At 48.8% G+C, this 71,859-nt stretch overlaps 1 pseudogene; it reads right to left on the reverse strand.

The window, feature by feature from the left end:
- Positions 1-17,570: 17,570 nt before the first annotated feature.
- On the reverse strand, positions 17,571-55,745 carry LOC135528992 (von Willebrand factor A domain-containing protein 7-like; annotated as a pseudogene).
- Positions 55,746-71,859: the final 16,114 nt, after the last annotated feature.

The raw sequence follows: 71,859 nt of genomic DNA on the forward strand, positions 1-71,859 counted from the left end.
GTCTAGAGATGGTGGTGTAGCTGAGGCTGGCCCTAGTCAGGCTAGACATGGTGGAGAAGCAGAGGCTGGCCCTAGTCAGGCTAGAGATGGTGGAGAAGCAGAGGCTGGGTCTAGTCAGGCTAGAGATGGTGGAGAAGCAGAGGCTGGCCCTAGTCAGGCTAGAGATGGTGGAGAAGCAGAGGCTGGGCCTAGACATGCTATGGAGGGTGGTGTAGCTGAGGCTGGCCCTAGTCATGCTATGGAGGGTGGTGCAGATGATGCTGGGCCTAGTCATGCTATGGCGGGTGGTGTAGCTGAGGCTGGCCCTAGTCATGCTATGGAGGGTGGTGTAGATGAGGCTGGCCCTAGTCATGCTATGGAGGGTGGTGCAGATGATATTGCGTCTAGTCAGGTTATTCTAGTGGATGAGGAGAGTATAGTGGGGAAGTGTAAGAGATTAGGGGGGGAGGAGGAGGGTGTCAAGAGGAAAAGGAAAAAGGGTGTGAACAAAGGCACCATGGAAATGTTGCCTGTTGCTGTGGGTGAGGCCCTAACCAGAGAGAAAGGGCAGGTGGTCAGGGTGGGAGATAGAGAAGAGGAGGAAAGTGAGTCTGAGGAAGAGGATGAGGAGTTATTTTTTTCAGACTCCTCTTCAATTGGCCCGGAGCTGACAGCTAGTCAACCAGAGGGGTCTAAGTACACATTGAGAGAACTGACAAGGTTCCTGAATGAGACTAAGGGGAAAAAAAGTTAATCTTGAGGCTTTTTTTCCTGATCCTAGAAAGTTTGTAAGATCAGTACAACATGCTATGAGAAATGAGGGGCATGGTGTCCTCTCACCCAGGAAACGGTTTAGGTTGAGGAAGTGGGTCACAACAGTGCGTAAAGGTTTACCTTCAGACACTGTTTAAATGTTTAATTTCTTACTGACACTGGGGCTTTTTGAGCTTTGCTATTGGTCTATTTCTCTGCTTGCTTTTCTCCCAATTCTTATGGAGACTCTTCGGGTAGGCTCGCTCAATATAAATGGCGCCAGAGATGCGGGAAAGAGGAGTGTGTTGGGTGAATATGTAAAACAAAAAAAAGTACAGGTGTTGTTTCTGCAGGAGACGCATAGTGATGTAGTGAATGAAGTTGATTGGGGGCTCTGGTGGAAAGGGGCAAGTGTGTTGAGCCATGGGACAAATCTTAGTGCAGGTGTGGCAGTCCTTTTTGCACCGGGTCTGGCTGTAAAAATTTGCTCCTCAAAGGAGGTGTGTAGGGGTAGGTTGCTTGTTGTTAAAGCAGAAATTAACAACATGTGTTTTGTCTTTATAAATGTGTATGCGCCTAACACAGGGAGAGAAAGAGGGGTTCTATTTGGGAGTCTTAGACAGGAACTCTCACAAGTAGCGCCTGAGGAGACGCTGGTGATCGGAGGTGACTGGAACTGTACAATGGATTTTACAAAAGAAAGAAATGGGGAAGAGCCTCATTCAGTGTCAGTGGGAGTGTTAAGGGACTTTTTTAATCAGTTTGACCTAGTGGATGTTTGGAGAACTAAACATCCAAACACAAGACAGTATACGTGGGTGAAGGTTTTTGGGGCTAGGGTGAATGCAGCTCGACTTGATCGTTTTTACATGTCCAGGAATCAGAGCAATAGGCTGCTGGGTGCTACCATTCTCCCAGTGGGGTTTTCGGATCACCACATAACCATGGCTCGGCTGTCTATTTCACCAGGGCCCCGGCAGGCATCTTATTGGAAGTTCAATGTAAAGCTCTTACAAGATGCCACTTTTTGCTCAGGTTTCCAGACTTTTTGGGAAAGATGGGGGCAGCGAAGAGAGGAGTATGAGTCTCTGAGTCAATGGTGGGATGTGGGGAAAGTGCAAATTCGGCTTTTCTGTCAACAGTACACAGCTCTCTCATCCTCAGAGGCTAGGAGAGTATTGGGGGAACTAGAGCGGTGTATTAGTGAGATGGAGGTAGAGATGGTGGGGCAAGGCAATGTAGGCCTCCAGGCTAACTTAGCCGAATTACGTAGGGACCTGGGCAGTTTTTTCCAGGTTAAAGCAAAGGGAGCACTTGTAAGAGCTAGATTCTCCATGCTCAAGGAGATGGATGCTCCCAGCTCCTTCTTCTTTGGTTTGGAAAGACAGAGCAGTGAAGCCAAGGGTATGCATTGTCTATGGCTGTCTGATGGGCGGGTGACCTCTGTGGTGGGGGAGATGCGGGAGCGGACTGTGGAGTTTTATACTGAATTGTATAGGGCAGAAATGTGTGATCCTATGTGTGCTCAGGTCTTGTTCGCAGGACTCCTAAGCTCTCTCGGGCACAGAGGGATGAAATGGACATTCCTCTGTTGTCACATGAACTGGCAGAGGCAGTAAGCCAGATGTCCCCGGTCGTGCACCCGGGGTCGATGGACTTCCAGTGGAATTTTACAAAAAATTCTGGGGAACAATTGGACAGGATTTCTTTTGCGTGTTGCGAGAATGCGTCGGGGTAGGAGAGTTGCCGATGAGCTGCCGTCGGGCGCTCTGACTCTCCTGCCCAAAAAGGGGACTTGTGTGAACTTAAGAACTGGAGGCCTGTGGCATTACTCTGTGCGGACTACAAGATTTTTGCCAAGGTCCTCTCTAACAGACTGAAGTCCCATCTGGACTCTATAATACACAAGGACCAGACATATTGTGTACTGGGACGCTCAATCACGGACAACTTGTTCTTGATTAGGGACATGTTGGACTTGTCGAGAGGTTCTAATGTGAACTTTGGACTGGTCTCTTTAGATCAAGAGAAGGCTTTTGATAGAGTGGATCATGAGTATCTGTTTAATGTGATGTCTGTGTTTGGGTTTGGGAAGAGTTTTGTGACCTGTGTGAAGCTGTTGTATGCTGGGGCGTCATGTATGGTTAAGGTGGGAGGGGGCTCAGTAGGCCAGTCTGGGTGAGACGGGGCATTAGACAAGGATGCCCTCTATCTGGGCAGCTGTACACACTAGCCATTGAGCCTTTTTTAGGACTGCTACGCAGGAGACTGCGGGGAGTGTGCTGGACAGGAATGGATGTGGTGACAGGAATAGCAGTCTCAGCATATGCAGATGATGTTTCTGTGATGGTCAGGGATGGGCAAGATATGCAGGAACTAGAGACCAGTCTGAAGGTGTACGAGGGAGCTTCATCAGCTAAGGTAAACTGGGGAAAGAGCAAAGCTCTGTTATGTGGGGCATGGGGGGATAGGGCTCCTCCTCTGCTTCCAGGGGGTTTGCAGTGGGGTTGTGAAGGGCTTAAAGTGTTGGGGGTGTACCTGGGCTCGGAGAGGTGGGTCAGCAAGAACTGGGAGGGGCTGTCACAGGCAGTGGTGTCAAGACTGGCCAGGTGGAGGTGGCTCCTGTCCCAAGTGTCATATAGAGGGAGGGTGCTGATAATCAACAACCTGGTGGCATCTTCCTTATGGCATAAACTGGCTGTCCTCAACCCCCGCCGGTCTGCTTGCAGACCTGCAACGCAAGCTGGTGGACTTCTTTTGGTCGGGACATCACTGGCTGAAGGCAGCAGTTTTGTACATGACCGTCCACGAAGGAGGACAGGGCCTGGTGGAACTGGAGAGCAGGATGGCTGCTTTCCGACTAAAGGCGGTGCAGAGACTGCTGTACGACACTGATGTTGGCTGGAGGGAACCAGCATGCGCGCTGCTGAGGAGAGCTGGCGGATTAGGGTTGGACCGGCAGCTGTTCCTCATGAAGCTGGAGAGGCTGAGTACAGCAGGTCTCTCAGAGTTTTACTCTGCGGTGCTGAGGGCCTGGCAGCTGCTAAGGCCCACACGAGAAGGGGGAGTGGAGCCTGGGCAGTGGGTGTGGGAGGAGCCTATCTTCCACAACCCAGCCATCCCTTTGAGATCGGTTCAGTCGGCCACCCTGCAGAGGCAACTGATGGCAGGGGGTTTACAAAGGCTGGGTGACCTGAGACTGCTGGGAGAGGAGGGGTGGAAAACCCGGAGATCTTGGCGCAACAAACAGGAATAACGTCTCTTAGGCTGCTGGAGAGATTCCTGGAGGAGGTCCAGGAGGCACTGTCTGAGCCGGTAAGGGGGTGTTTGAGAGGCCAAATGGAGAGGGGCCACCAATGTTCCCGCCACTGCAGGTGACGGCAGAGACTGGGGACTGGCAAGGGGGTCTGGAGGACTTGTTAGATTTTAACACTCCGAGCATGGGGGAGTTTGAGGATGTGGGAGGTAAAGCCCGGCACAACCTCTGCGTTAAGGTAAGGAACATTAGAAGCCTAACAGGAGTGAAGGCACATCAGTGGCAGGGGGTATGTGGGGTGGAGAGTATGGTGGGTTTTAGATGGAGGGCGCTCTACAAACCCCCAGTACCAAAGAGGTCAGGGGACCTCCAGTGGAGGGTTCTTCATGGAGCCCTGGCCACTAACAGCTGGTTGGCACGGGTTGATCCGGGGAATTGGGCAGGGTGTCCTTTCTGTCAAATGAAAGAAACTGTAATTCATGTGTTTTCTGTGTGCACCAGGTTAATGCCATTAATGTCTCTGTTGGAATGTCTGTGTGACAGGTTGGGGGTGGTTTTTGCTGTTGGGATGTTTATAATGGGATACAGGTATTCGAGTAAGGAGAAAGAAAAATGTGTTTTGTTGAATTTTCTGTTTGCTCAGGCAAAGTTAGCTATTTGGCTAACAAGGAGGAACAGGGTCAAAGGTGGTGGATCTATAAAATGATCAAATGTGTGGAGATGTTTAAGGAGATATGGTGTTTTGGGGGCTGTCTGTATTGCTGGGGAAGATGTTTTGGATATACGGTTGTAGGAGAGGTTTTTTGTGTATGGTGATTTGTATCATGTGGTAGATGGAAAGATGAGTATGGTACATGTATGCAGTACAGGATATATTTTTTATTTTAGGAGGGGGGTGAGTTTTAAATGAATTGAGAATATTTCAATAAAGAAAGCCCAAAAGTCAAAGTCTCTCTCTCTCTCTCTCTCTCTCTCTCTCTCTCTCTCTCTCTCAATTTTGTGTGTGTGTTCGGTGTGGAGGGCTCTGTCCCAACTTTTTTTCTTGATTATTTCCTTGGTCTTTTCTTTAAATGTTTCTTTCCTATGGTGGAAGGTTAATGCACTGTTTGTTTTAGTGGTACCCACAGTTTTTTTTTCTCTTAAAGTTCGGGTGGCATAGGACAGAGTTTTATTTTCCTGAGGTTTGAACGGTGTGGTGTGAGCGATGGCTTCACTGCCGAGCGCGGAGGGGACGCTGTCATTACGGAATGCATTCAGCTGTGTTCCTGAGAATGGAATTAAGGTGGAGGAAGTTCTGCTTGAGGTCAGCGAAAAGGTAGGAGCAGAAATTATACATTATTTTTCCAGAATGAACAAAACTGTGGCCTTTTTTTTACAGGGGTATCAGTCAGGTGGCTCTGACTCTCCTGACCAAAAAGGGGACTTGTGTGAACTTAAGAACTGAAGGCCTGTGGCATTACTCTGTGCGGACTACAGGATATTTGCCAATGTCCTCTCTAAAAGACTGAAGTCCTATCTGGACTCTGTAGTACACAATGACCAGACATAATGTGCAGCGTGCATGCTCAGTCACGGACAACGTGTTCTTGTTGGACTTATCGAGAGGTTCTGATGTGAACTTTGAATTGGTCTATCGAGATCAAGAGAAGGTTTTTGATAGAGTGGGCCATGAGTATCTGTTTAATGTGATGTCTGTGTTTGGGTTTGGGTCAATGTTTTCGGCCTTTGTGAGGATGTTGTAAGCTGCAGCATAATGTATGGTCAAGGTGGGAGGAGGGCTCAGTAGGCCAGTCTGGGTGAGCTGGGGCATTAGACAAGGATGGCCTCTACCTGGGAAGTTATATACACTTTTTGGGCCTGCTATGCAGGAGACTGCAGGGATCTCTGTTGGAATGTCTGTGTGAGAGGTTGTGGGTGAGTTTTACTGTTGGGATGTTTATAATGGGGTACAGTTATTTAAATAAAGAGAAGGCCAAATGTGTGTTGTTGAATTGAACTGTTTGCTCACGCAAAGTTGGCTATTTGCCTAACAAGGAGGAACAGGGTCAAAGGTGGGGATAACAGACCCTTTACTATTATTTAATGGGATGGTCTCTGCGCGCCTTAGGGTGGAATTTGAGTTGTATAAAATGATACAAAGTGTGGAGATGTTTCAGAAGATATGGTGTGTTGGGGGTGCTGTCTGTACAGCTGGGGAAGATTGGTTGGATATACGGTTGTGGTGAGGTTTTGGTTATTGTGATGTGTGATGTTGTTTTTGTATTGTGCCTTAGAGGGCAAGGTGAGTATGGAACATGTATGCAGTACTGCAGTACAGGACATTTTGACAACGAGTCAAAAGTCTCTATCTCTCTGTTTTACCTGTTCATCTTTGCTCTCTATGATAACCAGGTCTGCTCCTCTGCCCAGACAGTCCTGTCTGGCGTAATCCCAGGTGTTCTTCACAGTGGAGATGTTGAAAGTAGAGATGTAGTAACAGCTGCCTTCAAACCTCATCCATCCATTAGAGCAACAGGTTTGCTCTGTTGAAAAATACAACAAAATAAATAAATACAATTACTTGGGGCTTTCCAAAAGTGTTACCTAAAGGTTGTATACTGTTGACATGATTGAAGAAAACCCATTTCAGTTTCTCAAGGCTTTAGGTTTGCCATTTTGATGAGGATTGACATCAAAAGGAATACCAGTTCAGTTCACTTGCCTTCCAACTTTCTCTCTCCCTTTCTAACTCGTCTCTCTCTTTAGTCAGCCCGTTGTAACTCATCTGTAGCTGGTCTCTCTCTTTCGTCAGCCCGTTGTAACTCATCTGTAGCTGGTCTCTCTCTTTAGTCAGCCCGTTGTAACTCATCTGCAGCTGGTCTCTCTCTTTAGTCATATTAATTTTATGAAGAGAGATATGCTTAGTTTTAGAGTCTCCGATACTCATGTAATCTGGAAAGGATTTATACATATAGCTATTGGTGAAAACATCATTTGTTACGGCTACTATAAGTGACAGGCATTAAAAACACACAGTCCTCGGGGACCACCAGGCATATCAACATGTTGTTGTAGCTCTAAACTAGGTAATTTCACCTATTCAAAGGCTTTATGACTACTTGACAATTGGAGTCAGGTGCTAGCCCTGAAATACACATGGAACAGCTGGGGGTCGCATTCTAGAAGCGGTGCACATTTTTTTTTTTTGCTAATTTGCATTACACACCTAATTCAAATCCTCAAAACATGATGATGAGTTGATAGCTTGAATCAGCTGTGTGCTGCTATGACAAAAATAAAAAATGTGCCCCCTTTTGTTCCCCTGGACCAGTATTGAGAAACACTGGTCTTTATAGCCTGCTGAAAAAAAGATATCAATATCTTGGTTGTGGATTGCAAGTTCCTTAAACATGTTTAACAGAGGATGAACTTAGGGAAGTTGTGACCTTTTGAAAGTCTGATATAGTGTGATGATTAGACAAGAATACACTCACAGACTAGTCTCAGGGAGATGTTGAGAGTGACTTGTAGAACACACAGCATCCCAAAGCTCACAGCAACCATCCTGTAGAGTCTTCTCTCTGAATCCCCAGGTCCTGAGATACACACTGATGTGAGAACACACACACACACACACACACACACACACACACACACACACACACACACACACACACACACACACACACACACACACACACACACACACACACACACACACACACACACGTATAAGAGGGTAGGGGTGTTGCATAATCAGTCACAATAGGATTGTTTCTCACGGCTGTTTTATGACATAAAGTCTAACAATCCAGTCTTAAAAATGGTAACTTATGAAAGCCTCATGATCCTATTTCAACAGTCATTCCCCATCATAACCCAACAGTCATTCCCCATCATAACCCAACAGTCATTCCCCATCATAACCCAACAGTCATTCCCCATCATGACCCAACAGTCATTCCCCATCATAACCCAACAGTCATTCCCCATCATAACCCAACAGTCATTCCCCATCATAACCCAACAGTCATTCCCCATCATAACCCAACAGTCATTCCCCATCATAACCCAACAGTCATTCCCCATCATAACCCAACAGTCATTCCCCATCATAACCCAACAGTCATTCCCCATCATAACCCAACAGTCATTCCCCATCATAACCCAACAGTCATTTCCCATCATAACCCAACAGTCATTCCCCATCATAACCCAACAGTCATTCCCCATCATAACCCAACAGTCATTCCCCATCATAACCCAACAGTCATTCCCCATCATAACCCAACATATAACCTTTTAAATTACTTGTTTCTAAACAATATTGTAAAAAAAACTGTATGTAAAGCCTCAAAACACAGTTAATACTATAAGTTGCTATCAGTTAGCATTTTTCTTGTGTTTTTGTTCATGTGTTTAAGTCTTTGTCTGTGTACGTTATGTGTGAGATAGAGAGCTTCCCTAGTTTTTACCTGAGCAATGTGTTTCAGTCTTCGTTCTTTTCTTTGCTCTGTTCTTGTTTTGCAAAGTAACTTGTTTTTCTTCAATAACCTCTTCATTGACGTAGTCATCCATCTTAACTAACTGTATAGTTACCTTTCCAAATGACTCCTAAAGGTAATATCTACTATATTTCTAAATTCTCTGACAAGTAGTTGGTAGTTGGTCTGATATGCGTCTCCACCAGGTACCTCTCTGTTGTCCACTGCAGTTGATAGAAGGTTTTAAGTATCCAATCACCTTTAAGCAGGAAGTTGGTAGACCTGACAGGATAATCTAAACAGCGATATAACAGGATAGTTGCATGACAACAAGTGGTGACGAGTGCAGCCTTTCAGCCTATCACTTTGGGCTGTCATTCATAAGGAAGTCACATTATGGCTTGTACTCTGTCACCGGTCATCGATGGCCATGTAAGGTGCTTTCTTTCTATCCATGTAGTCTGTCTGTGACATCAGTGTGAAGAGGTATTCAGAGGTGGTGGGGGAAATCCATGTTTGCATCTTTAAAAGGGGAACGTTACGCGTGCGCGTGCGTGTGTGTGTGTGTGTGTGCTGCATGCATATGTCCTCTCAATTCTGTTTTGCCCTTTCTGTGTCCAACTGCAGGTGACACAATTTTAACTATCTAATCACGTTCAATCAGTAAGCTGGAAGACCTTGTTGAAGGACTTTGTTCCTTTATTTATTAATCTGTGACTTTGTTATTCTTATTGAAGTGATAAATAAGCATAGGTTAATAACTGCTCCCTCCTTTTCTTTTTTTTACCAAGCATAAGCCTATGATAAATCACATGACATGTTGCTAAAAAAGAATGAAGAATCATTTTCCAGAGTACAGTTTGTCTACATACTCTCCTCTAAATCTAAACAGAACAATCATGTGTCTTGTTTTTTCTCTCTTCTGATATTCTCTTAATTTTATTTTTCCTCCTCTGTCTCTCTCTGACACTAAGGCTCCTTTCTACTCTCCTCCCATCTCCTCTTCTGCCGTCTCCTCTTCTCCCATCTCCTGTCTCTTCCCATCTCCTCTTCTCCCGTCTCCTGTCTCCTCCCGTCTCCTGTCTCCTCCCGTCTCCTCTCCTCCCGTCTCCTCTTCTCCCCGTCTCCTCTCCTCCCGTCTCCTCTTCTCCCGTCTCCTCTTCTCCCGTCTCCTCTTCTCCCGTCTCCTCTTCTCCCGTCTCCTCTTCTCCCATCTCCTGTCTCCTCCAGTCTCCTCTTCTCCCGTCTCCTCTTCTCCCGTCTCCTCTTCTCCCATCTCCTGTCTCCTCCAGTCTCCTCTTCTCCCGTCTCCTCTTCTCCCGTCTCCTCTTCTCCCGTCTCCTGTCTCCTCCCGTCTCCTGTCTCCTCCCCGTCTCCTCTCCTCCCGTCTCCTCTTCTCCCGTCTCCTCTTCTCCCGTCTCCTCTTCTCCCGTCTCCTCTTCTCCCATCTCCTCTTCTCCCGTCTTCTCTTCTCCCGTCTCCTCTTCTCCAGTCTCCTCTTCACCCGTCTCCTCTTCTCCCATCTCCTGTCTCCTCCCGTCTCCTCCCGTCTCCTCTTCTCCCATCCCCTCTTCTCTGGTCTCCTCTTCTCCCATCTCCTCTTCTCCCATCTCCTGTCTTCTCCGGTCTCCTCTTCTCCCATCTCCTCTTCTACCATCTCCTGTCTCCTCCCGTCTCCTCTTCTCCCATCTCCTCTTCTCCCATCTCCTCTTCTCCCATCTCCTGTCTCCTCCCGTCTCCTCCCGTCTCCTCTTCTCCCGTCTCCTCTTCTCCAGTCTCCTCTTCACCGGTCTCCTCTTCTCCCATCCCCTCTTCTCCGGTCTCCTCTTCTCCCATCTCCTCTTCTCCCATCTCCTGTCTTCTCCGGTCTCCTCTTCTCCCATCTCCTCTTCTACCATCTCCTGTCTCCTCCCGTCTCCTCTTCTCCCATCTCCTCTTCTCCGGTCTCCTCTTCTCGCATCTCCTGTCTCCTCACGTCTCCTCTTCTCCTGTCTCCTTTTCTCCCCGTCTCCTCTTCTCCCGTCTCCTCTTCTCCCGTCTCCTCTTCTCCCGTCTCCTGTCTCCTCCTGTCTCCTCTCCTCTCCTCCAGTCTCCTGTCTCCTTTTCTCCTGTCTCCTCTCTTCTACTCCCATCTTCTCCCTAATAGAGGAAAAAGTCCACATTCCTTCAAATTGGCCAATATTATACAATGCATTTTTAGAAGGAAGCGAAGAGACCATGAGGATGCAAGGAGGAGTCAAGGAAGGATGAGTTGAGAAAAGCCCATGGGCATGTCTGTAATACCTCTATGGTGAGTTAATCTCTCACTTTAACCACTAGGTGGCAACATCACCCAGAGAGAGAGAGAGAGAGAGAGAGAGAGAGAGAGAGAGAGAGAGAGAGAGAGAGAGAGAGAGAGAGAGAGAGAGAGAGAGAGAGAGAGAGAGAGAGAGAGAGAGAGAGAGAGAGAGAGAGAGAGAGAGAGAGAGAGAGAGAGAGAGAGAGAGAGAGAGAGAGAGAGAGAGAGAGAGAGAGAGAGAGAGAGAGAGAGAGAGAGAGAGAGAGAGAGAGAGAGAGAGAGAGAGAGAGAGAGAGAGAGAGAGAGAGAGAGAGAGGCCTGAGAGTCTATTTATGAACCAGTGTTTCTATCTATGTAACATAATAAAAAACATCAAAATGCATCACTTTTTGCATTGGCTGCGTCTCAATCCACCACATCTGCCCCTTCCTCATCTGTGGTGGAAGGTGGCAGAGCTAAAGCATTGTTTGTCAGACCAGGAGACATCCTGAAAATCGGTCTTCCCATGAAAACGTCTGTGGTGTCCGAATGGTGTGACCTAACAACTACTATGACCCAGTATGTAAAGGTGTATTCAAGGCTTGTATTCTCCAATGTGTTTTGAGAAGGAGGTGAGGACAGAGAAAGTATTTATACTTACAGCCTGAACTGAAAATGGATTGAATTTATTTTTCTCTCACCCACACAATAGCCCACAGTGACAAAGTGAAATCATGTTTTTCAAAGACGGAAATTCCAAATAGTCTTCAAAATGTCCAAAGAAACATGTCAAACGTTTTTTATAATCATTCCTCAGGTAGTTTTTAAAATATATGTTTGATAATATATCAACTGTGTGTGTAGGTTTTTCAATAACAGCGGGAGGAACAATGGCGGCTTTACTCTGTAGTACAGAAACTCACTCTGAGATCCCCCACCTATCCACTTACGCAATGTGATCTTTCACGCTCATTTTTCAAAATAAAAGCCTGAAACTATGTCTAAAGACTGTTTACACCGTAGGGAAGCCAGAGAAAAAGGAATCCCTTTAAATGGAGGATAGACATGCATAGGAACAGAAGGGTTTCAAAATAAGAGACACTTCCTGATTGGATTTTCCTCAGGGTTTCGTCTGCAATATTAGTTCTGTTAGACTCACAGACAATATTTTGACAGTTTTGGAAACTTTGGAGTGTTTTCTATCCTAATATATGCATATTCTAGCATCTGGTCCTGAGAAATAGGACATTTACTTTGGGAATGTTATTTTTCCAAACATAAAAATAGTGCCCCCTAGCTTCAAGAGGTTAAACGTCTTTAAAATAATCAAGGGGTCTGAATACTTTCCGAAGGCACTGTATATAGGTTCGAGCTTGCAAATGTCATTTTTTGGTGAGTTTAGATTTACAAGTGAAAGTGAATGAGAGACATTGTACACATGAATACTGGCTCTCCAGCAGCATATCCACACTATGTCTGTGTGGAGTTTGGACTTAGTGGGGCTACAGGCCTGTCTGCTCAGAGAAGAGGGGGGGGGGCAGATGGGAGAAACAAGGAAATCAAGATAGCAGTGGCAGCTGTACAAGTAACTGATCAAAAGGGTTTTGCCTTCTCAAACACGATATTTATAAATGAAATATCAGTGCCATCATCAAATTATCTCACTCCCATCAGCCCTTCCCCTCTTTCTCACCTTGTTCTCTCTCTTCATTCAGGTTGTTGTAACTGGTCTGTAGCTGGTCTCTCTCTTTAGTCAGGGTCTTACTACTGGTCTGTAGCTGGTCTCTCTCTTTAGTCAGTGTGTTGTATCTGGTCTGTAGCTGGTCTTTCTATTTTGTCAGGGTGTTACTACTGGCATGTAGCTGGTCTCTCTCTTTAGTTAAGGTGTTACTACTGGTTGGTTGCTGGTCTCTCTCTTTAGTCAGGGTGTTGTTTCTGGTCTGTAGCTGGTCTCTCGCTTTAGTCAGGCTTTTGTATCTGGTCTGTATCAGGACTCAATGCAAATAGTCTGGGCAGCCATTTGATTGCCTGTTCAGGAGCCTTATAGGTTGGCGATAAAAGCTGGTGAGAAGCCTTTTGGTCCTAGACTTGCTGCTCCGGTACTGCTTGCCATGCGGTAGCAAAGAGAACAGTCACTGAATTGGATGGTCGGGGTCTTTGACAAGTTTTAGGGCCTTCCTTTGACACCGCCTGGTGTAGAGGTCCTGGATGGCAGGCAGCTTAGCCCCGGTGATGTACTGGGCCGTATGCACTACCATCTGTAGTGCCTTGCGGTCGGAGATCAAGCGGTTGCCGTATCAGGCAGTGATGCAACCAGTTACTAGGATGCAACATAGTTACTAGGTAAAACAACAGGTGAAAAGATCTAATCACCAGCACTTCTTACAACTAGGTGATAAGCAATGAATTGGGACACCAACTCACAGTAGACAGACGGGCCTATGATCCCAGCCATTAGAATACACAGCAGCCCCAGACACACTGCAAAAACTGGGAAGGGTCTCTTCCCTGAGCTATCAGGCTCTGTAGACACATCAAATAAACTTTTGTGCGTGTGTGTGTGTTACCTGAGTGCTGGTCTCCTGGTCCATTATTAGGAGCAGTGTCTGCTGTCTCTTCTTTCTTGGTGCTGGTCTCACCGTCTCTCAGAGTGTCGGCACTGACGTAGATATTCACAATCCTCTCATCCATCTCACCTCTGTTAAACTTGACCTTCTTGGTCATATCTGGCTCAGCATAGATGGCTTCAGACATCTCCAACAGCTTACTGTGTTTTCTGTCTGACAGGTGTACGTTAAGTCTATCCAGGTTCTTGTGATATCGTTACCTCTGCCCAGTGTCTGTTCCTGTTCCTTACTGTAGGTGGCACTGTTTTAAGCAGCTCCAGGATAACAATGGCAGCAACTAGAGGTTGATTGCGTTGTACCTTTTTGAGACAGTACATCCAGTCAATCGGCCTTCTCTGTTACAGCTAAAATATGACGGAATGCAATGCTCACGGACTAGAGAAGCTGCACTCATTATTGTACTTTTACATTTAAATTGAAAACATGCCTAAAATCTATCCAAACCTGTACACATGAGTTATCTGTGGTTCCTCATTATAGTGTGTTGTTAGAATGACATACAGTGGGGCAAAAAAGTATTTAGTCAGCCACCAATTGTGCAAGTTCTCCCACTTAAAAAGATGAGGCCTGTAATTTTCATCATAGGTACACTTCAACTATGACAGACAAAATGAGAAAAAATATCCAGAAAATCACATTATAGGATTTTTAATGAATTTATTTGCAAATTATGGTGGAAAATAAGTATTTGGTCACCTACAAACAAGCAAGATTTCTGGCTCTCACAGACCCGTAACTTCTTCTTTAAAACCTCTTGGAACTCTAGGGGCAGTATTTCATTTTTGGATAAAAACGTTCCCGTTTTAAACAAGATATTTTGTCATGAAAAGATGCTCGACTATGCATATAATTGGCGGCTTTGGAAAGAAAACACTCTGACATTTCCAAAACTGCAAAGATATTATCTGTGAGTGCCACAGAACTGATTCTACAGGCGAAACCAAGATGAAACTTCAAACAGGAAATGAGCAAAATATTTGAAGCGCTGTTTTCCAATGTCTCCTTACATGGCTGTGAATGCGCCCTGAACGAGCCTACAATTTCTGCCGTTTCCCAAGGTGTCTGCAGCATTGTGACGTATTTGTATGCATATCATTGGAAGATTGACCATAAGAGACCACATTTACCAGGTGTCCGCCCGGTGTCCTGCGTCGAAATTGGTGCGTAAACTTCAGCTGCAAGTATTTTTCCATGTGATTCAGAGGAGAAAGCAGACTTCCACAAATGATATATCAATGAAGAGATATGTGAAAAACACCTTGAGGATTGATTCTAAACAACGTTTGCCATGTTTCAGTCGATATTATGGAGTTCATTTGGAAAAAAGTTTGGCGTTTTGGTGACTGAATTTTCAGTTTTTTTGGTGTTGTACAAAACGGAGCGATTTCTCCTACACAAAGAATCTTTCAGGAAAAACTGAACATTTGCTATCTAACTGAGAGTCTCCTCATTGAAAACATCCGAAGTTCTTCAAAGGTAAATGATTTTATTTGAATGCTTTTCTGGTTTTTGCGAAAATGTTGCCTGCTAAATGCTACGCTAAATGCTATGCTAGCTATCAATACTCTTACACAAATGCTTGTTTTGCTATGGTTGAAAAGCATATTTTGAAAATCTGAGATGACAGTGTTGTTAAGAAAAGGCTAAGCTTGAGAGCTAGCATATTTATTTAATTTCATTTGCGATTTTTATAAATAGTTAACGTTACGTTATGCTAATGAGCTTGAGGCTATAACTGGATACAGGTTTCTTTCGTAGCCAAACGTGAACAAAACGGAGCGATTTGTCCTACACAAATAATATTTTTTTTAAAAACTGAACATTTGCTATCTAACTGAGAGTCTCCTCATTGAAAACATCTGAAGTTCTTCAAAGGTAAATTATTTTGTTTGAATGCTTTTCTTGTTTTTGTGAAAATGTTGCCGGCTGAATTCTAGGCTTATAGCTATGCTAGCTATCAATACTCTTACACAAATGCTTGTTTAGCTATAGTTCAATAGCATATTTTGAAAATATGAGATGACAGTGTTGTTAACCTCTTGAAACTCTGGGGGCCCTATTTCATTTTTGGATGAAAAACGTTCCCGTTTAAAACAAGATATTTTGTCACAAAAAGATGCTCGACTATGCATATAATTGATAGCTTTGGAAAGAAAACACTCTGAATTTTCCAGAACTGCAAGGATATTGTCTGTGAGTGCCCCAGAACAGGAGCTACAGGCAAAACCAAGATGAAACGGCAACCAGGAAATGAGCAGGATTTTTGAGGCTCCGTTTTCCATTGTCTCCTTATATGGCTGTGAATGCGACAGGAATGAGCCTGCCCTATCTATCGTTTCCCCAAGGTGTCTGCAGCATTGTGAGGTATTTGTAGGCATATCATTGGAAGATTGACCATAAGAGACTACATTTTCCAGGTGTCCGCCCGGTGTCCTCCGTCGAAATTGGTGCGTCATTTTCAGCTGCTGGTATTTTTCCATGGGATTCTGAGACGAAAGCAGGCTTCCACGAACGGCATATCAATGAAGAGATATGTGAAAAAACACCTTGAGGATTGATTCTAAACAATGTTTAGAAAAGTCTAAGCTTGAGAGCAAATATAATTATTTCATTTCATTTGCGATTTTCATGAATAGTTAACGTTGCGTTATGCTAATGAGCTTGAGGCTATAAATAGGATCCCGGATACGGGATTGCTCGTCGCATGAAGTTAAGAGGCTCCTCTGTCTTCCACTCGTTACCTGTATTAATGGCACCTGTTTGAACTTGTTATCGGTATAAAAGACACCTGTCCACAACCTCAAACAGTCACACTCCAAACTCCACTATGGCCAAGACCAAAAATCTGTCAAAAGACACCAGAAACCAAATTGTAGACCTGCACCAGGCTGGGAAGACTGAATCTGCAATAGGTAGGCAGCTTGGTTTGAAGAAATCAACTGTGGGAGCAATTATTAGGAAATGGAAGACATACAAGACCACTGATAATCTCCCTCGATCTGGGGCTCCACGCAAGATCTCACCCCGTGGGGTCAAAATGATCACAAGAACGGTGAGCAAAAATCCCAGAACGACATGGGGGGACCTAGTGAATGACCTGCAGAGAGCTGGGACCAAAGTAACAAAGCCTACAATCAGCAACACACTACGCCGCCAGGAACTCAAATCCTGCAGTGCCAGACGTGTCCCCTGCTTAGGCCATGTCCAGGCCCGTCTGAAGTTTGCTAGAGAGCATTTGGATGATCCAGAAGGAGATTGGGAGAATGTCATATGGTCAGATGAAACCAAAATATAACTTTTTGGTAAAAACTCAACTCGTCGTGTTTGGAGGACAAAGAATGCTGAGTTGCATCCAAAGAACACCATACCTATTGTGAAGCATGGGGGTGGAAACATCATACTTGGTGGCTGTTTTTCTGCAAAGGGACCAGGATGACTGATCCACGTGAAGGAAAGAATGAATGGGGCCATGTATCGTGAGATTTTGAGTGAAAACCTCCTTCCATCAGCAAGGGCATTGAAGATGAAATGTGGCTGGGTCTTTCAGCATGACAATGATCCCAAACACGCCGCCCAAGCAACGAAGGAGTGGCTTCGTAAGAAGCATTTCATAGTCCTGGAGTGGCATAGCCAGTCTCCAGATCTCAACCCCATAGAAAATCTTTAGGAGTTGAAAGTCTGTGTTGCCCAGCAACAGCCCCAAAACATCACTGCTCTAGAGGAGATCTGCATGGAGGAATGGGCCAAAATACCAGCAACAGTGTGTGAAAACCTTGTGAATTGCCATTGCCAACAAAGGGTATGTAACAAAGTATTGAGATAAACTTTTTTTATTGACCAAATACTTATTTTCCACCATAATTTGCAAATAAATTCATTAAAAATCCTACAATGTGATTTTCTGGATTTATTTTCTCATTTTGTCTGTCATAGTTGAAGTGTACCTATGATGAAAATTGCAGGCCTCTCTCATCTTTTTAAGTGGGAGAACTTGCACAATTGGTGGCTGACTAAATACTTTTTTGCCCCACTGTATTATTGGATGTAATGTATTTGTATGTTGTATTGTTTTAGTGTGTATTTGTATTTGTATTTGTATTTAGATAGTGGCTGTGTAAAGGCCCTTACCTGCCCAGGGACTATGGGTGTAAATTATCTTTTGGCTAACCCTGGCACATTTACATGGATGTAATATTGATGCTGATTTATGTGCACTGTCTCCTATAAAAACATGACTTCCCCCACTTTATCTTCTAATGGAAAAATGTTTGTTTCCCACTGTGCACATCCATTTTAAACATAAGATTCAAGCGATAATTGAGGTGATAATTCTATGGTGGAACAATTTTTACCCTGTGACATCATCACATAAATCACCAATGGCCTTATGCCTTATAGGGGTTTCTGTTTTCTATCTATGCTGTCTGTGTGGGACATAAATGTGAAGAGGTATTCAGAATGAAACTGACAGTCAACTTGGTTTAGAGGGGAATTTCACCAGAAGCAGAAGATTTGATAAGATCTTCACAGTTTCAGTTTGACAGATTTAAGAGAATAGAGATAATAAAAATAACAAAACATTTCCACAGTGTAATATGACAGTTCCCACAGTGTAATATGACAGTTCCCACAGTGTAATATGACAGTTCCCACAGTGTAATATGACAGTTTCCACAGTGTAATATGACAGTTCCCACAGTGTAATATGACAGTTTCCACAGTGTATTATGACAGTTCCCACAGTGTATTATGACAGAGTTCCCACAGTGTATTATGACAGAGTTCCCACAGTGTATTATGACAGAGTTCCTACAGTGTATTATGACAGAGTTCCCACAGTGTATTATGACAGAGTTCATTACATATTTCCACCCTGTCTTTTTGTACAACATAACACATACATACCGTTTATGTCTGATGACTTGACTCTCTTTGCAATGATTCCACTGTTCCACATGACATCTACCTACATGAACTATTATACAACTCTATAGCTCTACTCTATTCCACAGGAGAAGAGAAAGCATCACACAGATCCTTAGATACAGGGACAGAGTCAAAGGTGGCCCTCCAGTAGATGTAGTTCTAACTACAGGTACAGCTGTAGTGTTGGTGACAGAGGCATGTGCTGTAGAGCTCCCAACCACCCCCACAGAGTCCTTTACTGAGCCCAGACACACACCCACGTTGCCTGCCCTGTCAACTACCACTAGCTCTACCTTCTTTGAACAGCAGGTGGCGCTGTACTCAACCCGGTCACGTTCTCACCCCCGGTGCCCACCTCTGTAGAAGTGTTCAGGGTCCCGTTGCCCTGGCGCAGGGTGACTCGGTCGATGCCAGTCCCGTTGGCACCGTCGGTCAGGTTGGCAGAGAGCTGCCAGTATGAGGCACCGCAGTCAGCCGGGCAGTTGGACGAGACGCTGACCACCCCACACTGGGGAGGAGTGAAATCTGTCACCTGGAGGAGGGTGGAGACAAAGAGGGAGCGATAGAGAGCTTAGTCAGACAACTGAAGTAGTGGTGGTGGTAGAACCATCTCTGACCTGTAGCGCTGTTAGCATTCTTATCAGGGCCATGAGGGAGAGAGGATATGAGGAAAGGAGGACAGACCCATTTTAGAGTTTTGGAACATGACCCTTACCTTGCTGACAACAGAGAGACGCAGGATGGCGTAGTTCAAGTCTGCTGCTCCAGCGGACTCTGCCTCGATGGTCAGGGTGACGTCCGTTCCCGATGGGGTGCTGGCGGGCGCCGTGAGAGTCACCGTACCGTTGGCCGCCCCTCTCCGGTCAGAATGGAGACGCTGGCGGGGAAGGAGGAAGTGAAGCCGCGGTCGTTCGTGGCTCGGACGGTAAAAGCTCCTCCTGTTCCGTTGGCCATTGCCACGGTGAAGGGGACAGAGATGGTAGAACCGGGTTCTAGAGTACTGTCAGCCTGCGCCTGGGGAGAGAAGAACTTTACCTTTTAACAATAAGACAGTGCCATCCTATTCCTTGTAGTGCACTGCTTTTCATCAGAACCCTCGCGGCCCCGGTCCAACAGAAAAGGGTGCAATTTCAGAGTTCTACATGACTGACCGTAACAGAGATGCTGGAAGTCTTTATCTGAGTGGAGGCCTGTCTCTGGAAGAGGCTAGGTGATGATTTGGTGGTGGCACTATTGCTCTCTCCCCTCAGACGCACCACAAACTCCCCCTGTGGGACTCTGGCCATGGTAACCAGGAAGTCCCCGCCGCCGGTGCCGCCTAGCGATTGCAGGGTTCCGTTTATTTCTGACCCTGACCCCGAAGCCTCGACCAGGGCCACCGCCGTCACAGTGACAGAGTCACCCCCGTCTGAGACACCAGCAGGGTTATGTTATCGCCTGGGAGGGGAGGGGGGGTAGGAGAGACCGGGTGGTGAAGGGAGACATGGAGGAAGAGGAGAGAAGGGGAGGAGAGTGGAGTGAACAGAGGTAAAAGAGAGGGTAAGAATGAGAGAGAGTGTAACGGAGCGAGGGAGAAAACGAGGTAGAAACAGAGAGGTAAGGTGAAGTAGAGAGGACAAGGAGAGAAGGGGAGGAGAGTGGAGTGAACAGAGGTAAAAGAGAGGGTAAGAATGAGAGAGAGGGTAACGGAGCGAGGGAGAAAACGAGGTAGAAACAGAGAGGTAAGGTGAAGTAGAGAGGACAAGGAGAGAAGGGGAGGAGAGTGGAGTGGAGTGAACAGAAGTAAAGAGAGGGTAAGAATGAGAGAGAGGGTAACGGAGCGAGGGAGAAAACGAGGTAGAAACAGAGAGGTAAGGTGAAGTAGAGAGGACGAGGAGAGAAGGAGAGGAGAGTGGAGTGAACAGAGGTAAAGAGAGGGTAAGAATGAGAGAGAGGGTAACGGAGCGAGGGAGAAAACGAGGTAGAAACAGAGAGGTAAGGTGAAGTAGAGAGGAAGAGGAGAGAAGGGGAGGAGAGTGAAGTGAACAGAAGTAAAGAGAGGGTAAGAATGAGAGAGAGGGTAACGGAGCGAGGGAGAAAACGAGGTAGAAACAGAGAGGTAAGGTGAAGTAGAGAGGACGAGGAGAGAAGGGGAGGAGAGTGGAGTGAACAGAGGTAAAGAGAGGGTAAGAATGAGAGAGAGGGTAACGGAGCGAGGGAGAAAACGAGGTAGAAACAGAGAGGTAAGGTGAAGTAGAGGGAAGAGGAGAGAAGGGGAGGAGAGTGGAGTGAACAGAGGTAAAGAGAGGGTAAGAATGAGAGAGAGGGTAACGGAGCGAGGGAGAAAACGAGGTAGAAACAGAGAGGTAAGGTGAAGTAGAGAGGACGAGGAGAGAAGGGGAGGAGAGTGGAGTGAACAGAGGTAAAGAGAGGGTAAGAATGAGAGAGAGGGTAACGGAGCGAGGGAGAAAACGAGGTAGAAACAGAGAGGTAAGGTGAAGTAGAGAGGAAGAGGAGAGAAGGGGAGGAGAGTGGAGTGAACAGAGGTAAAAGAGAGGGTAAGAATGAGAGAGAGGGTAACGGAGCGAGGGAGAAAACGAGGTAGAAACAGAGAGGTAAGGTGAAGTAGAGAGGACGAGGAGAGAAGGGGAGGAGAGTGGAGTGAACAGAGGTAAAAGAGAGGGTAAGAATGAGAGAGAGGGTAACGGAGCGAGGGAGAAAACGAGGTAGAAACAGAGAGGTAAGGTGAAGTAGAGAGGAAGAGGAAGTTATTATTTTCTTTTACATTATTTGAAACTACTCTGATGTGATGCTTTGACTAAACTACTCTGCTGTGATGCTTTGACTAAACTACTCTGCTGTGATGCTTTGACTAAACTACTCTGCTGTGATGCTTTGACTAAACTACTCTGCTGTGATGCTTTGACTAAACTACTCTGCTGTGATGCTTTGACTAAACTATTCTGCTGTGATGCTTTGACTAAACTACTCTGCTGTGATGCTTTGACTAAACTACTCTGCTGTGATGCTTTGACTAAACTACTCTGCTGTGATGCTTTGACTAAACTACTCTGCTGTGATGCTATGGACGATGAAGATGAAGAGGCGGTACTGAAGATGGTCTCATCTGTTATTTATTGTTACCTGTGAGAGGACGGCCGTCTTTGAGGCCAAAGTCTCCATGAGCCCCTCCGAAAGCCTCCACGAAATGGTAACCGAAATTAACAGAGCTCTGACCTGAAACACACGCACATTACATAATCATTATTTAAACAATTCTTACACAGAGAATAAAGATATATATCTAAATGTTGTGATGAGGAGGGGAAGTCCAGACAATGGACTACGTCTGAAATAGAACCCTATTCCATATAATCACTACTGTTGACCAGGGATCAGGGCTCGCCACTGTACTGACCTATGACCTTCAGTGAGTAAGACTCTAGGGAGGTAAGACTGATTTCCCATAATCCTGTGTTGTTGTGTGTGGTCAGAGAGACGCGGTGTAGGTTCCCTACAGTCTGGATGGTCCCCAGAGGACCGCTGGCCTCACTGTTACTCTGAGACACACCTAGAGGGAGGAGAGGGACATCTGGTTATCAAACCTTTACCTGGACAGGTGACGTGGACAATAACTCACAACTGGCTGTCACACACACCTGAAGGGCTGGTGAGAGTGAAGGACAGGGGTCCTCCTGTGATGTAAGCGTTCAGATTTCTCATAGACTCGTCTACTGTAAAGGAGAAATTCTCTGCCTTTCCTGGGCTCCTTACCTCCTGTAGAACAGTCACCTGGAGGCGGAGGAGGAGTTAATAGACAATACATTAGATATGTTAACAACACAGTAACCTGGAGGAGGAGGAGGAGGAGGAGTTAATAGAAAATACATTAGATATGTTAACAACACAGTAACCCGGAGGAGGAGGAGGAGGAGGAGAAGTTAATAGACAATACATTAGATATGTTAACAACACAGTAACCTGGAGGAGGAGGAGGAGGAGGAGGAGGAGGAGTTAATAGACAATACATTATATATGTTAACAACACAGTAACCTGGAGGAGGAGGAGGAGGAGGAGGAGGAGGAGGAGTTAATAGACAATACATTAGATATGTTAACAACACAGTAACCTGAAGGAGGAGGAGGGGGAGGAGGAGGAGGAGGAGGAGGAGTTAATAGACAATACATTAGATATGTTAACAACACAGTAACCTGGAGGAGGAGGAGGGGGAGGAGGAGGAGGAGGAGGAGGAGGAGTTAATAGACAATACATTAGATATGTGAACAACACAGTAACCTGGAGGAGGAGGAGGAGGAGTTAATAGACAATAAATTAGATATGTTAACAACACAGTAACCTGGAGGGGGAGGAGTAGGAGGAGGAGGAGGAGTTAATAGACAATACATTAGATATGTGAACAACACAGTAACCTTGAGGAGGAGGAGGAGTTAATAGACAATACATTAGATATGTTAACAACACAGTAACCTGGAGGAGGAGGAGGAGCAAGAAGAGGAGGAGGAGGAGGAGGAGCAAGAAGAGGAGAAGGAAGAGGAGGAGTTAATAGACAATACATTAGATATGTGAACAACACAGTAACCTGGAGGAGGAGGAGGAGGAGGAGGAGGAGGAGGAGGAGGAGGAGGAGGAGGAGGAGGGGTTAATAGACAATACATTAGATATGTTATAAACACAGTTGAGGTCATTGTTATGTGTACAGTTGTATATCTTGTCCTGTAAATGAGATTGACTGACTGAACACTGAGCTGGCGGACATTGCTCTATAACCTGTAGGTCAATACATTATCATACCTGTGCTGCAGAGGAGGCGTCCTCGATGACGCTGGTGGCCCGGTGCAGATCCTCCTTGGTGACCTCAATGGCCTGACCTAGAGGAAGGGAGCACAGTATGTTCGGAGAACTCTATAAGAAGCTGTAAAACACTTTGGGACAACTGCTTTGTGAATTAAATCAATTGAATGATTGGTTGACCTCCAGAGGCCTGGGCAAGGTGACGGTACAGCTGAGCGTCTGATTGGGCCATCCGGTTGGAGCCTCCACCCTTACTGGGCCATACGGCTGAAGCCCCACCCACGGAACGCCTACGACGACGTCGACTGGATCGGAGGTTGTCAGTCAACATGAAGGTCACCTGAGGAGAGGATAGGGAGCAGAGAAGAGAAGAGAATTAGAGGTTGATGACAGAATAAAGGATGAAAGGAAAGTGGAAGTTAGGAAAGAATGGCAGTAAAGAAATAAGATATGTTGAAATGAATCATAATGGCTAACATTTACATCACACTTTATCAAATCTCAGTCAGACAACTTGTGAGCCCACGAACAGTAAACTGTGTCCAAAAGGGGGAGAGACAGAGACAGTGATGAAGAGAACACAGAGAGCACAGAGAAAGAGAAGGAGACAGAGACAGTGATGAAGAGAACACAGAGAAAGAGAAGGAGACAGAGACAGTGATGAAGAGAACACAGAGAGCACAGAGAAAGAGAAGGAGACAGAGACAGTGATGAAGAGAACACAGAGAGCACAGAGAAAGAGAAGGAGACAGAGACAGTGATGAAGAGAACACAGAGAGCACAGAGAAAGAGAAGGAGACAGAGACAGTGATGAAGAGAACACAGAGAGCACAGAGAAAGAGAAGGAGACAGAGAGAGTGATGAAGAGAACACAGAGAGCACAGAGAAAGAGAATGAGACAGAGACAGTGATGAAGAGAACACAGAGAGCACAGAGAAAGAGAAGGAGACAGAGACAGTGATGAAGAGAACACAGAGAGCACAGAGAAAGAGAAGGAGACAGAGACAGTGATGAAGAGAACACAGAGAGCACAGAGAAAGAGAAGGAGACAGAGACAGTGATGAAGAGAACACAGAGAGCACAGAGAAAGAGAAGGAGACAGAGACAGTGATGAAGAGAACACAGAGAGCACAGAGAAAGAGAAGGAGACAGAGACAGTGATGAAGAGAACACAGAGAGCACAGAGAAAGAGAAGGAGACAGAGACAGTGATGAAGAGAACACAGAGAGCACAGAGAAAGAGAAGGAGACAGAGACAGTGATGAAGAGAACACAGAGAGCACAGAGAAAGAGAAGGAGACAGAGACAGTGATGAAGAGAACACAGAGAGCACAGAGAAAGAGAAGGAGACAGAGACAGTGATGAAGAGAAGCACAGAGAGCACAGAGAAAGAGAAGGAGACAGAGAGAGAAAGATAAACAGTAGTGAAAGCTACTAACCACAGACTTGGTGCTCTCTATGAGGGCAGTGACAGTGCTCTTCAGTGCAGTGTCTTTAGCAGGAGCATCAGTGAACACAAAGATCTCAGAGGAGGGTGGCGCCGCCGTGAGGGCCAGCTGGGAATTACAACACATTCAGCAAAAAGTCAGACCACACTGGGATCAAGTACAGGATCTCTATGGGAAATACATGTTCAGTCCACTAGCTAGCTAACCAGCTCTGGCAGAGTTGCAAAAACAGGCAACCACATTTAAAATGCAGCCATTCAAATACAGCCTTCATATTGGGGCAATGAAACCTTTGCTCATGACATTGCCTGTATATATATATATATATATATATACACACACCTGTAGTCCTGACAGGGACAGCTCTGGTATATCTCCTCCTCCTGATGCTGTCAGTGCGTTGATCTTCTGTTTGAAAATGTCTGCATTTGTTGTGGTGATCAGAGGTCCAAATCCTGCAAACACACACACACACACACACACACACACACACACACACACACACACACACACACCACAAATGACAAATTGTGTAAGATTTGGTCAGACGTGAAAATGTAATGTTAAGCCACTTAAGTAAAAAGAGAAGAAACTTGGGTTAAAACAGTTATTCTGCTCCCAATTTCAGAGAGGCACTTGTGGCATGTGATGTGACGATGATGTTGGGATTGGACAACAGATCTGGGACCAGGCTAACACCCACCTGGGTCATTGAAGGGGACCAGGATGTATGTTCCTGCTGATCTGGGACCAGGCTAACACCCACCTGGGTCATTGAAGGGGACCAGGATGTATGTTCCTGCTGATCTGGGACCAGGCTAACACCCACCTGGGTCGTTGAAGGGGACCAGGATGTATGTTCCTGCTGATCTGGGACCAGGCTAACACCCACCTGGGTCGTTGAAGGGGACCAGGATGTATGTTCCTGCTGATCTGGGACCAGGCTAACACCCACCTGGGTCATTGAAGGGGACCAGGATGTATGTTCCTGCTGATCTGGGACCAGGCTAACACCCACCTGGGTCGTTGAAGGGGACCAGGATGTATGTTACTGCTGATCTGGGACCAGGCTAACACCCAACTGGGTCATTGAATGGGACCAGGATGTATGTTACTGCTGATCTGGGACCAGGCTAACACCCACCTGGGTCGTTGAAGGGGACCAGGATGTATGTTACTGCTGATCTGGGACCAGGCTAACACCCACCTGGGTCGTTGAAGGGGACCAGGATGTATGTTCCTGCTGATCTGGGACCAGGCTAACACCCACCTGGGTCGTTGAAGGGGACCAGGATGTATGTTCCTGCTGATCTGGGACCAGGCTAACACCCACCTGGGTCGTTGAAGGGGACCAGGATGTATGTTGAAGGTTCCTGCAGGGTTCCTCTCTTACTGTCCATGATGGAGAAGGACACTCTCTTAGCCTCAGTGATGTCATCACTCATACTGCCTGTGGTGTCGATGACAAAACACAACACTGATGACTGGGTGATGCCCATTAACCTGGAGAGGAGATGAGAGAGAGCAAGGGAGATTATGGAGTAGGAATTATGAACCAAAAACACCCTTCGTTATCCTAGCTCCTCACAACAGTTTACCATGACATCTCCCTCATTATATAGTAGTCCAATCCTTGCCCATAGTAGTGATAAAATCCTCCAATTTAACACAAAACATCACAAATAATCCCCTCTTGCCTAAACATTGCCCACCTACTTCAGCCTCTCTCTCTCACCGTAGGAAGTCTTTGTCCCCGGCAGCTCCTCTGATGTCTTCCAACAGTTCCATGGTAGCGTTGACGGCCACGTCGGCTGCTCTGTGGTGGAGGTGACCGTGACTGGACCCCACGTCGTCCTTGTTGATGCCCCCTTCCGGGTCCCGACCGCTGGTCCGGTCAAACGACCCGCCGTGGCTACACTTACCTAGGAGAGGGGGAGATGAGTGTGTAAATTAGTTTGCATCAATCCTCCCGAGTGGCGCAGCGGTCTAAGGCGCTGCATCACAGTGCAAGTGGCATCACTACAGTCCTTGGTATGATTCCAGGCTATATCATAATCCGGCCGTGATTGGGAGTCCCCATACGGTGGTGCACAATTGTCCCAACGTCGTCCGGGTTTGGCAGGGGAAGCACGTCATTGTAAATAAACATTTGCCTAGTTAAATAAAGGTTACAAAAGATAATGTTTTTTTGGTTGATTTATTAGGATCCCCATTAGCTGCTGTCTATCAAGAAGAGGAATAAAAAGTGTGTGTGTGTGTGTGTGTGTGTGTGTGTGTGTGTGTGTGTGTGTACCTGCAGGTTTGTTGGAGGAGAACAGGTTGAAGTATCCAGAGGTGAGCAGGCCCTGCTGTAAGACCTCTGGTAGGATGTTATCAGTACAGTTACCTCCCATACAGTTCCTACAGGTCGGGGTACTGGGGCCTGGAGAGGGAGGAGAGGGAGGAGAGGGAGTTATAACAGGAGTACTGGGGCCTGAAGAGGGAGGAGAGGGAGGAGAGGGAGTTATAACAGGAGTACTGGGGCCTGGAGAGGGAGGAGAGGGAGGAGAGGGAGTTATAACAGGAGTACTGGGGCCTGAAGAGGGAGGAGAGGGAGGAGAGGGAGTTATAACAGGAGTACTGGGGCCTGAAGAGGGAGGAGAGGGAGGAGAGGGAGTTATAACAGGAGTACTGGGGCCTGAAGAGGGAGGAGAGGGAGGAGAGGGAGTTAGAACAGGAGTACTGGGGCCTGAAGAGGGAGGAGAGGGAGGAGAGGGAGTTATAACAGGAGTACTGGGGCCTGAAGAGGGAGGAGAGGGAGGAGAGGGGAGTTATAACAGGAGTACTGGGGCCTGAAGAGGGAGGAGAGGGAGTTATAACAGGAGTACTGGGGCCTGAAGAGGGAGGAGAGGGAGGAGAGGGAGTTATAACAGGAGTACTGGGGCCTGAAGAGGGAGGAGAGGGAGGAGAGGGAGTTATAACAGGAGTACTGGGACCTGAAGAGGGAGGAGAGGGAGGAGAGGGAGTTATAACAGGAGTACTGGGGCCTGAAGAGGGAGGAGAGGGAGGAGAGGGAGTTATAACAGGAGTACTGGGGCCTGAAGAGGGAGGAGAGGGAGTTATAACAGGAGTACTGGGGCCTGAAGAGGGAGGAGAGGGAGTTATAACAGGAGTACTGGGGCCTGAAGAGGGAGGAGAGGGAGTTATAACAGGAGTACTGGGGCCTGAAGAGGGAGGAGAGGGAGTTATAACAGGAGTACTGGGGCCTGAAGAGGGAGGAGAGGGAGTTATAACAAGAGTACTGGGGCCTGAAGAGGGAGGAGAGGGAGTTATAACAGGAGTACTGGGGCCTGAAGAGGGAGGAGAGGGAGTTATAACAGGAGTACTGGGGCCTGAAGAGGGAGGAGAGGGAGTTATAACAGGAGTACTGGGGCCTGGAGAGGGAGGAGAGGGAGGAGAGGGAGTTATAACAGGAGTACTGGGTCCTGAAGAGGGAGGAGAGGGAGGAGAGGGAGTTATAACAGGAGTACTGGGGCCTGAAGAGGGAGGAGAGGGAGGAGAGGGAGTTATAACAGGAGTACTGGGGCCTGAAGAGGGAGGAGAGGGAGGAGAGGGAGTTATAACAGGAGTACTGGGGCCTGAAGAGGGAGGAGAGGGAGGAGAGGGAGTTATAACAGGAGTACTGGGACCTGAAGAGGGAGGAGAGGGAGGAGAGGGAGTTATAACAGGAGTACTGGGGCCTGAAGAGGGAGGAGAGGGAGTTATAACAGGAGTACTGGGGCCTGAAGAGGGAGGAGAGGGAGGAGAGGGAGTTATAACAGGAGTACTGGGGCCTGAAGAGGGAGGAGAGGGAGGAGAGGGAGTTATAACAGGAGTACTGGGGCCTGAAGAGGGAGGAGAGGGAGTTATAACAGGAGTACTGGGGCCTGAAGAGGGAAGGAGAGGGAGGAGAGGGAGTTAGAACAGGAGTACTGGGTCCTGAAGAGGGAGGAGAGGGAGTTATAACAGGAGTACTGGGGCCTGAAGAGGGAGGAGAGGGAGGAGAGGGAGTTATAACAGGAGTACTGGGTCCTGAAGAGGGAGGAGAGGGAGGAGAGGGAGTTATAACAGGAGTACTGGGGCCTGAAGAGGGAGGAGAGGGAGGAGAGGGAGTTATAACAGGAGTACTGGGGCCTGAAGAGGGAGGAGAGGGAGGAGAGGGAGTTATAACAGGAGTACTGGGTCCTGAAGAGGGAGGAGAGGGAGGAGAGGGAGTTATAACAGGAGTACTGGGGCCTGAAGAGGGAGGAGAGGGAGTTATAACAGGAGTACTGGGGCCTGAAGAGGGAGGAGAGGGAGGAGAGGGAGTTATAACAGGAGTACTGGGGCCTGAAGAGGGAGGTGAGGGAGGAGAGGGAGTTATAACAGGAGTACTGGGTCATGAAGAGGGAGGAGAGGGAGGAGAGGGAGTTATAACAGGAGTACTGGGGCCTGAAGAGGGAGGAGAGGGTGTTATAACAGGAGTACTGGGTCCTGAAGAGGGAGGAGAGGGAGGAGAGGGAGTTATAACAGGAGTACTGGGTCCTGAAGAGGGAGGAGAGGGAGGAGAGGGAGTTATAACAGGAGTACTGGGGCCTGAAGAGGGAGGAGAGGGAGGAGAGGGAGGAGAGGGAGTTATAACAGGAGTACTGGGGCCTGAAGAGGAGGAGAGGGAGGAGAGGGAGTTATAACAGGAGTACTGGGGCCTGAAGAGGGAGGTGAGGGAGGAGAGGGAGTTATAACAGGAGTACTGGGTCCTGAAGAGGGAGGAGAGGGAGGAGAGAGAGTTATAACAGGAGTACTGGGGCCTGAAGAGGGAGGTGAGGGAGGAGAGGGAGTTATAACAGGAGTACTGGGGCCTGAAGAGGGAGGAGAGGGAGTTATAACAGGAGTACTGGGTCCTGAAGAGGGAGGAGAGGGAGTTATAACAGGAGTACTGGGGCCTGAAGAGGGAGGAGAGGGAGTTATAACAGGAGTACTGGGGCCTGAAGAGGGAGGAGAGGGAGTTATAACAGGAGTACTGGGGCCTGAAGAGGGAGGAGAGGGAGTTATAACAGGAGTACTGGGGCCTGAAGAGGGAGGAGAGGGAGTTATAACAGGAGTACTGGGGCCTGAAGAGGGAGGAGAGGGAGTTATAACAGGAGTACTGGGGCCTGAAGAGGAGGAGAGGAGTTATAACAGGAGTACTGGGGCCTGAAGAGGGAGGAGAGGGAGTTATAACAGGAGTACTGGGGCCTGAAGAGGGAGGAGAGGGAGGAGAGGGAGTTATAACAGGAGTACTGGGGCCTGAAGAGGGAGGAGAGGGAGGAGAGGGAGTTATAACAGGAGTACTGGGGCCTGAAGAGGGGAGAGGGAGGAGAGGGAGTTATAACAGGAGTACTGGGGCCTGAAGAGGGAGGTGAGGGAGGAGAGGGAGTTATAACAGGAGTACTGGGGCCTGAAGAGGGAGGAGAGGGAGGAGAGGGAGTTATAACAGGAGTACTGGGGCCTGAAGAGGGAGGAGAGGGAGTTATAACAGGAGTACTGGGGCCTGAAGAGGGAGGAGAGGGAGGAGAGGGAGTTATAACAGGAGCACTGGGTCCTGAAGAGGGAGGAGAGGGAGGAGAGGGAGTTATAACAGGAGTACTGGGGCCTGAAGAGGGAGGTGAGGGAGGAGAGGGAGGAGAGGGAGTTATAACAGGAGTACTGGGGCCTGAAGAGGGAGGAGAGGGAGTTACAACAGGAGTACTGGGGCCTGAAGAGGGAGGAGAAGGAGGAGAGGGAGTTATAACAGGAGTACTGGGGCCTGAAGAGGGAGGAGAGGGAGGAGAGGGAGGAGAGGGAGGAGAGGGAGTTATAACAGGAGTACTGGGGCCTGAAGAGGGAGGAGAGGGAGGAGAGGGAGGAGAGGGAGTTATAACAGGATTACTGGGGTCTGAAGAGGGAGGAGAGGGAGGAGAGGGAGTTATAACAGGAGTACTGGGGCCTGAAGAGGGAGGTGAGGGAGGAGAGGGAGTTATAACAGGAGTACTGGGGCCTGAAGAGGGAGGAGAGGGAGGAGAGGGAGTTATAACAGGAGTACTGGGGCCTGAAGAGGGAGGTGAGGGAGGAGAGGGAGTTATATCAGGAGTACTGGGTCCTGAAGAGGGAGGAGAGGGAGGAGAGGGAGTTATAACAGGAGTACTGGGGCCTGAAGAGGGAGGAGAGGGAGTTATAACAGGAGTACTGGGGCCTGAAGAGGGAGGAGAGGGAGTTATAACAGGAGTACTGGGGTCTGAAGAGGGAGGAGAGGGAGGAGAAGGAGTTATAACAGGAGTACTGGGTCCTGAAGAGGGATGAGAGGGAGGAGAGGGAGTTATAACAGGAGTACTGGGGCCTGAAGAGGGAGGAGAGGGAGGAGAGGGAGTTATAACAGGAGTACTGGGGCCTGAAGAGGGAGGAGAGGGAGTTATAACAGGAGTACTGGGTCCTGAAGAGGGAGGTGAGGGAGGAGAGGGAGGAGAGGGAGTTATAACAGGAGTACTGGGGCCTGAAGAGGGAGGAGAGGGAGTTATAACAGGAGTACTGGGGCCTGAAGAGGGAGGAGAGGGAGTTATAACAGGAGTACTGGGGCCTGAAGAGGGAGGTGAGGGAGGAGAGGAGTTATAACAGGAGTACTGGGGCCTGAAGAGGGAGGAGAGGGAGGAGAGGGAGTTATAACAGGAGTACTGGGGCCTGAAGAGGGAGGAGAGGGAGGAGAGGGAGTTATAACAGGAGTACTGGGGCCTGAAGAGGGAGGAGAGGGAGTTATAACAGGAGTACTGGGGCCTGAAGAGGGAGGAGAGGGAGTTATAACAGGAGTACTGGGGCCTGAAGAGGGAGGAGAGGGAGTTATAACAGGAGTACTGGGGCCTGAAGAGGGAGAGAGGGAGTTATAACAGGAGTACTGGGGCCTGAAGAGGGAGGAGAGGGAGGAGAGGGAGTTATAACAGGAGTACTGGGTCCTGAAGAGGGAGGAGAGGGAGGAGAGGGAGTTATAACAGGAGTACTGGGGCCTGAAGAGGGAGGAGAGGGAGGAGAGGGAGTTATAACAGGAGTACTGGGGCCTGAAGAGGGAGGAGAGGGAGTTATAACAGGAGTACTGGGGCCTGAAGAGGGAGGTGAGGGAGGAGAGGGAGTTATAACAGGAGTACTGGGGCCTGAAGAGGGAGGAGAGGGAGGAGAGGGAGTTATAACAGGAGTACTGGGGCCTGAAGAGGGAGGAGAGGGAGGAGAGGGAGTTATAACAGGAGTACTGGGGCCTGAAGAGGGAGGAGAGGGAGGAGAGGGAGGAGAGGGAGTTATAACAGGAGTACTGGGGCCTGAAGAGGGAGGAGAGGGAGGAGAGGGAGTTATAACAGGAGTACTGGGGCCTGAAGAGGGAGGAGAGGGAGTTATAACAGGAGTACTGGGTCCTGAAGAGGGAGGAGAGGGAGGAGAGGGAGTTATAACAGGAGTACTGGGGCCTGAAGAGGGAGGAGAGGGAGTTATAACAGGAGTACTGGGGCCTGAAGAGGGAGGAGAGGGAGGAGAGGGAGGAGAGGGAGTTATAACAGGAGTACTGGGGCATGAAGAGGGAGGAGAGGGAGGAGAGGGAGTTATAACAGGAGTACTGGGTCCTGAAGAGGGAGGAGAGGGAGGAGAGGGAGGAGAGGGAGTTATAACAGGAGTACTGGGGCCTGGAGAGGGAGGAGAGGGAGGAGAGGGAGTTATAACAGGAGTACTGGGTCCTGGAGAGGGAGGAGAGGGAGGAGAGGGAGTTATATCAGGAGTACTGGGTCCTGAAGAGGGAGGAGAGGGAGGAGAGGGAGTTATAACAGGAGTACTGGGGCCTGAAGAGGGAGGAGAGGGAGGAGAAGGAGTTATAACAGGAGTACTGGGTCCTGAAGAGGGATGAGAGGGAGGAGAGGGAGTTATAACAGGAGTACTGGGGCCTGAAGAGGGAGGAGAGGGAGGAGAGGGAGTTATAACAGGAGTACTGGGGCCTGAAGAGGGAGGAGAGGGAGTTATAACAGGAGTACTGGGTCCTGAAGAGGGAGGAGAGGGAGGAGAGGGAGGAGAGGGAGTTATAACAGGAGTACTGGGGCCTGAAGAGGGAGGAGAGGGAGTTATAACAGGAGTACTGGGTCCTGAAGAGGGAGGAGAGGGAGTTATAACAGGAGTACTGGGGCCTGAAGAGGGAGGTGAGGGAGGCGAGGGAGTTATAACAGGAGTACTGGGGCCTGAAGAGGGAGGAGAGGGAGGAGAGGGAGTTATAACAGGAGTACTGGGGCCTGAAGAGGGAGGAGAGGGAGGAGAGGGAGTTATAACAGGAGTACTGGGGCCTGAAGAGGGAGGAGAGGGAGTTATAACAGGAGTACTGGGGCCTGAAGAGGGATGATAGGGAGTTATAACAGGAGTACTGGGGCCTGAAGAGGGAGGAGAGGGAGTTATAACAGGAGTACTGGGGCCTGAAGAGGGAGGAGAGGGAGTTATAACAGGAGTACTGGGGCCTGAAGAGGGAGGAGAGGGAGGAGAGGGAGTTATAACAGGAGTACTGGGTCCTGAAGAGGGAGGAGAGGGAGGAGAGGGAGTTATAACAGGAGTACTGGGGCCTGAAGAGGGAGGAGAGGGAGGAGAGGGAGTTATAACAGGAGTACTGGGGCCTGAAGAGGGAGGAGAGGGAGTTATAACAGGAGTACTGGGGCCTGAAGAGGGAGGTGAGGGAGGAGAGGGAGTTATAACAGGAGTACTGGGGCCTGAAGAGGGAGGAGAGGGAGGAGAGGGAGTTATAACAGGAGTACTGGGGCCTGAAGAGGGAGGAGAGGGAGGAGAGGGAGTTATAACAGGAGTACTGGGGCCTGAAGAGGGAGGAGAGGGAGGAGAGGGAGTTATAACAGGAGTACTGGGGCCTGAAGAGGGAGGAGAGGGAGGAGAGGGAGGAGAGGGAGTTATAACAGGAGTACTGGGGCCTGAAGAGGGAGGAGAGGGAGGAGAGGGAGTTATAACAGGAGTACTGGGGCCTGAAGAGGGAGGAGAGGGAGTTATAACAGGAGTACTGGGTCCTGAAGAGGGAGGAGAGGGAGGAGAGGGAGTTATAACAGGAGTACTGGGGCCTGAAGAGGGAGGAGAGGGAGTTATAACAGGAGTACTGGGGCCTGAAGAGGGAGGAGAGGGAGGAGAGGGAGGAGAGGGAGTTATAACAGGAGTACTGGGGCATGAAGAGGGAGGAGAGGGAGGAGAGGGAGTTATAACAGGAGTACTGGGTCCTGAAGAGGGAGGAGAGGGAGGAGAGGGAGTTATAACAGGAGTACTGGGGCCTGAAGAGGGAGGAGAGGGAGGAGAGGGAGTTATAACAGGAGTACTGGGGCCTGAAGAGGGAGGAGAGGGAGGAGAGGGAGTTATATCAGGAGTACTGGGTCCTGAAGAGGGAGGAGAGGAGGAGGAGGGGAGTTATAACAGGAGTACTGGGGCCTGAAGAGGGAGGAGAGGGAGTTATAACAGGAGTACTGGGGCCTGAAGAGGGAGGAGAGGAGGAGAGGGGGTTATAACAGGAGTACTGGGGTCTGAAGAGGGAGGAGAGGAAGGAGAGGGAGTTATAACAGGATTACTGGGGCCTGAAGAGGAGGAGAGGGAGGAGAGGGAGGAGAGGGAGTTATAACAGGATTACTGGGGTCTGAAGAGGGAGGAGAGGGAGGAGAGGGAGTTATAACAGGATTACTGGGGCCTGGAGAGGGAGGAGAGGGAGTTATAACAGGAGTACTGGGTCCTGAAGAGGGAGGAGAGGGAGGAGAGGGAGTTATAACAGGAGTACTGGGGCCTGAAGAGGGAGGTGAGGGAGGAGAGGGAGTTATAACAGGAGTACTGGGGCCTGAAGAGGGAGGAGAGGGAGTTATAACAGGAGTACAGGGGCCTGAAGAGGGAGGAGAGGGAGGAGAGGGAGTTATAACAGGAGTACTGGGTCCTGAAGAGGGAGGAGAGGGAGGAGAGGGAGTTATAACAGGAGTACTGGGGCCTGAAGAGGGAGGAGAGGGAGGAGAGGGAGGAGAGGGAGTTATAACAGGAGTACTGGGGCCTGAAGAGGGAGGAGAGGGAGTTACAACAGGAGTACTGGGGCCTGAAGAGGGAGGAGAGGAAGGAGAGGGAGTTATAACAGGAGTACTGGGGCCTGAAGAGGGGAGAGGGAGGAGAGGGAGGAGAGGGAGTTATAACAGGAGTACTGGGGCCTGAAGAGGGAGGAGAGGGAGGAGAGGGAGGAGAGGGAGTTATAACAGGATTACTGGGGTCTGAAGAGGGAGGAGAGGGAGGAGAGGGAGTAATAACAGGAGTACTGGGGCCTGAAGAGGGAGGTGAGGGAGGAGAGGGAGTTATAACAGGAGTACTGGGTCCTGAAGAGGGAGGAGAGGGAGGAGAGGGAGTTATAACAGGAGTACTGGGGCCTGAAGAGGGAGGTGAGGGAGGAGAGGGAGTTATAACAGGAGTACTGGGTCCTGAAGAGGGAGGAGAGGGAGGAGAGGGAGTTATAACAGGAGTACTGGGGCCTGAAGAGGGAGGAGAGGGAGTTATAACAGGAGTACTGGGGCCTGAAGATGGAGGTGAGGGAGGAGAGGGAGTTATAACAGGAGTACTGGGGCCTGAAGAGGGAGGAGAGGGAGGAGAGGGAGTTATAACAGGAGTACTGGGGCCTGAAGAGGGAGGAGAGGGAGGAGAGGGAGTTATAACAGGAGTACTGGGTCCTGAAGAGGGAGGAGAGGGAGGAGAGGGAGGAGAGGGAGTTATAACAGGAGTACTGGGGCCTGAAGAGGGAGGAGAGGAGGAGAGGGAGTTATAACAGGAGTACTGGGTCCTGAAGAGGGAGGAGAGGGAGGAGAGGGAGGAGAGGGAGTTATAACAGGAGTACTGGGGCCTGAAGAGGGAGGAGAGGGAGGAGAGGGAGTTATAACAGGAGTACTGGGGCCTGAAGAGGGAGGAGAGGGAGTTATAACAGGAGTACTGGGTCCTGAAGAGGGAGGTGAGGGAGGAGAGGGAGGAGAGGGAGTTATAACAGGAGTACTGGGGCCTGAAGAGGAGAGGAGAGGGAGTTATAACAGGAGTACTGGGGCCTGAAGAGGGAGGAGAGGGAGTTATAACAGGAGTACTGGGGCCTGAAGAGGGAGGTGAGGGAGGAGAGGGAGTTATAACAGGAGTACTGGGGCCTGAAGAGGGAGGAGAGGGAGGAGAGGGAGTTATAACAGGAGTACTGGGGCCTGAAGAGGGAGGAGAGGGAGTTATAACAGGAGTACTGGGGCCTGAAGAGGGAGGAGAGGGAGGAGAGGGAGTTATAACAGGAGTACTGGGGCCTGAAGAGGGAGGAGAGGGGGGAGGAGAGGGAGTTATAACAGGAGTACTGGGTCCTGAAGAGGGAGGAGAGGGAGGAGAGGGAGTTATAACAGGAGTACTGGGGCCTGAAGAGGGAGGAGAGGGAGGAGAGGGAGTTATAACAGGAGTACTGGGGCCTGAAGAGGGAGGAGAGGGAGTTATAACAGGAGTACTGGGGCCTGAAGAGGGAGGTGAGGGAGGAGAGGGAGTTATAACAGGAGTACTGGGGCCTGAAGAGGGAGGAGAGGGAGGAGAGGGAGCTATAACAGGAGTACTGGGGCCTGAAGAGGGAGGAGAGGGAGGAGAGGGAGTTATAACAGGAGTACTGGGGCCTGAAGAGGGAGGAGAGGGAGGAGAGGGAGGAGAGGGAGTTATAACAGGAGTACTGGGTCCTGAAGAGGGAGGAGAGGGAGGAGAGGGAGGAGAGGGAGTTATAACAGTAGTACTGGGGCCTGAAGAGGGAGGAAAGGGAGGAGAGGGAGTTATAACAGGAGTACTGGGGCCTGAAGAGGGAGGAGAGGGAGTTATAACAGGAGTACTGGGGCCTGAAGAGGGAGGAGAGGGAGGAGAGGGAGTTATAACAGGAGTACTGGGGCCTGAAGAGGGAGGAGAGGGAGTTATAACAGGAGTACTGGGGCCTGAAGAGGGAGGAGAGGGAGTTATAACAGGAGTACTGGGGCCTGAAGAGGAGGAGAGGGAGTTATAACATGAGTACTGGGGCCTGAAGAGGGAGGAGAGGGAGTTATAACAGGAGTACTGGGGCCTGGAGAGGGAGGAGAGGGAGGAGAGGGAGTTATAACAGGAGTACTGGGTCCTGGAGAGGGAGGAGAGGGAGGAGAGGGAGTTATAACAGGAGTACTGGGGCCTGAAGAGGGAGGAGAGGGAGGAGAGGGAGTTATAACAGGAGTACTGGGGCCTGAAGAGGGAGGAGAGGGAGTTATAACAGGAGTACTGGGGCCTGAAGAGGGAGGTGAGGGAGGAGAGGGAGTTATAACAGGAGTACTGGGGCCTGAAGAGGGAGGAGAGGAGGAGAGGGAGTTATAACAGGAGTACTGGGGCCTGAAGAGGGAGGAGAGGGAGGAGAGGGAGTTATAACAGGAGTACTGGGGCCTGAAGAGGGAGGAGAGGGAGGAGAGGGAGGAGAGGGAGTTATAACAGGAGTACTGGGGCCTGAACAGGGAGGAGAGGGAGGAGAGGGAGTTATAACAGGAGTACTGGGGCCTGAAGAGGGAGGAGAGGGAGTTATAACAGGAGTACTGGGTCCTGAAGAGGAGGAGAGGGAGGAGAGGGAGTTATAACAAGAGTACTGGGGCCTGAAGAGGGAGGAGAGGGAGTTATAACAGGAGTACTGGGTCCTGAAGAGGGAGGAGAGGGAGGAGAGGGAGTTATAACAGGAGTACTGGGTCCTGAAGAGGGAGGAGAGGGAGGAGAGGGAGTTATAACAGGAGTACTGGGGCCTGAAGAGGGAGGAGAGGGAGGAGAGGGAGTTATAACAGGAGTACTGGGGCCTGAAGAGGGAGGAGAGGGAGTTATAACAGGAGTACTGGGTCCTGAAGAGGGAGGAGAGGGAGGAGAGGGAGGAGAGGGAGTTATAACAGGAGTACTGGGGCCTGAAGAGGGAGGAGAGGGAGTTATAACAGGAGTACTGGGGCCTGAAGAGGGAGGAGAGGGAGTTATAACAGGAGTACTGGGGCCTGAAGAGGGAGGTGAGGGAGGAGAGGGAGTTATAACAGGAGTACTGGGGCCTGAAGAGGGAGGAGAGGGAGGAGAGGGAGTTATAACAGGAGTACTGGGGCCTGAATAGGGAGGAGAGGGAGTTATAACAGGAGTACTGGGGCCTGAAGAGGGAGGAGAGGGAGTTATAACAGGAGTACTGGGGCCTGAAGAGGGAGGAGAGGGAGTTATAACAGGAGTACTGGGGCCTGAAGAGGGAGGAGAGGGAGGAGAGGGAGTTATAACAGGAGTACTGGGTCCTGAAGAGGGAGGAGAGGGAGGAGAGGGAGTTATAACAGGAGTACTGGGGCCTGAAGAGGGAGGAGAGGGAGGAGAGGGAGTTATAACAGGAGTACTGGGGCCTGAAGAGGGAGGTGAGGGGAGAGGGGAGTTATAACAGGAGTACTGGGGCCTGAAGAGGGAGGAGAGGGAGGAGAGGGAGTTATAACAGGAGTACTGGGGCCTGAAGAGGGAGGAGAGGGAGGAGAGGGAGGAGAGGGAGTTATAACAGGAGTACTGGGGCCTGAAGAGGGAGGAGAGGGAGGAGAGGGAGTTATAACAGTAGTACTGGGGCCTGAAGAGGGAGGAGAGGGAGGAGAGGGAGTTATAACAGGAGTACTGGGGCCTGAAGAGGGAGGAGAGGGAGTTATAACAGGAGTACTGGGTCCTGAAGAGGGAGGAGAGGGAGGAGAGGGAGTTATAACAGGAGTACTGGGGCCTGAAGAGGGTGGAGAGGGAGCAGAGGGAGTTATAACAGGATTACTGGGGTCTGAAGAGGGAGGAGAGGGAGTTATAACAGGAGTACTGGGGCCTGAAGAGGGAGGAGAGGGAGCAGAGGGAGTTATAACAGGATTACTGGGGTCTGAAGAGGGAGGAGAGGGAGTTATAACAGGAGTACTGGGGCCTGAAGAGGGAGGAGAGGGAGGAGGGAGTTATAACAGGAGTACTGGGGCCTGAAGAGGGTGGAGAGGGAGCAGAGGGAGTTATAACAGGATTACTGGGGTCTGAAGAGGGAGGAGAGGGAGTTATAACAGGAGTACTGGGGCCTGAAGAGGGAGGAGAGGGAGGAGAGGGAGTTATAACAGGAGTACTGGGGCCTGAAGAGGGAGGAGAGGGAGTTATAACAGGAGTACTGGGTCCTGAAGAGGGAGGAGAGGGAGGAGAGGGAGGAGAGGGAGTTATAACAGTAGTACTGGGTCCTGAAGAGGGAGGAGAGGGAGGAGAGGGAGTTATAACAGGAGTACTGGGGCCTGAAGAGGAGGAGAGGGAGTTATAACAGGAGTACTGGGTCCTGAAGAGGGGAGGTGAGGGAGGAGAGGAGTTATAACAGGAGTACTGGGGCCTGAAGAGGGAGGAGAGGGAGGAGAGGGAGTTATAACAGGAGTACTGGGGCCTGAAGAGGGAGGAGAGGGAGTTATAACAGGAGTACTGGGGCCTGAAGAGGGAGGAGAGGGAGGAGAGGGAGGAGAGGGAGTTATAACAGGAGTACTGGGGCCTGAAGAGGGAGGAGAGGGAGGAGAGGGAGTTATAACAGGAGTACTGGGGCCTGAAGAGGGAGGAGAGGGAGGAGGGAGTTATAACGGGAGTACTGGGGCCTGAAGAGGGAGGAGAGGGAGTTATAACAGGAGTACTGGGGCCTGAAGAGGAGGAGAGGGAGTTATAACAGGAGTACTGGGGCCTGAAGAGGGAGGAGAGGGAGTTATAACAGGAGTACTGGGGCCTGAAGAGGGAGGTGAGGGAGGAGAGGAGTTATAACAGGAGTACTGGGGCCTGAAGAGGGAGGAGAGGGAGGAGAGGGAGTTATAACGGGAGTACTGGGGCCTGAAGAGGGAGGAGAGGGAGTTATAACAGGAGTACTGGGGCCTGAAGAGGGAGGTGAGGGAGGAGAGGAGTTATAACAGGAGTACTGGGGCCTGAAGAGGGAGGAGAGGGAGTTATAACAGGAGTACTGGGGCCTGAAGAGGGAGGAGAGGGAGGAGAGGGAGTTATAGCAGGAGTACTGGGGCCTGGAGAGGGAGGAGAGGGAGTTATAACAGGAGTACTGGGGCCTGAAGAGGAGGAGAGGGAGGAGAGGGAGTTATAACAGGAGTACTGGGGCCTGAAGAGGGAGGAGAGGGAGGAGGGGAGTTATAACAGGAGTACTGGGTCCTGAAGAGGGAGGAGAGGGAGGAGAGGGAGTTATAACAGGAGTACTGGGGCCTGAAGAGGGAGGAGAGGGAGGAGAGGGAGTTATAACAGGAGTACTGGGGCCTGAAGATGGAGGTGAGGGAGGAGAGGGAGTTATAACAGGATTACTGGGGTCTGAAGAGGGAGGAGAGGAAGGAGAGGGAGTTATAACAGGAGTACTGGGGCCTGAAGAGGGAGGAGAGGGAGTTATAACAGGAGTACTGGGGCCTGGAGAGGGAGGAGAGGGAGTTATAACAGGAGTACTGGGGCCTGAAGAGGGAGGAGAGGGAGGAGAGGGAGTTATAACAGGATTACTGGGGTCTGAAGAGGGAGGAGAGGAAGGAGAGGGAGTTATAACAGGAGTACTGGGGCCTGAAGAGGGAGAAGAGGGAGGAGAGGGAGTTATAACAGGAGCACTGGGTCCTGAAGAGGGAGGAGAGGGAGGAGAGGGAGTTATAACAGGAGTACTGGGGCCTGAAGAGGGAGGAGAGGGAGGAGAGGGAGGAGAGGGAGTTATAACAGGAGTACTGGGGCCTGAAGAGGGAGGAGAGGGAGTTACAACAGGAGTACTGGGGCCTGAAGAGGGAGGAGAGGAAGGAGAGGGAGTTATAACAGGAGTACTGGGGCCTGGAGAGGGAGGAGAGGGAGGAGAGGGAGGAGAGGGAGTTATAACAGGAGTACTGGGTCCTGAAGAGGGAGGAGAGGGAGGAGAGGGAGGAGAGGGAGTTATAACAGGATTACTGGGGTCTGAAGAGGGAGGAGAGGGAGGAGAGGGAGTTATAACAGGAGTACTGGGGCCTGAAGAGGGAGGTGAGGGAGGAGATGGAGTTATAACAGGAGTACTGGGTCCTGAAGAGGGAGGAGAGGGAGGAGAGGGAGTTATAACAGGAGTACTGGGGCCTGAAGAGGGAGGTGAGGGAGGAGAGGGAGTTATAACAGGAGTACTGGGTCCTGAAGAGGAGGAGAGGGAGGAGAGGGAGTTATAACAGGAGTACTGGGGCCTGAAGAGGGAGGAGAGGGAGTTATAACAGGAGTACTGGGGCCTGAAGAGGGAGGAGAGGAGAGAGGAGTTATAACAGGAGTACTGGGGCCTGAAGAGGGTGGAGAGGGAGCAGAGGGAGTTATAACAGGATTACTGGGGTCTGAAGAGGGAGGAGAGGGAGTTATAACAGGAGTACTGGGGCCTGAAGAGGGAGGAGAGGGAGGAGAGGGAGTTATAACAGGAGTACTGGGGCCTGAAGAGGGAGGAGAGGGAGTTATAACAGGAGTACTGTGTCCTGAAGAGGGAGGAGAGGGAGGAGAGGGAGGAGAGGGAGTTATAACAGTAGTACTGGGTCCTGAAGAGGGAGGAGAGGGAGGAGAGGGAGTTATAACAGGAGTACTGGGGCCTGAAGAGGGAGGAGAGGGAGTTATAACAGGAGTACTGGGGCCTGAAGAGGGAGGAGAGGGAGGAGAGGGAGTTATAACAGGAGTACTGGGGCCTGAAGAGGGAGGAGAGGGAGGAGAGGGAGTTATAACAGGAGTACTGGGGCCTGAAGAGGGAGGAGAGGGAGTTATAACAGGAGTACTGGGGCCTGAAGAGGGAGGAGAGGGAGGAGAGGGAGGAGAGGGAGGAGAGGGAGTTATAACAGGAGTACTGGGGCCTGAAGAGGGAGGAGAGGGAGGAGAGGGAGTTATAACAGGAGTACTGGGGCCTGAAGAGGGAGGAGAGGGAGGAGAGGGAGGAGAGGGAGTTATAACAGGAGTACTGGGGCCTGAAGAGGGAGGAGAGGGAGGAGAGGGAGTTATAACAGGATTACTGGGTCCTGAAGAGGGAGGAGAGGGAGGAGAGGGAGTTATAACAGGAGTACTGGGTCCTGAAGAGGGAGGAGAGGGAGGAGAGGGAGGAGAGGGAGTTATAACAGGAGTACTGGGGCATGAAGAGGGAGGAGAGGGAGGAGAGGGAGGAGAGGGAGTTATAACAGGAGTACTGGGGCCTGAAGAGGGAGGAGAGGGAGGAGAGGGAGTTATAACAGGATTACTGGGTCCTGAAGAGGGAGGAGAGGGAGGAGAGGGAGTTATAACAGGAGTACTGGGGTCTGAAGAGGGAGGAGAGGAAGGAGAGGGAGTTATAACAGGATTACTGGGGCCTGAAGAGGGAGGAGAGGGAGGAGAGGGAGGAGAGGGAGTTATAACAGGATTACTGGGGTCTGAAGAGGGAGGAGAGGGAGGAGAGGGAGTTATAACAGGATTACTGGGGCCTGGAGAGGGAGGAGAGGGAGGAGAGGGAGTTATAACAGGAGTACTGGGGCCTGAAGAGGGAGGTGAGGGAGGAGAGGGAGTTATAACAGGAGTACTGGGGCCTGAAGAGGGAGGAGAGGGAGTTATAACAGGAGTACTGGGGCCTGAAGAGGGAGGAGAGGGAGGAGAGGGAGTTATAACAGGAGTACTGGGTCCTGAAGAGGGAGGAGAGGGAGGAGAGGGAGTTATAACAGGAGTACTGGGGCCTGAAGAGGGAGGAGGGAGGGAGGGAGGAGAGGGAGTTATAACAGGAGTACTGGGGCCTGAAGAGGGAGGAGAGGGAGTTACAACAGGAGTACTGGGGCCTGAAGAGGGAGGAGAGGAAGGAGAGGGAGTTATAACAGGAGTACTGGGGCCTGAAGAGGGAGGAGAGGGAGGAGAGGGAGGAGAGGGAGTTATAACAGGAGTACTGGGGCCTGAAGAGGGAGGAGAGGGAGGAGAGGAGGAGAGGGAGTTATAACAGGAGTACTGGGGCCTGAAGAGGGAGGTGAGGGAGGGAGGGAGTTATAACAGGAGTACTGGGTCCTGAAGAGGGAGGAGAGGGAGGAGAGGGAGTTATAACAGGAGTACTGGGGCCTGAAGAGGGAGGAGAGGGAGTTATAACAGGAGTACTGGGGCCTGAAGAGGGAGGAGAGGGAGGAGAGGGAGTTATAACAGGAGTACTGGGGCCTGAAGAGGGAGGAGAGGGAGGAGAGGGAGTTATAACAGGAGTACTGGGTCCTGAAGAGGGAGGAGAGGGAGGAGAGGGAGGAGAGGGAGTTATAACAGGAGTACTGGGGCCTGAAGAGGGAGGAGAGGGAGGAGAGGGAGTTATAACAGGAGTACTGGGTCCTGAAGAGGGAGGAGAGGGAGGAGAGGGAGGAGAGGGAGTTATAACAGGAGTACTGGGGCCTGAAGAGGGAGGAGAGGGAGGAGAGGGAGTTATAACAGGAGTACTGGGGCCTGAAGAGGGAGGAGAGGGAGTTATAACAGGAGTACTGGGTCCTGAAGAGGGAGGTGAGGGAGGAGAGGAGGAGAGGGAGTTATAACAGGAGTACTGGGGCCTGAAGAGGGAGGTGAGGGAGTTATATCAGGAGTACTGGGGCCTGAAGAGGGAGGAGAGGGAGTTATAACAGGAGTACTGGGGCCTGAAGAGGGAGGAGAGGGAGGAGAGGGAGTTATATCAGGAGTACTGGGGCCTGAAGAGGGAGGAGAGGGAGGAGTAGGGAGTTATAACAGGAGTACTGGGGCCTGAAGAGGGAGGAGAGGGAGTTATAACAGGAGTACTGGGGCCTGAAGAGGGAGGAGAGGGAGGAGAGGGAGTTATAACAGGAGTACTGGGTCCTGAAGAGGGAGGAGAGGGAGGAGAGGGAGTTATAACAGGAGTACTGGGGCCTGAAGAGGGAGGGGAGAGGGAGGAGAGGGAGGAGAGGGAGTTATAACAGGAGTACTGGGGCCTGAAGAGGGAGGAGAGGGAGTTACAACAGGAGTACTGGGGCCTGAAGAGGGAGGAGAGGGAGTTATAACAGGAGTACTGGGGCCTGAAGAGGGAGGTGAGGGAGTTATAACAGGAGTACTGGGGCCTGAAGAGGGAGGAGAGGGAGTTACAACAGGAGTACTGGGGCCTGAAGAGGGAGGAGAGGGAGTTATAACAGGAGTACTGGGGCCTGAAGAGGGAGGAGAGGGAGGAGAGGGAGTTATAACAGGAGTACTGGGTCCTGAAGAGGGAGGAGAGGGAGGAGAGGGAGTTATAACAGGAGTACTGGGGCCTGAAGAGGGAGGAGAGGGAGGAGAGGGAGGGAGGGAGTTATAACAGGAGTACTGGGGCCTGAAGAGGGAGGAGAGGGAGGAGAGGGAGGAGTTATAACAGGAGTACTGGGGCCTGAAGAGGGAGGTGAGGGAGGAGAGGGAGTTATAACAGGAGTACTGGGTCCTGAAGAGGGAGGAGGGGAGGAGAGGGAGTTATAACAGGAGTACTGGGGCCTGAAGAGGGAGGAGAGGGAGGAGAGGGAGGAGAGGGAGTTATAACAGGAGTACTGGGGCCTGAAGAGGGAGGAGAGGGAGGAGAGGGAGTTATAACAGGATTACTGGGTCCTGAAGAGGGAGGAGAGGGAGGAGAGGGAGTTATAACAGGAGTACTGGGGTCTGAAGAGGGAGGAGAGGAAGGAGAGGGAGTTATAACAGGATTACTGGGGCCTGAAGAGGGAGGAGAGGGAGGAGAGGGAGGAGAGGGAGTTATAACAGGATTACTGGGGTCTGAAGAGGGAGGAGAGGGAGGAGAGGGAGTTATAACAGGATTACTGGGGCCTGGAGAGGGAGGAGAGGGAGTTATAACAGGAGTACTGGGTCCTGAAGAGGGAGGAGGAGGGAGTTATAACAGGAGTACTGGGGCCTGAAGAGGGAGGTGAGGGAGGAGAGGGAGTTATAACAGGAGTACTGGGGCCTGAAGAGGGAGGAGAGGGAGTTATAACAGGAGTACTGGGGCCTGAAGATGGAGGAGAGGGAGGAGAGGGAGTTATAACAGGAGTACTGGGTCCTGAAGAGGGAGGAGAGGGAGGAGAGGGAGTTATAACAGGAGTACTGGGGCCTGAAGAGGGAGGAGAGGGAGGAGAGGGAGGAGAGGGAGTTATAACAGGAGTACTGGGGCCTGAAGAGGGAGGAGAGGGAGTTACAACAGGAGTACTGGGGCCTGAAGAGGGAGGAGAGGAAGGAGAGGGAGTTATAACAGGAGTACTGGGGCCTGAAGAGGGAGGAGAGGGAGGAGAGGGAGGAGAGGGAGTTATAACAGGAGTACTGGGGCCTGAAGAGGGAGGAGAGGGAGGAGAGGGAGGAGAGGGAGTTATAACAGGAGTACTGGGGCCTGAAGAGGGAGGGAGGGAGAGAGGGAGTTATAACAGGAGTACTGGGTCCTGAAGAGGGAGGAGAGGGAGGAGAGGGAGTTATAACAGGAGTACTGGGGCCTGAAGAGGGAGGAGAGGGAGTTATAACAGGAGTACTGGGGCCTGAAGAGGGAGGAGAGGGAGGAGAGGGAGTTATAACAGGAGTACTGGGGCCTGAAGAGGGAGGAGAGGGAGGAGAGGGAGTTATAACAGGAGTACTGGGTCCTGAAGAGGGAGGAGAGGGAGGAGAGGGAGGAGGGGAGTTATAACAGGAGTACTGGGGCCTGAAGAGGAGGAGAGGGAGGAGAGGGAGTTATAACAGGAGTACTGGGTCCTGAAGAGGGAGGAGAGGGAGGAGAGGGAGGAGAGGGAGTTATAACAGGAGTACTGGGGCCTGAAGAGGGAGGAGAGGGAGGAGAGGGAGTTATAACAGGAGTACTGGGGCCTGAAGAGGGAGGAGAGGGAGTTATAACAGGAGTACTGGGTCCTGAAGAGGGAGGTGAGGGAGGAGAGGGAGGAGAGGGAGTTATAACAGGAGTACTGGGGCCTGAAGAGGGAGGAGAGGGAGTTATAACAGGAGTACTGGGGCCTGAAGAGGGAGGAGGGAGTTATAACAGGAGTACTGGGGCCTGAAGAGGGAGGAGAGGGAGGAGAGGGAGTTATAACAGGAGTACTGGGGCCTGAAGAGGGAGGTGAGGGAGGAGAGGGAGTTATAACAGGAGTACTGGGGCCTGAAGAGGGAGGAGAGGGAGTTATAACAGGAGTACTGGGGCCTGAAGAGGGAGGAGAGGGAGGAGAGGGAGTTATAACAGGAGTACTGGGTCCTGAAGAGGGAGGAGAGGGAGGAGAGGGAGTTATAACAGGAGTACTGGGGCCTGAAGAGGGAGGAGAGGGAGGAGAGGGAGGAGAGGGAGTTATAACAGGAGTACTGGGGCCTGAAGAGGGAGGAGAGGGAGTTATAACAGGAGTACTGGGGCCTGAAGAGGGAGGAGAGGGAGGAGAGGGAGTTATAACAGGAGTACTGGGGTCTGAAGAGGGAGGAGAGGGAGGAGAGGGGAGGAGAGGGAGTTATAACAGGAGTACTGGGGCCTGAAGAGGGAGGAGAGGGAGGGGAGGAGGGGAGTTATAACAGGAGTACTGGGGCCTGAAGAGGGAGGTGAGGGAGGAGAGGGAGTTATAACAGGAGTACTGGGTCCTGAAGAGGGAGGAGAGGGAGGAGGGGAGTTATAACAGGAGTACTGGGGCCTGAAGAGGGAGGAGAGGGAGTTATAACAGGAGTACTGGGGCCTGAAGAGGGAGGAGAGGGAGGAGAGGGAGGAGAGGGAGTTATAACAGGAGTACTGGGGCCTGAAGAGGGAGGAGAGGGAGTTATAACAGGAGTACTGGGGCCTGAAGAGGGAGGAGAGGGAGGAGAGGGAGTTATAACAGGAGTACTGGGGCCTGAAGAGGGAGGAGAGGGAGTTATAACAGGAGTACTGGGTCCTGAAGAGGGAGAGGGAGGAGAGGGAGGAGAGGGAGTTATAACAGGAGTACTGGGGCCTGAAGAGGGAGGAGAGGGAGGAGAGGGAGTTATAACAGGAGTACTGGGGCCTGAAGAGGGAGGAGAGGGAGTTATAACAGGAGTACTGGGTCCTGAAGAGGGAGGAGAGGGAGGAGAGGGAGGAGAGGGAGTTATAACAGGAGTACTGGGGCCTGAAGAGGGAGGAGAGGGAGTTATAACAGGAGTACTGGGGCCTGAAGAGGGAGGAGAGGGAGTTATAACAGGAGTACTGGGGCCTGAAGAGGGAGGAGGAGGGAGTTATAACAGGAGTACTGGGGCCTGAAGAGGGAGGAGAGGGAGGAGAGGGAGTTATAACAGGAGTACTGGGGCCTGAAGAGGGAGGAGAGGGAGGAGAGGGAGTTATAACAGGAGTACTGGGGCCTGAAGAGGGAGGAGAGGGGAGTTATAACAGGAGTACTGGGGCCTGAAGAGGGAGGAGAGGGAGTTATAACAGGAGTACTGGGGCCTGAAGAGGGAGGAGAGGGAGTTATAACAGGAGTACTGGGGCCTGAAGAGGGAGGAGAGGGAGGAGAGGGAGTTATAACAGGAGTACTGGGGCCTGAAGAGGGAGGAGAGGGAGGAGAGGGAGTTATAACAGGAGTACTGGGTCCTGAAGAGGGAGGAGAGGGAGGAGAGGGAGTTATAACAGGAGTACTGGGGCCTGAAGAGGGAGGAGAGGGAGGAGAGGGAGTTAAAACAGGAGTACTGGGGCCTGAAGAGGGAGGAGAGGGAGTTATAACAGGAGTACTGGGGCCTGAAGAGGGAGGTGAGGGAGGAGAGGGAGTTATAACAGGAGTACTGGGGCCTGAAGAGGGAGGAGAGGGAGTTATAACAGGAGTACTGGGGCCTGAAGAGGGAGGAGAGGGAGGAGAGTTTATAACAGGAGTACTGGGGCCTGAAGAGGGAGGAGAGGGAGGAGAGGGAGGAGAGGGAGGAGAGGGAGTTATAACAGGAGTACTGGGGCCTGAAGAGGGAGGAGAGGGAGGAGAGGGAGGAGAGGGAGTTATAACAGGAGTACTGGGGCCTGAAGAGTGAGGAGAGGGAGGAGGGGAGTTATAACAGGAGTACTGGGGCCTGAAGAGGGAGGAGAGGGAGTTATAACAGGAGTACTGGGTCCTGAAGAGGGAGGAGAGGGAGGAGAGGGAGTTATAACAGGAGTACTGGGGCCTGAAGAGGGAGGAGGAGGGAGTTATAACAGGAGTACTGGGGCCTGAAGAGGGAGGAGAGGGAGGAGAGGGAGGAGAGGGAGTTATAACAGGAGTACTGGGGCCTGAAGAGGGAGGAGAGGGAGGAGTTATAACAGGAGTACTGGGTCCTGAAGAGGGAGGAGAGGGAGGAGAGGGAGTTATAACAGGAGTACTGGGGCCTGAAGAGGGAGGAGAGGGAGGAGGGAGTTATAACAGGAGTACTGGGCCTGAAGAGGGAGGGAGAGGGAGGAGAGGGAGTTATAACAGGAGTACTGGGTCCTGAAGAGGGAGGAGAGGGGAGGAGAGGGAGTTATAACAGGAGTACTGGGGCCTGAAGAGGGAGGAGAGGGAGTTATAACAGGAGTACTGGGGCCTGAAGAGGGAGGAGAGGGAGGAGAGGGAGTTATAACAGGAGTACTGGGGCCTGAAGAGGGAGGAGAGGGAGCAGGGGAGTTATAACAGGAGTACTGGGGTCTGAAGAGGGAGGAGAGGGAGTTATAACAGGAGTACTGGGGCCTGAAGAGGGAGGAGAGGGAGGAGAGGGAGTTATAACAGGAGTACTGGGGCCTGAAGAGGGAGGAGAGGGAGTTATAACAGGAGTACTGGGTCCTGAAGAGGGAGGAGAGGGAGGAGAGGGAGGAGAGGGAGTTATAACAGTAGTACTGGGTCCTGAAGAGGGAGGAGAGGAGAGGGAGTTATAACAGGAGTACTGGGGCCTGAAGAGGGAGGAGAGGGAGTTATAACAGGAGTACTGGGGCCTGAAGAGGGAGGAGAGGGAGGAGAGGGAGGAGAGGGAGTTATAACAGGAGTACTGGGTCCTGAAGAGGGAGGAGAGGGAGGAGAGGGAGTTATAACAGGAGTACTGGGGCCTGAACAGGGAGGAGAGGGAGTTATAACAGGAGTACTGGGGCCTGAAGAGGGAGGAGAGGGAGAAGAGGGAGTTATAACAGGAGTACTGGGGCCTGAAGAGGGAGGAGAGGGAGGAGGGAGGAGGGGAGTTATAACAGGAGTACTGGGGCCTGAAGAGGGAGGAGAGGGAGGAGAGGGAGTTATAACAGGAGTACTGGGGCCTGAAGAGGGAGGAGAGGGAGGAGAGGGAGTTATAACAGGAGTACTGGGGCCTGAAGAGGGAGGAGAGGGAGTTATAACAGGAGTACTGGGGCCTGAAGAGGGAGGAGGGGAGGAGAGGGAGTTATAACAGGAGTACTGGGGCCTGAAGAGGGAGGAGAGGGAGTTATAACAGGAGTACTGGGGCCTGAAGAGGGAGGAGAGGGAGGAGAGGGAGTTATAACAGGAGTACTGGGGCCTGGAGAGGGAGGAGAGGGAGTTATAACAGGAGTACTGGGGCCTGAAGAGGGAGGAGAGGGAGGAGAGGGAGTTATAACAGGAGTACTGGGGCCTGAAGAGGGAGGAGAGGGAGGAGAGGGAGTTATAACAGGAGTACTGGGGCCTGAAGAGGAGGAGAGGGAGTTATAACAGGAGTACTGGGGCCTGAAGAGGGAGGAGAGGGAGGAGAGGAGTTATAACAGGAGTACTGGGGCCTGAAGAGGGAGGAGAGGAGGAGAGGGAGTTATAACAGGAGTACTGGGTCCTGAAGAGGGAGGAGGGGAGGAGAGGGAGTTATAACAGGAGTACTGGGGCCTGAAGAGGGAGGAGAGGGAGGAGAGGGAGTTATAACAGGAGTACTGGGGCCTGAAGAGGGAGGTGAGGGAGGAGAGGGAGTTATAACAGGATTACTGGGGTCTGAAGAGGGAGGAGAGGAAGGAGAGGGAGTTATAACAGGAGTACTGGGGCCTGAAGAGGGAGGAGAGGGAGTTATAACAGGAGTACTGGGGCCTGGAGAGGGAGGAGAGGGAGTTATAACAGGAGTACTGGGGCCTGAAGAGGGAGGAGAGGGAGGAGAGGGAGTTATAACAGGATTACTGGGGTCTGAAGAGGGAGGAGAGGAAGGAGAGGGAGTTATAACAGGAGTACTGGGGCCTGAAGAGGGAGGAGAGGGAGGAGAGGGAGTTATAACAGGAGTACTGGGGCCTGAAGAGGGAGAGGGGAGGAGAGGGAGGAGAGGGAGTTATAACAGGAGTACTGGGGCCTGAAGAGGGAGGAGAGGGAGTTATAACAGGAGTTCTGGGGCCTGAAGAGGGAGGAGAGGGAGGAGAGGGAGTTATAACAGGAGTACTGGGGCCTGAAGAGGGAGGATAGGGAGGAGAGGGAGGAGAGGGAGTTATAACAGGAGTACTGGGGCCTGAAGAGGGAGGAGAGGGAGTTATAACAGGAGTACTGGGCCTGAAGAGGGAGGAGAGGGAGGAGAGGGAGTTATAACAGGAGTACTGGGGCCTGAAGAGGGAGGAGAGGGAGGAGAGGGAGTTATAACAGGAGTACTGGGGCCTGAAGAGGGAGGAGAGGGAGTTATAACAGGAGTACTGGGGCCTGAAGAGGGAGGAGAGGGAGAAGAGGGAGTTATAACAGGAGTACTGGGCCTGAAGAGGGAGGAGAGGGAGGAGAGGGAGGAGAGGGAGTTATAACAGGAGTACTGGGGCCTGAAGAGGGAGGAGAGGGAGGAGAGGGAGTTATAACAGGAGTACTGGGGCCTGAAGAGGGAGGAGAGGGAGGAGGGAGTTATAACAGGAGTACTGGGGCCTGAAGAGGGAGGAGAGGGAGTTATAACAGGAGTACTGGGGCCTGAAGAGGGAGGAGGGAGGAGAGGGAGTTATAACAGGAGTACTGGGGCCTGAAGAGGGAGGAGAGGGAGTTATAACAGGAGTACTGGGGCCTGAAGAGGGAGGAGAGGGAGGAGAGGGAGTTATAACAGGAGTACTGGGGCCTGAGAGGGAGGAGAGGGAGTTATAACAGGAGTACTGGGGCCTGAAGAGGGAGAAGAGGGAGGAGAGGGAGTTATAACAGGAGTACTGGGGTCTGAAGAGGGAGGAGAGGGAGGAGAGGGAGGAGAGGGAGTTATAACAGGAGTACTGGGGCCTGAAGAGGGAGAAGAGGGAGGAGAGGGAGTTATAACAGGAGTACTGGGGCCTGAAGAGGGAGGAGAGGGAGGAGAGGGAGGAGAGGGGTTATAACAGGAGTACTGGGGCCTGAACAGGGAGGAGAGGGAGGAGAGGGAGTTATAACAGGAGTACTGGGGCCTGAAGAGGGAGGAGAGGGAGTTATAACAGGAGTACTGGGTCCTGAAGAGGGAGGAGAGGGAGGAGAGGGAGTTATAACAGGAGTACTGGGGCCTGAAGAGGGAGGAGAGGGAGGAGAGGGAGTTATAACAGGAGTACTGGGGCCTGAAGAGGGAGGAGAGGGAGGAGAGGGAGTTATAACAGGATTACTGGGGTCTGAAGAGGGAGGAGAGGAAGGAGGGGAGTTATAACAGGAGTACTGGGGCCTGAAGAGGGAGGAGAGGGAGTTATAACAGGAGTACTGGGGCCTGGAGAGGGAGGAGAGGGAGTTATAACAGGAGTACTGGGGCCTGAAGAGGGAGGAGAGGGAGGAGAGGGAGTTATAACAGGATGACTGGGGTCTGAAGAGGGAGGAGAGGAAGGAGAGGGAGTTATAACAGGAGTACTGGGGCCTGAAGAGGGAGGAGAGGGAGTTATAACAGGAGTACTGGGGCCTGAAGAGGGAGGAGAGGGAGGAGAGGGAGTTATAACAGGATTACTGGGGTCTGAAGAGGGAGGAGAGGAAGGAGAGGGAGTTATAACAGGAGTACTGGGGCCTGAAGAGGGAGGAGAGGGAGGAGAGGGAGTTATAACAGGAGTACTGGGGCCTGAAGAGGGAGGAGAGGGAGGAGAGGGAGTTATAACAGGAGTACTGGGGCCTGAAGAGGGAGAAGAGGGAGGAGAGGGAGGAGAGGGAGTTATAACAGGAGTACTTTGACCTGAAGAGGGAGCAGAGGGAGTTATAACAGGATTACTGGGGCCTGAAGAGGGAGGAGAGGGAGTTATAACAGGAGTACTGGGGCCTGAAGAGGGAGGAGAGGGAGTTATAACAGGAGTACTGGGGCCTGAAGAGGGAGGAGAGGGAGGAGAGGGAGTTATAACAGGAGTACTGGGGCCTGAAGAGGGAGGAGAGGGAGGAGAGGGAGTTATAACAGGAGTACTGGGGCCTGAAGAGGGAGGAGAGGGAGTTATAACAGGAGTTCTGGGGCCTGAAGAGGGAGGAGAGGGAGGAGAGGGAGTTATAACAGGAGTACTGGGGCCTGAAGAGGGAGGATAGGGAGGAGAGGGAGGAGAGGGAGTTATAACAGGAGTACTGGGGCCTGAAGAGGGAGGAGAGGGAGTTATAACAGGAGTACTGGTGCCTGAAGAGGGAGGAGAGGGGGAGAGGGAGTTATAACAGGAGTACTGGGGCCTGAAGAGGGAGGAGAGGGAGGAGAGGGAGGAGAGGGAGTTATAACAGGAGTACTGGGGCCTGAAGAGGGAGGAGAGGGAGTTATAACAGGAGTACTGGGGCCTGAAGAGGGAGGAGAGGGAGAAGAGGGAGTTATAACAGGAGTACTGGGGCCTGAAGAGGGAGGAGAGGGAGGAGAGGGAGGAGAGGGAGTTAGAACAGGAGTACTGGGGCCTGAAGAGGGAGGAGAGGGAGGAGAGGGAGTTATAACAGGAGTACTGGGGCCTGAAGAGGGAGGAGAGGGAGGAGAGGGAGTTATAACAGGAGTACTGGGGCCTGAAGAGGGAGGAGGGGAGGAGAGGGAGTTATAACAGGAGTACTGGGGCCTGAAGAGGGAGGAGAGGGAGGAGAGGGAGTTATAACAGGAGTACTGGGGCCTGAAGAGGGAGGAGAGGGAGTTATAACAGGAGTACTGGGGCCTGAAGAGGGAGGAGAGGGAGGAGAGGGGAGTTACAACAGGAGTACTGGGGCCTGAAGAGGGAGGAGAGGGAGTTGAGGGAGTTACAAAGGAGTACTGACACCTGAAGAGGGAGGAGAGGGAGAGAACAGAGAGACTGAGGAGAAGAGGGAGGAGAGGAGTTATAACAGGAGTACTGCAGGTTAGAGTACAGTATGTGGAGTCATCAAATAGTATTTGTCACATGTGCCGAATACAAAAGTGGAATGCTTACCTACAAGCCCTTTACAGTGCAGTTTTTTTTTAAAGTGTTAAGTAACAAATAATGAAAGAGAAGCAGTAAAATAACAATAGAGAGGCTATATACTGTGAGTACCTATATACTGTGAGTACCTATATACTGTGTTGTACCTATATACTGTGAGTACCTATATACTGTGAGTACCTATATACTGTGAGTACTGGTGCAGAGTCAATGTGCAGAGACACCGGTTAGTGGAGGTAATTGAGGTAATATGTACATGTAGGTAAAGTTAAAGTGACTATGTACAGAGCGGTGTGAAGTGTGTAGAAGCGATGACAGGTCTATTATCTCCAGGCTGGTTGGTCGACTGATACAAAGAGGGAGTGGTTTGGTGTTGACATTGGCACACAGCCAAATACTTCTTTATCAACCTGCGAGGAGGGGTTTCTTTATTTTATGAACAAATGCCTTTATAATGTAGGCGTTTAAGCTACGTGTCTGTTTTGCATGTAGTTGCCTGTATTGTGCTGACATAGGCTGGTATATCTGGGGTGGTTTAAATAAACTACAGAGAGTTCCACACACAATACCTGCCAGGTTCACCAGTTGCAGGTCAGGTCTGATCAGAGTGCGGTACGGCTGTCTGTTCCCCATCTCAACCCAGTTACTGTGGCTGTAGAAATCCTGGAGAGACAGTCACAATCAACTCCACAGTATCAGCACAGTCTTCATCATCTCCCTCTCTCACCTGTAGTATGTGTGTGTGTGTGTTTGTGCGTGTGCATGCATGCTTGTTTCTGTGTCACCTCATCTGTAGTGTGACACACAGCTCACCTGTAGTGTGTGACAGACTCGTCCCAGGGCCAGCCTGGCCAATAAGAAGCTCCCTCGTTTGACGCTGGCCTTGACCTCCGACACCCCCGCCGTGATCAGGGCCCGCCCCCCCTGGAAGGTCTCACCGTCGAAGTGGTGCGCCTGGCTCACATCATCATCATCATCATCATCACCACCATCATGTCACCATCATCATCATTTACACCATTATCACCATCATCCCCATTATCATCATCATCATGATCAACATCAGCATTATAATCATCACAATTTTCATCACCATTATCATCAAAGTTATCACAATTGTCACCATTATCATCGCCATTGGCATTAACACCATTATCATACTCCAAATAATAATTGCCATCCTTATCATCATATTGATCATCATTAACATCCTCATCACCATTATCAACACCATTATCATAATCATCACCACATTCATCATCACCATTATCATCATCATAATCACCATTAATCACCATTATCATAATCATTGTCATGATCATCACTATTATCATCATCATCACCATCATTCTTGTCATCATCTTGTCATCCTCACTTTGCTCAGAGCAAATGCCATGTCCACCAGAGCGTTGCTAAGGTACATCTTGACAATGGCGCTCTGGAAGAGGATGGTGGAGACGAGGGAGGAAGAGGAGGAGTCTGCAGAGCAGGCCTTCTGTAGTTTGATGATGGAGAGACTGTCATCAATCTTTGGAGAGAAAGGAGAGAGAGACAGACAGTTAATTCATTGGTTTGTAAGGGAAACACACAAGTAAGAGACTTAATTTCAGTCTGGTGAAAAAAAAGTCTTATTAGCACATCCATTGCTTTATTATAGTACTAATTACAAAACATTAGTTCATTTCCAGTAGCTCATTCCAGTCTGTCACATCATTCACCAATAGTCAACTCACCGGCAGGCTGAAGTCCCGCCCCTGGGCGGCAGCCAGGGCGCGGCAGACCTCGGCGGTTTTGCGTAATACGGCCCTCTGTGTGATGTCACGGTGTGTGACCGAGCCCCCTCCTGAGATGAGGGGTTTGAAGGCCTGGGTGCCCCCTGGAATGGACAGGTACAGCGCCATCAAGAGGAGGGAGGTCTGCATGGCAGTGCATAAAGTTTTGATGGTCCAAGGAGATTGGTGGAGGTCTCTAATAACTCTCTCTATGTGTGAGATATGATCAGAGTCCAATAACAAGTATCTTCCTGGTTCTGTGAACCTGTTGCAGCCTACAGAGACACATAAGGACAGAGAGCAAATCAAGGAGAGGTTACTCAGGGTTAATGAGCTGTAATGGAAATGCCTGTTGGGAATGGAGGTTGGGAATGATGAGGGAAGCATGAGAGAGACAAGGGAATGAAGGGAGAGGCATGAGAGAGACAAGGGAATGAAGGGGAGGCATGAGAGAGACAAGGGAATGAAGAGGGAAGCATGAGAGAGACAAGGGAATGAAGAGGGAAGCATGAGAGAGACAAGGGAATGAAGAGGGAGGCATGAGAGAGACAAGGGAATGAAGAGGGAAGCATGAGAGAGACAAGGGAATGAAGAGGGAAGCATGAGAGAGACAAGGGAATGAAGGGGAGGCATGAGAGAGACAAGGGAATGAAGAGGGAAGCATGAGAGAGACAAGGGAATGAAGAGGGAAGCATGAGAGAGACAAGGGAATGAAGGGGAGACAAGGGAATGAAGACAAGGGGAATGAAGGGGGGCATGAGAGAGACAAGGGAATGAAGGGGAAGCATGAGAGAGACAAGGGAATGAAGAGGGAGGCATGAGAGAGACAAGGGAATGAAGGGGGAGGCATGAGAGAGACAAGGGAATGAAGGGGGAGGCATGAGAGAGACAAGGGAATGAAGGGGGGCATGAGAGAGACAAGGGAATGAAGGGGAGGCATGAGAGAGACAAGGGAGGAGACAGAAATATTCTCACTGAAGTCCTGACCATATCTCAGATCACATTGTACATATCACTAAAATAACTTGTAGTTATCTAATGAACACACTTTAAGAAAACTCCAATTTACATATCATTTTCCATTCAAATGCTTTACATAAACAGTGCGAAATTAACTAAAGATGAAGTCTAAAATACACAAAGTTGACTTACAAAAATTCCAACTGAAATGTTGACTGGTATAATTCATTAAAATGACATTAAAATGTGTGTTTTACCTGTGGGTCGTGAAGTCCCGATGTCCACGTTGGGAGTGGTGGTGGAATGAGACTTCAAGTGTGTGTGTACAGTATTCTCTGTGTGTTTGACATTCTTTGTCCTTATCAGTTTGTGTGTGGGCTCATTCTGCTCCTTTATAACTTGCTACACCTGGGTGGAGTGACGAGGGGAAGTCACTCATTCACTGTTCAGGTGGCCGTGACAAGAATTCCCAAACAGAACACTCCTCCAGATACACAGGAAGAGGAGGGCTGTGTGTGAGTGTGTGTGTGTGTGTGTGTGTGTGTGTGTGTGTGTGTGTGTGTGTGTGTGTGTGTGTGTGTGTGTGTGTGTGTGTGTGTGTGTGTGTGTGTGTGTGTGTGTGTGTGTGTGTGTGTGTGTGTGTGTGTGTGTGTGTGTCAGAGCAGTGGGAGGACAGTGGGAGAGGCCTTACTGTCCGTGTTGAGGAGGTCTGACTCAAATACACATAAAGGCAGTGTACCAAATGACACCCTTTTCCATATATATAAGTCCTATGAGCACAATAAGTCCTATAAGCACCATGAGTCCTATGAGCACAATAAGTCCTATAAGCACCATGACTCATATGAGCACTATAAGCTCTATGCGCACTATGAGTCCTGAGAGCCATATGAGTCATATGAGTCCTATGAGCACTATGAGCACTATGAGCACAGAGTTTTATGAGTTCTATGAGTCCTATGAGCACTATGAGCCCTATGAGTTCTATGAGCACTATGAGTTCTATGAGCACTATGAGTTCTATGAGCACTATGAGTCCTATGAGTTCTATGAGTCCTATGAGTTCTATGAGTCCTATGAGCACTATGAGTCCTATGAGTTCTATGAGTCCTATGAGTTCTATGAGTCCTATGAGCACTAGAGCACTATGAGTCCTATGAGTTCTATGAGTCCTATGAGTCCTATGAGCCCTATGAGTCCTATGAGTCCTATGAGCACTATGAGTCCTATGAGCCCTATGAGTCCTATGAGTCCTATGAGCACTATGAGTCCTATGAGTTCTATGAGTCCTATGAGTTCTATGAGTCCTATGAGCACTATGAGTCCTATGAGTTCTATGAGTCCTATGAGTTCTATGAGTCCTATGAGCACTATGAGTCCTATGAGCTCTATGAGTCCTATGAGTTCTATGAGTCCTATGAGTCCTATGAGCACTATGAGTCCTATGAGCTCTATGAGTCCTATGAGTCCTATGAGCACTATGAGTCCTATGAGCCCTATGAGTCCTATGAGCACTATGAGTCCTATGAGTCCTATGAGTCATATGAGCACTATGAGTCCTATGAGTTCTATGAGTCCTATGAGCACTATGAGTCCTATGAGCTCTATGAGTCCTATGAGTCCTATGAGCACTATGAGTCCTATGAGTCCTATGAGTCCTATGAGTCCTATGAGCACTATGAGTCCTATGAGTCCTATGAGTCCTATGAGCACTATGAGTCCTATGAGTTCTATGAGTCCTATGAGCACTATGAGTCCTATGAGTCCTATGAGTCCTATGAGTCCTATGAGCACAATGAGTCCTATGAGTCCTATGAGTCCTATGAGTCCTATGAGCACTATGAGTCCTATGAGTTCTATGAGTCCTATGAGCACTATGAGTCCTATGAGTCCTATGAGTCCTATGAGCACTATGAGTCCTATGAGTTCTATGAGTCCTGGTCAACTGAGCACTATTTAAGAATAGTCCTTTGAGTTCTATGAGTATCTCATAACAAATGGTTCACTTTTCAGTCCCATAAAAGCACTCTGAGTCCTTGAGTTCTATAAGAGTCCTATGAGCACTATGAGTCCATGTTTGATGAGCTCTATGAGTCCTAGTGTTATGAGTTCTATGAGTCCTATGAGTCCTATGAGCAATATGACATCCTGGTGAGCCCTATGAGTCCTCCCAAACACAGAGTCCTATGAGCACTATGAGTCCTATGAGTTCTATGAGTCCTATGAGTTCTATGAGTCCTATGTGCACTATGTGTCCGTGTGTGTTCTGTGAAAGTCCTATGAGTTCTACTGTTTCATCACAATGAGCACTATGAGTCCTATGAGCTCTATGAAGTCCTATCACTTCTGCATGAGTCATATGAGTCCTAAATGAGCACTGAAGAGTCCCTTTATGAGCTCTAAGAGTCCAATGAGTCTCCTATTCTGAGCACTACTGTTCTCCTTACCCTGTCCGTCTTCTTCATCCAGTCATTTGAGCACTTTGAGTCCTATGAGTCACTATTTCCTGTCATATGGTCAGGCACTATGAGAATCCAATGAGTTCTATAAAGAGTCCTGAGCACAGAGTCCTATGAAAGGACAAGGACAGAGAGAGTCCAGAGGAAATATGTAGCAAAGGATGAGAAACCTGATGGAAAAATCTATGAGTCCTATGAGTCCTATGAGCACTAATGAGTCCTATACCAGAGAGTTGTATAGAGAGTCCTATGAGTCCTATGAGTCCTATGAGCACTATGAGTCCTATGAGTCCTATGAGTTCTATGAGTCCTATGAGTTCTATGAGTCCCATGAACTATGGGAGGGATCCTATGAGTTCTATGAGTCCAGAGTTGTAAAGAGCACTATGAGTCCTAAAGAGCTCTATGAGTCCTGTATGAGTCCCATGAGTCCTATGAGCACTATGAGTCCTATGAGTTCTATGAGTCCAGAGAGTTGTATGAGGGACACTATGAGTCCTATGAGTCCTAGAGTCCTATGAGCACTATGAGTCCTATGAGTTCTATGAGTCCTATGAGCACTATGAGTCCTATGAGTTCTATGAGTCCCATGAGCACTATGAGTCACCAGAGTTCTATGAGTCCAGAGTTGTATGAGTCCAGAGAGTATGAGCACTTGTATGAGTGGATACCTATGAGTTCTATGAGTCCCAGAGAGTTGTATGAGGGATACTATGAGCGGGACTATGAGTCCTATGAGCTCTATGAGTCCTATGAGTCCTATGAGGGAGGGACACTATGAGTCCTATGAGTCCTATGAGTCCTATGAGCACTATGAGTCCTAGAGTTGTATAGAGTCCCAGAGAGTTCTATGAGTCCTATGAGTTCTATGAGTCCCATGAGCACTATGAGTCCTAGAGTTCTATGAGTCCTATGAGTTCTATGAGTCCATGAGCAGAGGATACTTGTATGAGTCCTATGAGTTCTATGAGTCCTATGAGGGTTCTAAAGAGTCCTAGAGTCCTATGAGCACTATGAGTCCTATGAGCTCTATGAGTCCTATGAGTCCTATGAGCACTATGAGTCCTAGAGAGTTGTAAGAGTCCTGAGTCCTATGAGTCCTGGATGAGCACTATGAGCCCTATGAGTCCTATGAGTCCTATGAGGGTTGTATGAGTCCTATGAGCACCAGAGAGCTATGAGTCCTATGAGTTCTATGAGTCCCATGATTTCTAAGAGAGTCCTATGAGTCCTATGAGCACTATGAGCCCTATGAGTTCTATGAGTCCTATGAGTTCTATGAGTCCAGAGAGTCCTATGAGCACTTGTATGAGCCCTATGAGTTCTATGAGTCCTATGAGCACTATGAGTCCTGGTCAACTGTAGTGCACTATTTAAGGAATAGGGTGCCGTTTGAGGGGGCATTCTGTGAAGTGATGTATCTCATAACAAATGGTTCACTTTTCATTCCCATAAAAGGCATTTTTTTCTCTGTCAGCTGTTGTCTGTTTTTTCTTAGTTCAATAAGAGAAGCAGCATTTAGCAATTCATAGGAGAAAAGTGATATTTCATGTTTGACTGAGTGAATGTACATTGTGAACGGGAAACTGTTATATCAGTGGAGGCTGCTGAGGGGAGGACGGCTCATAATAATGTCTGGAACGACAGTCAATAGAATGACATCAAACATGGTTTCCATGCCATTCGTATGAGCCGTCAAACTCCCCTGTAGCAGCCTCCAGATGTTTTAGATCCCTCAGTGTGTGTGTGTGTGGATACCAGTGTGTGTGTGTGTGTGTGAATGAGTGTGTGTGTGTGATGTGTGTTGTAAAGTGTGTGATGTGTGTTGTATGAGTGTGTGTGTGTGTGTGTGTGCGTGTGTGTGTGTGCTAAAGTATCCTTTTCTGGCGTTCCACTGTTTCATCACAATTACACGCAGGGAGTGAATCCTAACTTCCACTTAAGTCAAACTTTCACTTAGTAATGCATTGATGTCATATGGAGACTAAATGAAAATGGGACCTGAAGTTAGGATTCAACCTTTAGTGATGTATAAGAGAGAACCAACGGATTCTCCTTTTCTGGCCTTCTACTGTTCTGACACAATTACCCTGTCAGGTTACTTCTTCATCCAATTGTCATTTGCTTTCACTTTCATTTCCATGGCAATCAGGTCACTCTCATTTCCTGTCAATGGTCAGAGAGTTTCCAGGGAGGTAACACAGAATTAGAGCCAATCATTCCAGTTCTACATAAAGTACAGTAGCAGGATGCTACAGATGTCCAGAAAGGACAAGGACAGAGAGAGAAACAGAGGAAATATGTAGAAAAGGAGAGAAACCTGACAGGAAAAATAATATCACAGTCTTAGAAGAACATGAGAAAGGAAAACGTGAATGACAGAGAGTTGTATAGAGGGAGGGATACCAGAGAGTTGTAAAGAGGAGGGATACCAGAGAGTTGTAAAGAGGGAGGGATACCAGAGAGTTGTATAGAGGAGGGATACCAGAGAGTTGTATAGAGGGAGGGATACCAGAGAGTTGTATAGAGGAGGGACACCAGAGAGTTGTATAGAGAGGTTGTAGGGATACCAGAGAGTTGTAAAGAGGGAGGGATACCAGAGAGTTGTAAAGAGGGAGGGATACCAGAGAGTTGTATAGAGGGAGGGATACCAGAGAGTTGTATAGAGGGAGGGACACCAGAGAGTTGTAAAGAGGGAGGGATACCAGAGGGTTGTAAAGCGGGAGGGATACCAGAGAGTTGTATAGAGGGAGGGATACCAGAGAGTTGTATAGAGGGAGAGGTTGTATAGAGAGGGATACAGAGAGTTGTATAGCAGGAGGGATACCAGAGAGTTGTATAGAGGGAGGGATACCAGAGAGTTGTATAGAGGGAGGGATACCAGAGGGTTGTAAAGCGGGAGGGATACCAGAGAGTTGTATAGAGGGAGGGACACCAGAGAGTTGTATAGAGGGAGGGACACCAGAGAGTTGTATAGAGGGAGGGATACCAGAGAGTTGTATAGAGGGAGGGATACCAGAGAGTTGTAAAGAGGGAGGGATACCAGAGAGTTGTAAAGAGGGAGGGACAACAGAGAGTTGTATAGAGGGAGGGACACCAGAGAGTTGTAAAGAGGGAGGGACAACAGAGAGTTGTATGGAGGGAGGGATACCAGAGAGTTGTAAAGAGGGAGGGAGTGGAAGAGAGAGGGATGACAGAGGAGATAATGAACATATGAATGAAGGTTAGTCAAAGCTTCTGTATACTACAAACAATCTGTATGTTTTCTTATGGAGGTATCTGCTGTCTACTCAGAGGTGGTGATGACAAACCCTTCATGTGTGAATACTCAGCAATCACACAAAATACACCGAGGAACAATACAATTACTAAACACAAAGAGAAAGATTGAGTGGGGAGAGAGAGTGGTAGAGAGAGAGAGAGAGAGAGTGGTAGAGATAGAGAGAGAGAGTGGTAGAGGGAGAGAGACATAGGGAGGAGTCAAAGATGAGTTTAATGTCATTCCCACTGATTGAAGGAGAGAAAGTGATAGAAAAACAGGTTGAGTGAAACTATCCCTTGTTTATTTAAACCACCTCCAGATAGTTCCACCTACAATGACATTAACACAGGTAACACATACACCATCCAAAGCCATTAATCCTAAATTATTCCACCTTTATTGTTTGATTGAGAGGTATTTAATACAAAGAACACATTTTGTCTGAAGAGGGAGATTACTTTTTCCCAGTTGAGTAACGTTCACCAGAGATGACAGTTTCTCCACCTTTTTTTCATTTACATCATTATTTTTCTCATAGTTTTATTTCTCATAGTTTTATTTCTCTGTTTCTCACAAAGGTTATGATGGAGCAATCCTTGCATGAGTCAGAGCATTTGAAGCATACTTCCACAGAAACAGCACAGTACAGTACAAGATACAAACAAACAGACTAACAGCCATGTAAAGACCTTGAAGTGGAGCTAGATGGAACAGTACAGTACAAGATACAAACAAACAGACTAACAGCCATGTAAAGACCTTGAGGTGGAGCTAGATGGAACATCACAGTACAAGATACAAACAAACAGACTAACAGCCATGTAAAGACCTTGATGTGGAGCTAGATGGAACATCACAGTACAAGATACAAACAAACAGACTAACAGCCATGTAAAGACCTTGAGGTGGAGCTAGATGGAACATCACAGTACAAGATACAAACAAACAGACTAACAGCCATGTAAAGACCTTGACGTGGAGCTAGATGGAACATCACAGTACAAGATACAAACAAACAGACTAACAGCCATGTAAAGACCTTGACGTGGAGCTAGATGGAACAGTACAGTACAAGATACAAACAAACAGACTAACAGCCATATAAAGACCTTGACGTGGAGCTAGATGGAACAGTACAGTACAAGATACAAACAAACAGACTAACAGCCATGTAAAGACCTTGACGTGGAGCTAGATGGAACAGTACAGTACAAGATACAAACAAACAGACTAACAGCCATGTAAAGACCTTGACGGTGGAGCTAGATGGAACAGTACAGTACAAGATACAAACAAACAGACTAACAGCCATGTAAAGACCTTGACGTGGAGCTAGATGGAACAGTACAGTACAGTACAAGATACAAACAAACAGACTAACAGCCATGTAAAGACCTTGACGTGGAGCTAGATGGAACAGTACAGTACAAGATACAAACAAACAGACTAACAGCCATGTAAAGACCTTGACGTGGAGCTAGATGGAACAGTACAGTACAAGATACAAACAAACAGACTAACAGCCATGTAAAGACCTTGAGCTAGATGGAACAGCTAGATGGAACAGTACAGTACAGTACAAGATACAAACAAACAGACTAACAGCCATGTAAAGACCTTGACGTGGAGCTAGATGGAACAGTACAGATACAAACAAACAGACTAACAGCCATAAAGACCTTGACGTGGAAGATACAAACAAACAGACTAACAGCCATGTAAAGAACTTGACGTGGAGCTAGATGGAACATCACAGTACAAGATACAAACAAACAGACTAACAGCCATGTAAAGACCTTGATGTGGAGCTAGATGGAACAGTACAGTACAAGATACAAACAAACAGACTAACAGCCATGTAAAGAACTTGACGTGGAGCTAGATGGAACATCACAGTACAAGATACAAACAAACAGACTAACAGCCATGTAAAGACCTTGACGTGGAGCTAGATGGAACAGTACAGTACAAGATACAAACAAACAGACTAACAGCCATGTAAAGACCTTGACGTGGAGCTAGATGGAACATACAGTACAAGATACAAACAAACAGACTAACAGCCATGTAAAGACCTTGACGTGGAGCTAGATGGAACAGTACAGTACAAGATACAAACAAACAGACTAACAGCCATGTAAAGACTTGACGTAAAGGAACCAGTACAAGATACAAACAAACAGACTAACAGCCATGTAAAGACCTTGACGTGGAGCTAGATGGAACAGTACAGTACAAGATACAAACAAACAGACTAACAGCCATGTAAAGACCTTGACGTGGAGCTAGATGGAACAGTACAGTACAAGATACAAACAAACAGACTAACAGCCATGTAAAGACCTTGACGTGGAGCTAGATGGAACAGTACAGTACAAGATACAAACAAACAGACTAACAGCCATGTAAAGACCTTGACGTGGAGCTAGATGGAACAGTACAGTACAAGATACAAACAAACAGACTAACAGCCATGTAAAGACATGGAGCTGATGGAACAGTGGAGCTAACAGATGGAACAGTAGCTAGATGGAACATACAGTACAAGATACAATCAAACAGACTAACAGCCATGTAAAGACCTTGACGTGGAGCTAGATGGAACAGTACAGTACAAGATACAAACAAACAGACTAACAGCCATGTAAAGACCTTGACGTGGAGCTAGATGGAACAGTACAGTACAAGATACAAACAAACAGACTAACAGCCATGTAAAGAACTTGACGTGGCGCTAGATGGAACAGTACAGTACAAGATACAAACAAACAGACTAACAGCCATGTAAAGACCTTGACGTGGAGCTAGATGGAACATCACAGTACTGGTACAAGATACAACAACAGGCCTTTATTGTAAAAGATATCCCAAGGAGAATAACCTGTATAAATTAAGGTTCAATTAAATAATACACATACAGGTTACCAGTAGGAACACAGTGGAGAATAAAGACTGTAGCCTGACACACAACATCAGGAACAGAGTGGAGAATCTTGGCTGTAGCCGGACAACACAACATCAGGAACAGAGTGGAGAATCATGGCTGTAGCCTGACAACACAACATCAGGAACAGAGTGGAGAATCAAGACTGTAACAGCCTGACAACACAACATCAGGAACAGAGTGGAGAATCAAGACTGTAGCCTGACAACACAACATCAGGAACAGAGTGGAGAATCATGGCTGTTTCCTGACAACACAACATCAGGAACAGAGTGGAGAATCATGGCTGTAGCCTGACAACACAACATCAGGAACAGAGTGGAGAATCATGGCTGTAGCCTGACAACACAACATCAGGAACAGAGTGGAGAATCATGGCTGTAGCCTGACAACACAACATCAGGAACAGAGTGGAGAATCATGGCTGTAGCCTGACAACACAACATCAGGAACAGAGTGGAGAATCATGGCTGTAGTCTGACAACACAACATCAGGAACAGAGTGGAGAATCATGGCTGTAGCCTGACAACACAACATCAGGAACAGAGTGGAGGATCATGGCTGTAGCCTGACAACACAACATCAGGAACAGAGTGGAGAATCATGGCTGTAGTCTGACAACATCATAAGTATCTTTTTCCATACTGTAGTACCACATGAAAGTTAAACATGTCTTCCAATAAGGCGATTTACAGTAAGGAACGTTATATACTGTACGCTACACACAACGCAGTTGAATCAGGATTGGTACTGTAGGTGATAACTGTCTCCAAAATACACTGTTTTCTCATGTTCACCTTCAACAGAGAAGCCTGTTAAATACTGAACAAAAATAGAAATGCAACATGTAAAGTGTTGGTCACATGATTCATGAGCTGAAAAAAAAGATCCCAGAAATGTTCCATATGCACAAAAGCTTATTTCTCTCAGATTTTATGCACAGATTTGTTAAATCCCTGTTAGTGAGCATTTCTATTTTGCCAAAATAATCCATTTGCCTGACATGTGTGGCATATCAAGAAGCTGATTAAACAGCATGATCATTACACAGGTGCACCTTGTGCTGGGGACAAAAAAGGCCACTCTAAAATGTGCAGTTTTGTCACACAGCTCAATGCCACAGATGTCTCAAGTTTTGAGGGAACGTGCATTTGGCATGCTGAATGCAGGTCACAAATTAATGGTAATTTCCTACTCATAAGCCAATCCCCAAACGTAATTTTAGAGAATTTGGCAGTACGTCCAACCAGCCTCTCAACTGCAGACCATGTATAACCACCACGCCAGCCCAGGACCTCCACATCCGGCTTCATCACCTGCAGGGATCGTCTGAGACCAGCCAACCGGAAAGCTGATGAAACTGTGGGTTTGCCTCAGACAAGCAAAGAATTTCCTGCATAAACTGTCAGAAACTGCTTCAGGCAAACACATCTGCGTGCTTGTCATCCTCATCAGGGTCTTGACCTGACGTTGTAATCAACTTCAGTGGGCAAATGTTCACCTTCAGATGGGATCAACCATGGCACGCAAATGTGTTCTTCACATTTGACGTGATCGAACCAGCGGCCAGCCCAGGACCTCCAACATCAGCTGATATCAACTTTGTGAACAGAGTGCCCCGTGGTGGCGTATGGGGTTAGGGTATGGGCAGGCATAAGCTATGGACAATGAATACAATTGCATTTTATCAAAGGCAATTTGAATGCACAGAGATACCGTGGTGAGATACTCAGACCCTTTGTTCTGCCTTTCATGTGCAGCCACATCACCTCATGTTTCAGTATGATAATGCACAGCCCCATGTCGCAAGGATCTCTACACATTTCCACGAAGCTGAAAATGTCCCATTTCTTCCATGGCCTGCTTACTCACCAGACATGTCACCCATTGAGCATGTTTGGGATGATCTGGATTGGACGTGTATCCGGCTTCACAGCTTGTTCCAGTTCCAGACAATATCCACCACCCTCACAAGTCATTGAAGAGGATTGGGACAACATTCCCACAGCCATTGAAGAGGATTGGGACAACATTCCCACAGCCATTGAAGAGGAGTGGAACAACATTCCCACAGCCATTGAAGAGGATTGGGACAACATTCCCACAGCCATTAAAGAGGATTGGGACAACATTCCCACAGCCATTGAAGAGGATTGGGACAACATTCCCACAGCCATTGAAGAGGAGTGGAACAACATTCCACACAGCCATTGAAGAGGATTGGGACAACATTCCCACAGCCATTGAAGAGGAGTGGGACAACATTCCCACAGTCATTGAAGAGGAGTGGAACAACATTCCCACAGCCATTGAAGAGGATTGGGACAACATTCCCACAGTCATTGAAGAGGATTGGGACAACATTCCCACAGCCATTGAAGAGGAGTGGAACAACATTCCCACAGCCATTGAAGAGGATTGGGACAACATTCCCACAGCCATTGAAGAGGATTGGGACAACATTCCCACAGCCATTGAAGAGGAGTGGAACAACATTCCCACAGCCATTGAAGAGGAGTGGAACAACATTCCCACAGCCATTGAAGAGGATTGGGACAACATTCCCACAGCCATTGAAGAGGATTGGGACAACATTCCCACAGCCATTGAAGAGGATTGGGACAACATTCCCACAGCCATTGAAGAGGATTGGGACAACATTCCCACAGCCATTGAAGAGGAGTGGGACAACATTCCCACAGCCATTGAAGAGGAGTGGAACAACATTCCCACAGCCATTGAAGAGGATTGGGACAACATTCCCATAGGCCACAATCAACAGCCTGATCAACTCTATGTGAAGGAGATACTGAATGTTATTCTGATCCACGCCACCTACCTTTTGTTTAAGGCATCTATGACCAAAAGATGCCTACTGTATTTGTATTCCCAGTCATCCATAGATTAGTGCCTATTGTATTCATTTAAATTGACTGATTTCCTTATATGAACTGTAACTCAGTAAAATGTTGTGTACATTTTTCAGCAACTATTTAGCAACTCCTTTAATCCTATGTGATTTATAGTACAGTGGATGCACACATCTTTAGTATAGGGTCTGTGAATCAGCGGAATCGAACCCACCACCTTTACATTACTAGGACACATTATCAGCCAAGAGAAACAGGACCTCAGTTCTTAACTGTCAATGTGTTTCACCTTTGCTAGATTTTTTAGCAATAGCAATACTGTATGATGTGGTATAATTAATCAATAAGGTCAAGGGGTGTGGTATATGGCCAATATACCCCGGCTAAGGGCAGTTCTTACACATGACTCAACGTGGAGTGCCTGCATACAGCCCTTGGTGGTGGTATACTGGCCATATATCACAAACCCCTGAGGCACCTTATTGCATTATAAACTGGTTACCAGCATAATTAGAGCAGTAAATATACATGTTTTGTCATACCCGTGGTATACAGTCTGATATGCCACAGCTGTCAGCATATCAGCATTCAGGGCTGGAACCACCCCGTTTATAACACAACCTCAGTTACTGTAACTTTAGTGACAAAGGTCAGAAGTACAACAATGGCACCATTTTATCCAAACACATCAGAATGTTTGCTGAACGTTGCTGGAATGCAGACATCCAACATTCTGTTCTTGAGAGAACATTGACACCCACTTTGAAATCTGTGATTGTTTGTGTGTGTGTGTGCGTGTGCGTGTGTGTGTGTGTGCCAATCTCTCTAGCCTTCCACTGTTTGAACACAGTCACCCACAGGGGCAACTCTTAACATCCACTGTGTGTCCATGTGTGTAATAGTAACTCTACCTGTATGACACGCTAAGCTTGGGCTAAAACCACACAGGTCCATTACAAACACTAATAAAATGTCCCTGTATTGAGGCAGTAACAGTGTGATGGGGACTAATAAAATGTCCCTGTATTGAGGCAGTAACAGGGTGATGGGGACTAATAAAATGCCCCTGTATTGAGGCAGTAACAGGGTGACGTTGGACTAATAAAATGTCCCTGTATTGAGGCAGTAACAGGGTGTTGTTGGGACCTACTTCAGCCTTTTCTCTCCTCTCTCTTGGTAAATAATGAGTGTTGACATTGTGAACGACATTGGTGTTTAACAATGGCAACATTCTCCTGAACAAACACTGTTATTCATGTGACTTTTTTGTGTCTTATGGAGACAAAAGAGTGTGTCCAGTGTGTGTGTGTGTGTGTGTGTGTGTGTGTGTGAGTGTGTGTGTGTGTGTGTATGCCTGCGTGCAATGGGACCTGTATTAATCTGTGTCAACAATATAACTGTTGGATTAGGTTCTAACTATACAGTGACTGGACTCCACCATAAACCACACATAAACCATCAGTCAGTGTCTGGACTCCACCATCAACTACACAGTCAGTGGCTGGACTCCACCATAAACTACACAGTCAGTGTCTGGACTCCACCATAAACTACACAGTCAGTGGCTGGACTCCACCATAAACTACACAGTCAGTGGCTGGACTCCACCATAAACTACACAGTCAGTGTCTGGACTCCACCACCAACTACACAGTCAGTGACTGGACTCCACCATCAACAACACATTCAGAGGCTGGACTCCACCATCAACAACACATTCAGAGGCCCAACCACTAAGGCCACATCCCAATAGTCTCAATCTGCTTCCGTCCTCTTCCTGTCCCCTTTCCTTATCTCCTATCACAGATCAGAAAAACCTCACCATATGAATGCAATAAGATGGAACTCTATCAACCTACCAGGCCTCTCACATCTCAGTCATAACAAAGGAATGGAATTCTGTCAACCTACCGGGTCTCTCACATCTCAGTCATAACAAAGTAAAGGTAACAATCATAACCAGCAGTATTAGAATATTGGAACACTGTCTAAATCATACCCTGGACACTGGCAGGAGAGACCGCTGAAAACGAAACACACACTAATGTACCCAGAGGCCTTCAGTCTTGACACAGTGCAATCTGCACATCAGCCAGCAGAGGGCATTATTTAACTCAACCAGCTAAAGGAATTATTGGCAGACAACCCTTTGACGAGGCCCTGGGTAGGCAACCTTGTTGCTGGTGTGCCGCAGGATTTTGTCCTTGCATTTTGTGTTTGATTATGTACAGGGGATACCTAGTCAGTTGCACAGCTGTGTGTGTGTGTGTGTGTGTGTGTGTGTGTGTGTGTGTGTGTGTGTGTGTGTGTGTGTGTGTGTGTGTGTGTGTGTGTGTGTGTGTGTGTGTGTGTGTGTGTGTGTGTGTGTGTGTGTGTGTGTGTGTGTGTGTACTGAGCTAAGGGGTTCGTGGTTTGAATCAGAATGCTGATTCTGTATCTTAAAAGACAATTAATCTCCATTACAAGTTGACATTGGACCAACATATTTTGACATCTTAGCAAGACACAAGATCCTAACTTTTGCTGTATTTTTTCCTGGCTTGGAATTTGGATGTGATCTCCAAGATGGTAAAATACTATGAGTGAGTGAGTGAGTGAGTGAGTGAGTGAGTGAGTGAGTGAGAGAGAGCTATTTCTATACTAGATGTGTATTTGTTTTAATTTATATATATTTAAACATATAGAAAATGGTCCTCTGTTATTACACATGTTGCCTGTATTTTTCTACCATAATGTCTGAAGGTTCATCTCAGCCTGGTCTCAATTCCCCCAAATCCTTAGACATGTTCCCTAACCCCGTTGATGACAAGTACCAACATCGCGCTGAAACAATGTACAAGAAGGTGCAGGAGGAATATCTTCCAAATGAAAACAGCAATGTAAGGATCTTCAAACAAGCCTGGATGAAGGCAGAAGGATGTGCAATAGATGAAGGATATGCAATAGATGAAGGATGTGCAATAGATGAAGGATGTGCAATAGATGAAGGATGTGCAATAGATGAAGGATGTGCAATAGATGAAGGATGTGCAATTGATGAAGGATGTGCAATAGATGAAGGATGTGCAATGGATGTGAAGGAATGATTCCAAAATGACAGGTCCAAGTACAAACAAAAGACCTGTCACACCACATATCCAACAAAAGACCTGTCACACCACATATCCAACAAAAGACCTGTCACACCACATATCCAACAAAAGACCTGTCACACCACATATCCAACAAAAGACCTGTCACACCACATATCCAACAAAAGACCTGTCACACCACATATCCAACAAAAGACCTGTCACACCACATATCCAACAAAAAACCTGTCACACCACATATCCAACAAAAGACCTGTCACACCACATATCCAACAAAAGACCTGTCACACCACATATCAAACAAAAGACCTGTCACACCACATATCCAACAAAAGACCTGTCACACCACATATCCAACAAAAGACCTGTCACACCACATATCCAACAAAAGATCCAACAAAAGACCTGTCACACCACATATCAAACAAAAGACCTGTCACACCACATATCCAACAAAAGACCTGTCACACCACATATCCAACAAAAGACCTGTCACACCACATATCCAACAAAAGACCTGTCACACCACATATCCAACAAAAGACCTGTCACACCACATATCCAACAAAAGACCTGTCACACCACATATCCAACAAAAGACCTGTCACACCACATATCCAACAAAAGACCTGTCACACCACATATCCAACAAAAGACCTGTCACACCACATATCCAACAAAAGACCTGTCACACCACATATCCAACAAAAGACCTGTCACACCACATATCAAACAAAAGACCTGTCACACCACATATCCAACAAAAGACCTGTCACACCACATATCCAACAAAAGACCTGTCACACCACATATCCAACAAAAGACCTGTCACACCACATATCCAACAAAAGACCTGTCACACCACATATCCAACAAAAGACCTGTCACACCACATATCCAACAAAAGACCTGTCACACCACATATCCAACAAAAGACCTGTCACACCACATATCCAACAAAAGACCTGTCACACCACATATCAAACAAAAGACCTGTCACACCACATATCCAACAAAAGACCTGTCACACCACATATCCAACAAAAGACCTGTCACACCACATATCAAACAAAAGACCTGTCACACCACATATCGAAGAGCGAACATGGAGTTTACCCATGAAGTGAAAAAGGTCATCAGATTTGGTTTCTTTGCCTCCAGCTCTTTCCTAAAGTAATTGCCATATTTTGGAGAGGAGTCCTGCTTTGAGATAAAGACATATTTTGGCGCTTACCTGAAGTCCTACCCAGAGATGGGGAATCATGAAAAGGAGGTGTTAATTCCACCAAATGAAGCGTTGAGAGTAAGAGAGAAAATTATGAAAACCTGTGGTACAATGTTGTGTGTAAACTAAAGAGTATCAAGCCCATCTAGAGTAACCTGAATTTCAACATTTTTAAGAAGCCAATTATTAATTATTAAAATAAATCTTGATCTTGAGTCATTGTCCCGAAATAGAATTGAAATCAAACAGTCCGGCTACTTATCCTTCTTAAAGTAAATGAAGCCAAACAACGTGTCCTCGGTGTCTAAAGCTTTTATTGTAATAAGATAATTGGTTTATTGGTGGATGTTATATAAAGACCTCATCCTGACCAGCAGAAACAGTGATTATTAAGATGTGTATCAACCTGTGTATCAGACCCCATAGGAGACTGTAAGCTTTCTGCAGCTTGTTTCAACATGAATAAAGAAAATCATTGAGCTTGACAGCAGTATGTCTCATCCTTTTAGTTATCACTTTCACTGTGCTACATTTAGACCGTCTGAAGTTACAACATTACATGGGCCACTGATTAATATGTAATACAACATGCCACAAGTTGAATTGTCCAATAAACTGATACAGGAAAGTAAAAACTGGTTTATTTATAAATGG

This window comes from Oncorhynchus masou, unplaced genomic scaffold (genome assembly GCF_036934945.1).
Source record: "Oncorhynchus masou masou isolate Uvic2021 unplaced genomic scaffold, UVic_Omas_1.1 unplaced_scaffold_1069, whole genome shotgun sequence".
NCBI classification, from domain to species: domain Eukaryota; kingdom Metazoa; phylum Chordata; class Actinopteri; order Salmoniformes; family Salmonidae; genus Oncorhynchus; species Oncorhynchus masou.